We start from the raw sequence: 63,720 nt of genomic DNA, 5'->3' as shown, positions 1-63,720 counted from the left end.
TTTTTTTTTTTTTTTTTTAATAAAACACAAGTAGGCCTAATCTTTGTAGCTATTATTTACAACTTTGATTTTTTTTAAAGTAGGCTATACAATCACTTTCTAAAAACTATGAATCACTGACTTATAATAATAATAATAATAATAATAATACTAAGCATTTATTTTAAATAATGCACTTATTTTAAATGTAAAACATTTACAAATTCATTATAATTCATTGTTATATTTTTAGTAACAATGATATTGCTCCTGGTGCTTAAATGAACTAAAATCAAAATCTTCTACCTGTAAATTTGATGTTATGTTTTTTTGTGTGTTTTTTAATAACATGATCTCTGATTACTAAGAGTGTCAGATCATATCACAGGAAATAAAATAAGAAAAGGCAAGTTGTTATGAAGCCTCTCTTTATGGAATCTCTCTCTCTCTCACACTTCCGGTGTGACTATTTTTGATACTTAATTATATGTTTGTGGATTTTAAGGTTATTATTTTTTCTAAGGTTGGTTTCATTTTTGGTTTTAAGTTTGGAAAAAAAAGGAGAAAGAAAGGACGACTTATTAACTCTGTTATTGGAAAAGCGAAATTGGCTATTTATTTGACAAGAAAGGAAAGAATAGAAGGTAAAGCTGGTCGGGATGTGGTACATGTTTTTAAGAGTTTAATAAAAGTAAGAATCAATTTATATTTTTTATTTTATAAAAGTATGAAGAATATTGAGGAATTTGAAAATGTATGGGATTACAAAGAAATGTTATGATCTGTTAAAGATGGAGAACTAATTTTTGCGAAGTGTCTTGAGTGACGTGTATGTTTGTTAACTGTTTTTTTTAAATGTTTTTGGAATAAAGTGTTATAAAATCTCAAATCTCTCTCTCTCACTTCCGGTGTTACTGTGGAGCGTGAGTGAACGGAGTGGAGTGTTGTGAGTGTGGGTGAGTGATTATTTTTTCTCTATTTTTTTGTTGTGCCTTTCCGTTGGTAGTTGGGCCGTGTGCTGCCTGTGTTATCAGGGAAGCATGACAGCCCCAAGTGTGCAGAGTTTGGCCTCATTAACGCGACGCCATGCGATTAAAGTGGTGTCCACGGCAAGCTTTAAGGAATGCTGTATGGCTGTTGGAGAAGTTGTGGGGCATGATGGTATTTTATCTGCCTCTAGAATGAATAATGCCATGGTGATTTTTCTTAACAGTATTAAAAAAGTAAATGAACTAGTTGAGCATGGAGTTGTGATTGGCGGCGAGTTTGTTTCTGTCCTCCCTCTCTCTCTGCCATCAAAGAGAGTTACTTTATCTAATGTCCCTCCGTTTCTCAGCGATGATATATTAACTGAGGCATTGTCACGTTACGGAAAATTGGTATCTCCAAGAAGATTCCGAACAGCAATGAATTTTTTAGGGAGTCTTTCAAGTTTTTTTGGGAGAACTACAGGAAAACTAAACCTGAGTTTCAAACTTTGCAATGGTGGTGGGACTTTGGCAAGGTTCAAATTAGGCAGTTCTGTCAGCAGTACACTCACAATGTAACTAGGGAGCTACAACGATCTTTGGAGAATTTGGAAACTGAAATAAATAAATGTCAACAGCTAGCTGAATCTACTGGTGATAATTATTACTTGGATGTTTCTTTAAGGAAAAAGGCCCAGTTAAGTGATCTACTTGGCTATAAAACACAGGGGGCACTGGTCCGGTCGAGATTTCAATGTATAGTTCAGATGGATGCTCCATCTAAATACTTCTTTAGCCTTGAGAAAAAGAGTGGACAAAGTCGGTTAATTCAGGCCTTACGCTCTGAAGATGGACAGGTGTTGCTGGATCCTGTGGATATACGAAGGAGAGCAGTGAGTTTACAAAAATCTTTACAGAAGTGAGTTTAAGTCTGGGTTTGAAGGAGAAAGTGCTTTTTTTTTTGCCTCCCTACCGCAGATGTCCGAGGAGGGTAATGCAGCTCTCTCAGGTGCTCTGAGCTTGGAAGAGTTGTATAAGGACCTGCAAGGCATGGAGTCTGGGAGGGCTCCTGGAATTGATGGGCTCCCCGTTGATTTCTACAAATCTTTCTGGACAGAGCTCAGAGATGATTTGTTGCAGGTACTGAATGACAGCTTGTCTAAAGGTAAGATGCCGGTGAGTTGCCGCAGAGCAATAATCACCCTCTTACCTAAAAAAGGTGACCTGTTTGATATAAAGAGCTGGCGCCCAGTCTCACTTCTTTGTAGTGATTACAAACTGCTCTCCAAGGCTCTAGCTAACAGGTTATCTGGAGTGTTGGATCAGGTCATACACCCGGACCAGTCCTATTGTGTTCCTCGTAGATCCATTTTTGATAATGTTTCCTTGATTCAGGATTTGTTAGAAGTTTCAAAATTGTTACATTTAGGTTTTGGTCTGATTTCTTTGGATCAGGAAAAAGCTTTTGACTGAGTTGAGCACTCTTATTTATGGAGAACTTTAAAAGCTTTCGGTTTTTGTCAAGAGTTTATAGTAATGGTCAAGGTACTCTATAGTGAAATTGAGAGTGTACTGAAGATTAATGGCGGTTTATGCGCTCCATTCCAGGTTGAAAGAGGCATAAGACAGGGGTGTTCATTATCTGGAATGTTATATTCTCTGACTATTGAACCATTGTTACAGCAGATAAGACTAAAGGTGAATGGGTTATGCTTACCTAATTGTAACAACAATATTTGTTTGTCTGCCTATGCTGATGATGTTATGGTTTTTATTAGTGGACAGAATGATGTGCAGATTTTACTTAAATTAATTGATGATTTTACTTTTTTGTCTTCTGCCAGAGTGAACTGGAAAAAAAGTGAGACACTCTTGGTTGGGTGGTGGGCCGATGGCAAACCGAACCTTCCTGATGGGTTAACTTGGGGCAAAGGTGGTATAAAATATCTAGGAGTTTTTCTGGGTGATGATTTGACTCAACAGAAGAACTGGGAAGGCGTTGTTGAGAAAATTAAGGGTCGTCTGGAAAAGTGGAAATGGTTGATTCCTAATATGTCTTACAGAGGACGTACTCTTGTTATAAACAATCTGGTTGCATCTTCCTTATGGCACAGGCTGGCCTGTGTAGATCCTCCACCTGAACTTTTAATGAGAATTCAAGCTGTTCTTGTAGACTTCTTTTGGGACAAACTTCACTGGGTACAACAGAGTGTTTTGTACTTGCCAAAGGAAGAAGGGGGGCAAGGATACATCTACAAAGCAGAATTGCCGCTTTTCGTCTGCAATTTTTACAGAGATTTTTTGATGGTGCATCTGATGTTAGTTGGAGGGCAGTCGCCTGTGCCATACTGTGAAACGTTGGGGATTTTGGACTGGACAAACAGCTGTTTTTGCTGAACCCTTTGAAAATGGTCAAAGTTACCATCTTTCTACAGAAATCTTTTTAAAGTGTGGAGTTTGTTCCACATTCAAAAGGCTGAAAACTCATACTCACTTTATTGGCTTTTGGAGGAACCTTTGATACTTGGAGCCCGCTTGGATATAACTGACAATTGTAACCTATCTGGATGTGGTTCTGTGCTTTTGAAATCAAAGACTGTCACCTTAGGACAGATGTTGAATTTGGCTGGCTCGAGCTTGGAGAATGCAGAGATGGTATCTCAGAATTTGGGTATCAGGTCTGTTCGCCTTGTATCTCTTTTTTTTTGTCTAAACTGAGGTCAGCACTAACAGCTGAGGAGATTCAAATGTTAAAAGACTACTATTCTGGGGTTAGCTCTCCTAATGCTCAGGATTTTTTCCCCTGCCTCATGATTTCACCTAATCTTGATGGGTACACAGGGTTCTTTTTAGTCTTGCGAATCCTTATGGTTAGACTTATTGTCAACTAAAGGGAATTTTTTGTACAGAGCCTGTGTTATGGTTTTTAATAAGAAAATTTTTGATGGAAAGGTTGATACACCATGGCGCTCTTTTTTTGGGCTGGAAGAAAATGTAAAACCTGTGTGGAGATCTTTGTATAAACCACCACTGTCTAAGAGGGGAGGAGATATACAGTGGAGAATCCTTCACGGTATTATTGCCATCAATTCTTTTATCTCTGTATTAAATCCAGAAGTTAGCTCTGAATGCCCTTTTGTTGTCAAAGGGAAACAATGTTTCATGCTTTTACGCAATGTTCTAGATTGGAACCTCTATTTTTGTTTTTGAAAGGATTCTTCAGCTGTTTTAATGAATTCTTCTCAGTTAAGATTTTTATCTTGGGGTTCAAGTATAGCCGGAATAAGAGGCATGTTTGTCAGTTGTTAAATTTTATGTTGGGACAAGCAAAATTGGCAATATATATCAGTAGGAAGAACAAAATTGAGCAAAAACCTTGCCAAAGTGTCATTAAGTTTGGTTAAATCAAGAGTGTTGGTTGATTTTAAGTTTTATAAAACTATGGATGAGTTTTATAAAACTTTTGAGATGATTTGGTGCAGCAATGGAGCATTGTGTGTTGTTTCTGAAGGTGTTTTGTTTTTTTCTTTGTAATTTTTTTATTTTATTTTCTAAGCATTTTTGGAATAGTTTTTTGGGGTGTTTTTTGAAGGTTGTTTTTTGTATGAAGAATCATTGTGAATAAAGTTTTTTCAAAATTCAATTCTCTCTCTCTCTTTCTCTCTCTCTCTCTCTCTCTCTCTCTCTCTCTCTCCCTCCCTTAATTCCCTTAGTCACAACTGAATAGTATGACGTCTCTGCGGAAAAAAGTGAGCGTTTCTGTATTTGTGAGTGGGGTGTTTATATATCATGTATACTGTGTGTATTGTAATATGTGTACATTGTTAATACAGTGCATGTGTCTATTGTGTATAGGCTATATTGTATACTTGTTATCCACACTGTTACGCTGTGGAGACTGCAGATTTTCACCACCCTTAGACTGTTGTGAAAATGAATTGATTTGTTACATCTGCTCAGTTATCGTCTATGCATGTCGTCCTCAAGCGCAACGAAAGAGACAAAAGGTAGGTTAACTCTATCTTTATTTTAAGATTATTATTTTTAATCTTAATAATTATACTATTTGACAATATACTGCATTACATTTAAGTGGATGCCCCTACCTCAAATGTGGCAGACTGCAGCATTGCTTTTCATTTTAAGTGTTTCGTTTTGTTGATTTTGAGTGGAAACGTTTATGCAAATGTATTTATTTTGTAGGCTACAAGTAGCCTACATGCGGGTATGCATAAACTGGTAAAACAGTAAAATAATACACAAATACACGTATTTGTATAGAATTTTTAGTTAAAATGCATTTTTATTCTACAATCCCTTAAGAACATAAAAATAGGTATTTGTTGGAAAGGCTGGACTTGTCTGTCAATCATCACCATGACGCAGCAGAAAAAAGCGAGAGACAAATTTGCCTGAGACTGAGAGAAATAACCTCAATTTGTGTGCTATTATGTGCGTCTATGACTGATTGTGAGTACCCGTTCTAATCATTGGATGATCTTTGTTAATCGTAGTATTTGATTACGCGTCAATTTGGTATTTTTCCGCAGTGATTGAGTTTATCAGAATTCAGTGTTAAAGCAAACTAGCGCGTTCACGTAGTGTGTTCAAAATAATATCGCAGATTGTGCCTTATATGTTTATTCATGTCACAATGCTACTATGCTGAGAGTTATTCATGTCAAGTTTATATGGGAGTACTGTATGGTGCGCTGGGTGATATTTATTGCTATTCGAACTCTTTCGGTTTCAACGTGCCGGTTATGTTTGCATAAACGATGACAGCGCATAGTATTTTACCACTAAAAAGTTAATACTCTGTAGTTATGTATACTATAACATTTTATAGTGTAATTTGATGTGTAATGTGATTTAATTTATAGTACAGTCAAGACATGTTATGTTGATTATTTCTTTATGTTTCATTGTAGTACCACACACCTACCGACAAATTCTCAACCTCCCACTCATGTCTCTTCAGTGTTCAATAAACCCAATTGATTTAATCTGATTGCCTTGATCCATTCCTGTGTTCTGATCGACACACCAAGAGAATCACCTTAGAATATAATCCTTTTTCAACTCCTTAAGAGTATTTTGTAATTAGGACTAATTAGACTTCGCATTTTTAAAGGATTAGTTCACTTTCAAATGAAAATTAGCCCAAGCTTTACTCACCCTCAAGCCATCCTAGGTGTATATGACTTTCTTCTTTCTGATGAACACTCAGAGAAATATTAAGAAATATCCTGACATGTCTAAGCTTTAAAATGGCAGTGAGGGATCAATGAGTATGAGCTGAAGAAAGTGTCTCAATCCTCATCCATCCATCATAAACATACTCCACGGCTCCAGGGGGTTAATAGAGGCCTTCTGAAGTGAAACAATGCATTTGTGTAAAAAAAAAAAACAAACAAACAAAAAAAATCCATATTTATATCTCCATAATTATCTTGCTTCCACATGAGCTGCCTTCCATATTCAACGTACGCATAAAATGTAAAACTCTTGCAGTTAACAATGCTTACACTACGTCCTATGCCTTCCCTATTCAACTTATGAAGAAAATGTAACTGACGTGATGCCAGTGTACACTTTCTTCATAAGTTAAATATGGAAGGCGGCTCATGTGGAAGCAAGATAATTATGGAGATATAAATATGGATTTTATTTTTTTTTTACACAAATGCATTGTTTTGCTTCTTAAGGCCTTTATTAACCCCCTGGAGCCGTGTGGAGTACGTTTATCATGGATGGATGAGGATTGAGACACTTTCTTCAGCTTCATACTCATTGATCCCTCACTGCCATTATAAAGCTTGGACATGTCAGGATATTTATTAATATTTCTCTGATTGTGTTCATCAGAAAGAAGAAAGTTATATCACACCTAGGATGGCTTGAGGGTGAGTAATTAATCATGGGATAATTTTCATTTCAGAGTAAACTATTCCTTTATCCTCATTAAGGAAAAAATGTCCACGATTTGCAGTTCCTTAATGCATATAGCAATGCTATAAATGCATAAACTTGATTAAATGTTTAGCTTAAATGCAACATAAGTTTCTTTGTATAAAAGTCAAGTGTGTGTCAGTGCATAAATGTATGTAATCTGATCAGTGAATCAAACAGAAATATATTATAGTTGGTGTTGTATTTAATATACACAAATTGTTAATTAATGTAAGGAATATGGAATGGAATACTTAAAGCTACAATATATATATTGTAAAATATATACAAAACAACAACAACAACAACAAAAACACCAGGCCAGTGTTATATATTCTGTTCACTTGAGTACTTACATCTCAAGTGTTTGAAACTATTTGTAAATCGTGAGAAAATCATGATTTTAACCGATCCGGGACATGTAAGGAGTCGCCTGTCAATTGCGTCATACCCGCGTTACCCTCGGTTTCCGGTTTTATTTTGAAGAAACCATGGAAACACCAAAGACGCTTTAATATATTACACATTATAATAGACAAGAGAACAACTGTTTGGTTACATTTATTGTTATAGCTCAACATGTTTAGTCTTATTTTAAGTCTTAGTTTAGTCGCAATTGACAGTTATCACTGTAAAGCTGCTTTGACACAATCTGCATTGTAAAAAGTGCTATATAAATAAAGGTGACTTGACTTATTGTTTAAAACTAGTTTTCTTGATTTTTTTTGTGAGTACCATGCTTTACCATGCCTCAGAGATAAACACTATTTTGTGAAGTGGCTAACATAGCAAATTCAGATGCAGCTTTATTTTTATTAACAATAATACAGCATTTTCTCCATCATACAATACGTTTTAAAATTAATTTCATGCCATTTATCAACACAATTGTAATCGCAATCGCTGCTGTCTTATCAATTTGGGGACGCACCTGTCCATGCCCCAAGTGGAAGCCCAGATACCTTACTTCCACGCGCCCAATCGCACACTTCTTCGAGTTGGCCGTGATAATCCACACAGAACCGCACTGAGCCGTCCGTTTTGGGAACCAAAACTATCGGGCTCGCCCAGTTACTGCTGGATTCTTCTATTACTCCCATTTCAAGCATCGCTCCTAATTCTGCCTGAACTACCTTTTTCTTGTGTTCAGGCAACCTATACGGCTGGCTGTGAATGACCACGCCCGGCTCTGTCTCGATGTGGTGCTGAATGAGATCCGTACGACCCGGTAGGGGAGAGAACACGTCAGCAAACTCTGCTTGTAATCTAGATAAATCAGTGAGCTGGGAGGGCGAGAGGTGATCTCCCCCTGGGGCCAGCATCACTGATTCTGCCTCATTCCATTTTTTTAGGAGATTAAGGTGGTAAATTTGATGTGCTAATCTCCTATCCGATCGTATTACCTCATAATCGAGATCACCAATTTGCCATGTCACCTCAAATGGTCCTTGCCACTTTGCAAGTAATTTTGAGCTTGAAGTGGGGAGCAATACAAGCACTTTATCTCCCGGTGAGAATTTGCGCAGATTAGTTCCCCTGTCATACAACCGGCTCTGTCTGTCCTGGACTTGTAACAAATTCTCCATGGATAGCCACCCCAAAGTGTGGAGTCTCTCGTCCTCCCAAGTCTCTCTTAGGACATCCAACACCAAGCGGGGGTGGCGTCCAAATAGAAGCTCGAAGGGGGAAAACCCCGTGGAGGCTTGCGGGACTTCTCGCACAGGGAACAACAGGGGTTCTAACCACTTATCCCAATTTTTGGCGTCTTTCTGAACGAATTTACGAATCATGGATTTAAGTGTGGATTAAAATGTTTAACCAACCCGACCGTTTGTGGGTGAAAGACGCTGGTCCTAATCGATTTAATGCCCAATAATTCGTAAAGTTCGTGTAACGTGCGTGACATAAATGCCGTGCCAATCAGTGAGGATTTCTTTTGGAATCCCCACTTGGGAGATTAGACTAAACACTGCGTCTGCAACACTCTTACGGAAATGTTGCAGAGAGCCACTGCTTCGGGATATCGCGTTGCATAATCCACAATGACTAATGCAAAGCGATGTCCTCGAGCTGATCGCTCTAATGGCCCGATGAGGTCCATACCAATTCATTTGAAGGGGACCTACATTAATGGGAGGGGGGGCAAAGGCGCTTTTGGAGCGGCCGGTGGATTTACCAACTGACATTCACGACAAGACGCGCACCACCTGCGGACGTTCTCGTGAATGCCCGGCCAAAAGAATCGGGTCATGAGGCGATTTAGTGTTGCTGTTTGTCCTAAGTGTCCAGCCATTGGATTAGAATGGAACTAATAGCTGAGTTGTATCCTCCTTTGACTGAGTGTCTTGGGTCACTCGATACAACCTATCTTTTATAATCGCAAAATATGGATAAGTCAATGGTCGTCCAGGCTGGAGAGGCTGACTGTCGATCGTGCTGACCTTTTCAAAAGCATGTTTTAGCATCTCGTCATGAGACTGCTCCAGGGGAAAGTCATTGCGGTCCGAGAGAATCAGTCTCCTGATTTCGCTCTGTTCCCCTGAGGCAGTACTCACTGGTCCCTGGTCAGTCTCTCCCACCTGCACTCGCACATCCTTACCCATCCTTACCCATTTTTATTCCAAGAGGCATCCGAGCACAAACATCCCAATAATTTATTAAACGCTGGCCAATTCGTTCCCAAAATTATCGGATGCCAGAGGTGAGGTTTAACTGCCACCTCAACATTATGCTTTTGTCCCCTGAATTGAATAACGACTGGCACTGTAGGATATTTCACCATGTCCCCGTGCACACACTGCACCCTAACCATGCGGCCTGTATCCAATGCCCCGGACGAAATCAGACTTTGATGAACGGAGGTTTGGTTACAACCTGAGTCCACCAAAGCCTGATAGGTACCCCCCTTGATACTCACAGGTATTTGGTACCAGCCAGCTTGACCAGGGGCAGCCTGCGGGTCGTCCGGGACCCAGATCATTGTCCCTACCTCAATAACAGGACACCTGTCCATGAAATGCTCCGGGTCCCCGCAACGCCAACTGGCCGGCCCAGACCTACCCTCCGCTCTCGTCTTGTTCTGCCAAACTACTACAACACAGAGATCTATTATTAACTGAATGTCTCCTGATATTCATAGGTAGGAGGGGAAGCCTTAATATCGAAATTCCAAATTGTGAGTATAAAATATACATATGTTCACAGTATATGCATTTGTTTGCTTTATGACTTTAACTTAACATACTTTACAGTTAGTTTATCTGCATGTAATCTTGCAATCTGTTTAATTTGTAATGACATGATATTATCTTCTCTCTCTTGTTCAGTCTCTTTGAGAAGGATGGTGTTGGTTGGAATGACTGGAGCAGGTAAAAGCTCCTCTGGAAACACAATCCTGGGCAGAGAAACCTTCAGAGTCGCCAAAAGTGCTTCATCTGTTACTAAAGAGTGTGGGAAAGAGACCGGAGAAGTGGCTAGGAGAGAAATTACAGTGGTAGATACACCGGGTATGTTTGACACAGATATTTCAGAGGAGGAGTTTCTGAAGCAGAAGATCAGTAAGTGTATAAACATGACGGCACCTGGACCTCACGCCATCCTCCTGGTCATTAAAGTGGGTCCGTTTACTGAAGAGGAAAAGATGTCAGTAGAGAAGATCAGAGCCATATTTGGAGAAGAAGCAGATAAACACACGATCATCCTCTTCACTCACGGTGATAAACTGACAGACTGCACTATTGAGGAACACATCAGTGAAGCCAGTGAGGATCTGAAAGAAGTCCTGAGTCGCTGTGGAGGAAGATATCACGTCTTCAATAATAAAGACATGGAGGATCGTAATCAAGTAGTGGAGCTCCTGGAGAAGGTAGACAACATGATCACTGCTAATGGAGGTGGATTTTACACCAATGACTCTTACCAGGAAGTGGATCTCATGCTGAAAACTAAAGAAGAGGAACTTGGACAAGAATATGAAAAGAAACTACAAGAAAAAGAGAGAGAATTGGAGTCCAGATTTGCTAGAGAGAAAAAGAAACTAGATGATATATTGAATGAGTACAAGCGTTATTATAAAGCAAAGCTCAGAGAGTTCAGACTGGAGGTAGAACAGACTTATACTCATGAGAAAATACTGATAAAGATCCTTACCACGTTAAAAGGCCTCAAATAATTGTCGAATTTAAAGTCGGCATGAAATCAAAATTTACTTTTGGCCTATTTACTTTGTTAGCACATATAACTAGTCTTGTGGTAAACAATTAATCCGTGCAAGTTAAATTGTTTGTCTGTGTTCCTTCTGTGATGATGTCAGTTTGACGGCTTGGGTTGAAAACACGTAAACCACTCCTCTGCAACCGTTAGCCTGCTATGAGCGAGAGATGGAGAGGAGGAGTGCTAAAGTAAAACTCTGCCCTCTATTCAATATTCCGTTTCACAGGGACTTAAAAAAAAAAAAAAAAAGTCAAATTTTAAATCACATTCCTGTTATATTGTCAGTCTTATATCATAAGGCTTATGACGAGTGTACAGTATTACTTGTAATTAACCATTTGTATTGTAAATCTCGCTAGTGAGCAGGCTATACAACAGGTGGTGTTTTTAGTGTTTCAGGCAGGTTTTTGAGCCCATAAGTCACGGCAAAATCACGCCAAACTGCCTGAGCGCAAGGAATTGTGGTAGCTAGATGTAAACAAATCAGCATGGCAGACCGTACAAGGCTTATGCTCATTTACAATAATTTCTATCACCAAAGTGCTTATTTGAGGGAAACGGAGAAGTGAAAATTGCGCTTGAGGCAAAATAAGCTGTTATACCTTTTATTTTACGTTATTTGTATATTTGGAAATGTATTTGGAATTAATTTATTCTTGCACTCAATGGACTGTAAACTAGCTAACACTAGAATAGCTGCTGATAATGCATAACATTTTCAGATACGTGTACCACTTGCATAAACACTGCATCCATAGAGGCTGCCATTGTTGTTTTGCGGGCTATGTGACATCAGAGGGCAGAACTGGGAGTACATCGATCTAGTGCGAGTTCACGGGTGGGAAGTCAGGGGTTTGACTGCCATTCCAGTGCACTTTGACGGATAGAAGTTTGGAAAAACACAGGTTACGGGTTGCCTGGAACACAGCATTAGTGTTTAGATGGCTAGAAGATTATGTCAGTATGCCACAGATGGGTGCGGCTAACAGTTCTGGTGCAAACGACCCTGAAACTTCGGAGGAACAGGCCAAACTTCTCGCTTCATTGAAAATGGACATCGCAACACTTTCACGATCAGAGTTTAAATTAATCTTACAAGTGAGTTTGAGGGCATTAAATCTGAAGTAAAGGCCATTAAAACAGAAGTCAGCAGCATTGACCTGTTACGTGCTGATCTACAGAGTCCATGAAGAAAACGGTAGCTGAAATGGAAGAAGGCCTCAGCGCATGCTCTGATGAGATAACAAGTCTACACAAATCTGTGTGCAGGATGGAGTCAGAGATTGCTAACCTGCAGGAAAAATGTCTTGACATGGAGTGACGAATGAGGAGATGCAGCGTTCGGATAATGAATATTGCAGAGACACCAGGCTCAAGTACTCCTGCATCTGTCTCTAAACTGTTTAAGTTGGAAACTGAGATCCTAATTGACAGATTGCACCATGAAACTAAGCTCAAACAACCTTGAGTGATAGATACTTGCCAAGGCTGTGTACAAGTTCTCCGCTGGGCTAGGGAAATCGCTCCTCTGCAGTACAACGGAGCCAAGATATCAATATTCCTGGACTTTCCTCCAGCTGTGGAAAGTGCAAGAGCAGCATTTAATGAGGTCAAGAAATTACTACGAGGATGAGATGGCATTCATTATAGTGTCCTTCATCCAGCCAAACTCCAACAGGTTTGAGAAAGAATTTAAAGATGATTTACAGTGAGTCAAACCTCACTGTTATTAAGGATATTTAACAGATGTAATAGGGCCTGGTCATGTTCTCCTGATAGTGTAGATGTATGTGTTTTTTTTCCATTATTATTATTATTATTGAGTAAATTTACCAAAGCCATCAGACTATGAAGAACCTGTAACAATAAGCTAGGATGAAGCTGACACACTGATTATTAACATCGGTTAAGTTTCTCTTTTTGTAAATTATCCTGTTATAATAATCCGTTATTGTTAAAGGGTTAGTTCACCCAAAAATGAAAATTATATCATTAATTACCCACCCTCATGTCGTTCTACACCTGTAAAACCTTCGTTCATCTTCGGAACACAAATTAAGATACTTTTGCTAAAACAGTCGAAGTGACTGCAGTGCTCCAAACTTAATTTTATGAAGCAACAAGAATACTTTTTGTGCACTAAAAAACAAAACAAAAATAACTGTCATTCTCATACATTGTTTACGTGTAGTGCTTCCAGGTTCTACGGCAGATCGCCTACTGTTCACTTGAGGAGCACAGTGCATGCATGTGATGCTGATGCAAGCGCTAATGTTTGTGTGTTTATAAAAGCGATTGAAAAACCCCAATTGAACTAAGACCTAATCCTGGTTTAAGCTAAGCCCTGTCTGAAACATATAAGGTGAAGAAAGCCCAAACAGCTCATCTATGGAAGCAGATCAGTCTCATTAATGACGCAAGTGTTGACACTATGGCAGCTGAAAAGGCCAATCTTTGTGTTCTTTTTGAAGAATTTTCGGAGCCTGATGAACTCGGTATAAATACATGTTTAATACTGCAAAATACGCTCGATGTTACAGTCACTGCCCTGCTGTCCAGAATAACAGAGAACATCCCAATCCAGTGAAGGGACTTGTGGAAACTTATAATTATTGTGATACAACATTGCCTCGCATTTCAGCATTAAAAGACAAACATTTCAGGTGAAGGATAATCCACTTCTTACCTCCGAGACTGTGTTATGATCTACATAACCTTATTATTTTTATTGTGAGTATTGGCTTATCATCATTGCTGATCACTGTTGTTGTACTATGATATTGTAATATTTACCATTATATAATCAGAGTATAGAAAGGTTTATGAAAGTGTCACTCAAATACAATAGCAAAGCATAGTATTTTTGTTACATTCATACCCATTGTGCCAGCTGTCTCTTTAATACCGTGTGGTTTATATGCATGTTGATGCTGATTGGGCTGACATTTTTGACACACCCACCAAACAAGAGAAAATGTATCTCAAACCTGTTGCACACCGTTTCCAGGAAACATGTTGTTCAACTTGAAAACCGTAGCAAAACGTTGTGCACCGTCTTGAGCTTGAACGTGCCCCAGGATCAGTTGTACTGTTTAGCCAATCAGATTTAAGCGTAATCAACCAATCATAATCACACGAGGGCCTACCTCTGTGTTACGTCATCAACTTAAGACCACAGTTCATGTTATGGCTGAGCACTGAGAGGTATGAGTTTGATCAGTTAATTTCTGTTTACTGAAGTTAAAGAAGTTCAGTTGAAGCTTGTATTAACTGCTGCTGTTTAGTCCATGTGTGAATATAAACATTTATAGTATTGTAGTATATATAGTATTGATGGATTCTTATGTTTACTTAAAAAAAAAAAATATTCATGTGCGTACCACACAACGTTACGATTTAAGATTCATAAAACGAGATGAGATGTTGAATTATGGGTGCAACGGATCGTAGTTCAGTCAGGACACTTAAGTCAAAAATTACAAGAGACAAAATTTAGTCCATTTTTTATTGGCATATTTTGCTAAAGTTACAATTTGGTGGTATGGCTCTGTTCTAAATTCCCAGTCCTTTTCATGAGCTCCATGAAAGCCAAGACTGGGAACAGCAGCAGCTTCTGGGGACAACCTCCCATTTTTTTAAACTGGGAGAGCAGCAGAAGATCCCCCTATTGAGAACAGAGCTGCATCAATGACAACAGAATGACACTGATTAAGTTAAACACAAGTTTAAGGAGGAGCTGGGGAGGAGGTGGGTTGCAAGCAGCATGCAGTGGAAGCAGCCAAGCAAGCAGAGACGGAAGCTGCGTTTAAGTAATGCGCCTTATTTTAGAGTTGCCAATGGAGTCCATAGAAATCGGATCAGCTGATATGGGTGGGGTTGGAATTTGCAAATCAGCTGATAGCGGAGCATGACTACGAGGGCTGCCTGAACTACTAATGCTGACGCTCAATTTGATCCGTGATCTGTACAAATCAGGCCTCATGGCGGATTAACTGCATTTAGCCATTATTAGTGAACGTTTATTATTTGCACATGTTTGTAAGTCTTAGCAATTTAAAACACTCAAGCATTTTTAAACAATTCAAATGCAAAGAAGAGGCAAAATTCACAATCAGGCATCATTTTCTGTGCACGCACAAAGCATGCGTGTTCACAGAGGTGCATTTGAGATGGTGCACGAACACATAATCAAGCTCTGTTTCGCGACTACTTGAGCTCGAACCGACGCGTGTGCCATGTCGCAAAATGGGTTAAGACATGTTTTTTTTGGCCGTTAAATAATGGCACAAATACCAGTAAACTGACAAGCACTAATGTTAGTAAATCACATTGTGTGATTGATTTTAATACTCCTACAAATGCATATGCAATAAGGTCAGCCACAAAAACAACTCAGTCCATACCTTTTCAGCTCTAATTTTGCACTGTGTGTCTTTAGAAAATCCTGCCTTTAGAAAAGTGTTTTTAACACCAAAAGAGGGTTTGCGCTGGCACAAGCTGTTTGTAAGGATGTACTCACACTAGGCACGTTTGCCTTGAACCGAGCCCGAGCGTGATTGTCCCCCAAACGAACCACGCTCTGGCCCACCTCTTCCAAGCGGGCCAGGGCCGGCTAAACGAACCGTGCCAGGGCATGGAATGGAGCACTCACACTTGTCAAACGAACCGGGCTTTGAGGGTCCTAGGCGCTCGGGCATGGTTCAGAGCGCCTAGTGTGAATACATCTTAAGTCTGGCCCATAAAGTCTTATTTGTGAATCTGGACCACAGAACTGGTCATAAGGGTCAATTTTTTGAAATTGAGATTTAAACTTCATCTGAAAGCTGAATAAATGAGTTTTTCATTGATGTATGGTTTGTTAGGATAGGACAATATTTGGCCTGAAAATCAATGTATTGTTGGCTACTGCTACAAATATACCTGTGTGACTGGTTTTGTGATCAAGGGTCACAACTGAACCTAAACAGTTGAAAAATCAGATGTGTCATGATCACAATGGTTCCGTGCATTTAGTGACAGCAGCCTAAAAATAACTGCTATGTCATGAATTGTCCAACAACAAAACAGCTTTAACAATGATTCATCTATATTTTATTAATATATTAATATATATTTCTATACTTGAATACTAGGCTACTGTTAGACCCATTTGTAACTGTTCTATAGTATTTTTCTATGTTTTCATTTGTGTAGCCTATTCTTGTTTTTATTGTGTGTTCATTTGTCTTTAATAATGTAGTTTTTGCTGTGGTATCAAAGTACTTAAAGTGTTCTTTAAGTAATAGATGGGAAGCAAAGTTAAATTTGTGTGAAAACCATCCATTTTTATGTTATGTTATATTCATTTATTTATTGGCTGATCCGAACAATGGTCCAATCTGTGTCTTGAAAACCGTAATATGATCCGAACTGTGAGTTTTGTGATCTGATGCACCACTATGTTGTTTATAAACAGATGATTTACTGGTGTGTGATAGATATTGTCATTGTTTTGTTAATATGATATCAATGAGGAAAAAATTATTTGTGTTGTTTTTCCTGCTTAAAATTGGACACTTTAACAATATCAATAAACATTTTCATAATTTTTTTAATTTATTTAATTTTTAAAAGTTTGTTGCCTCGAGGCAACATTGTACCACAATGGAAAATTTAAACATTTGGCATTTTAATGTAGAAAAAAGAAATATATTTACTGAACAAATCAGTTTCTTTAACTAGACACTTAAACAAATTTATCCATTTATTTTAATGTATTAAAAGTTTCATATTTAATAAAAGGTAAATTTTATATCCAGCTGTTGCCCATAGGCAAGTATTACCAAACCATCATATCTTTATGTTATCATATCAAGTTATTATATCCATCTTCATCCTCATATCCATCTTCTCTCTCATCCTCACTCTCTCCCTGACGGATTGTCACTATGATTTCATCTTCCTCATCAGAGTATTACCCCTGTCGTGGAAATTCTCAATACAAATCTGACTTCACCTCTGACAGTTTAAACAACTCCTAGTTGTTAATATAATACTACAGTATCTCGAGGTAATTCCCTGAATTCCTGAATACTTACAATACAATCCAATACTTCCCTGAAGTATGGTAACGGCGTCCCATCAAGAAGCTAAAGTCAAGTTTCTCTTTGCAGAAAAGTTTTATTTACAGCCGGCAGGTCACTCGTGACAACAACTGAGTGATTCTCTGAACAGAAAGGCACATACACATTTAAGCCTTACAGTTGAGTAAAAATCAATGTCACTCAAGTCTTTTCAATGTGATTTGTTCATGTGGTTGGTTTATAATGATCTGATCTGAGCTAATCAAGTGACTTTAGTTCTACTGTGTTAAGTAAGCTTACAAGATCTTTGACCTGAACATCCTTAGTCTGCATCTTCTATACATTTCTAAAACCAGTATATAAAACATTTCCATCACCCCCCTCATCATTACCCTCATCAACTGCCAGTGTTTTACACCTTTCTGAAGTGCTATAGAAAATGTGCAGATAATAATTTTTGCAGATATAGTATGTGAATTATTATTCTTATAACTGCATTACAAAATCATGTGAAAGTGCCAACATTTTTAGATAATTCTCACTCTTTGCCTTACAAATATAATACACTTGAATTCAAACATGCCTGTATGGCCTTATGCGATTCCATTATGGTACAATGTTGCCTTGAGGCAACACATAGTTTTTTGTTATTTTCTCTAAAATATTTGATGATATATAAAGTAAAGTTCTTTAAAATACTTCTTTACTTGCCAGTGAAGGTGACTCGTATTTTTGTGGGTGAGTAAATGAATACAAATAAGTGAAAAAAGCACTTTTCATTGGAGAAAATATGGAGTCATGTGACATGTGCTGAAACAGCCCACATGGAAAGAACCTATATGTGGATATATGCGCATATATGAAACCTATATGCAGTGTATATGTACATATATGCTGCATATATGCTATATATATATGCTGCATATATGCGTATATATACTGCATATATGTGTATATATGCCACATATAGGCAAAATTGAGGTGCATATATGTGCATATACAGGAAATATAGGTCTCCTGTATTGCTTCTTCATATCCATATATATGCCCTATACATACAAGATATGTCTTCTATATAGCTAATGGCAGGATCTGGTCATTTTGTAGCTCATATCTCATTCTTTACTGTCATACATGATGCCTAGCTCATATTTTCTATTATCAAGGCAAAAACTTAGAATTAACGAAAAAAATTATGCAAGAACTTATGTATGTGCGAACACGTGAAATTGGTCCCACATGGAAAAAACCTAGATAAACATATATGTTTCAATATAGGTTTTGATATAGGTTTTTAATATATGTGACATATATAAAATTGGCCGTTTTCCTATATTATATGTACATATATGTGTGCATATATGTGTGCATATATGTACATATATGTACATAATAGGAAAACGGCCAATTTTATATATGTCACATATATGTAAAACCTATATCAAAACCTATATTGAAACATATATGTTTATATAGGTTTTTTCCATGTGGGAGGACACAAAATGGACCCCTGTTGGTCATGTTCTGGTCTTTGTTGCACTTTTATTGATTAGTATTTGAGTTATTATGTCCTGAGATATGCTTGATCAATCAATCGGTGCCTTATTTTATTGAAAATGTATTACTTAAATAGACCATGTTGCCTGGAGGCAAAATCGTACCACTGTGCGATCTGAAATTATCGGATATGTCCCTCACTTTACAAAAACACACATAGAGACTGCACACGTACACTATGCTATACGTGATATACCCTGCGTCTCAATCAGCTCCCTAATTCCCTATAGGCTGTGAATCAGTGTACTGTGGAAATGAATGTGGCCGACTCCCTGATCAGTGCCCTGACTACTGAACAAGGAGCTGATTGAGACGCACCCATAGTCTAGTACCTTAGACAAGCGCTTGTGCATTTAGATGCTTTCACTGTGTGATAAAGTCTATTAAAATGCATTTAGAATGCACAAAAATACCTCTTTATATAATATTTATATCATTTATATCACATGAAGAGTGCCATTTTTTTCTCTCCAAATATCAGCATGAGTACAAATGTTATTGATTTTATACAAGTTCAGTAAATAAAGAAGATAATATTAAGTGACTGTGACACAATATTTTGTTCTATTTTGCCAAAGAAAATAGCTAACATAATGATAATGAACAGCTAACATTAACAGTGACTTGCTGCTACATTCAAAGTATCTTTTCATTTTTTTTTTTTATAATTTAAAAATATAAATATTCAATGGTTTAAAACATCGAAACATTTATGCATTTAGGTTATTCATTTATGTCACCTCTGAGCTGCATTAAACAGTCTGTCATGCATCTAAATGCCACTTCAGATGCAGCTTCTGTGTTTCCTCAGATTTGTAAAGATGAATTCTGTTGATACTGATTTCATTTGATTGGCAACAGCCCTACTGTGTCTTATTATTCTGAATTTATTAATTGAAATGTAAGAATTTGACAAAAAAAGATGATGCACATATTTATTTAGGTTTAAAAATGATTTTATAATTGGTAAAAATGCCCATAAAAGGTAAAAATTAATTTCATTTTATTGGAAAAGATAATTTCTGTCACTGCTGTGAACTAACCAACTTTAGGCAGCCCAAAACCTGCCAAGGTACCAACAAAATAAACACACTTAGCAAAATATTGTCTAATTATTGTTAGCGAGAAAATCCTAGAAAATATTGAGACATTTTTTGTCAATATCGCACATTCCTAAGATGATTATGAAAATATTATTTTTTGGATATTTTTCACACGGTCTCTTGTAGCAGTGTGTTTGTACCTGCATGTCCTGTCCTGTACACCACCAGCCAACTGATGATGATGATGATAATGTATGTAATGATGTGCATTCTTTGGAGAACATTTATGTTTCATCTTTTGTTTTAAGCTGCATATATATGTAGATTTATTGTTTTAGATTTCCAAGGCAGATTGCAATTAAGACAACTACCTTGATGCTATTCTTACTGTGATTATTTCAAAACACTGATGTTGCAAGCATCATGTATTGTTATTCATTTGTATCCTGCTGACTATATGTACACACTATAATATGCATAACACGCTATGCATTATTAAATGTTTTTGTTTTATGTCAGAGTTAAAGGGTTAGTTCACCCAAAAATGAAAATTCTGTCATTTATGTCTCACCTTCATGCTGTTTCACATCCGTAAGAGCTTTGTTCATCTTCAGAACACAAATTAAGATATTTTTGATGAAATCCGATTTTTACACATTTATAACATTTCATGTGAGTACAGTGGTTCAACCTTAATATTATAAAGTGACAAAAATACTTATTGTGGACCAAAAAAATTAAGTAACGACTTTATTCAACAATATCTAGTGATGGGCAATTTCAAAACAGTTAAGACAACTACCTTGTTAAAACAGTTAAAACACTGCTTCATGAAGCTTTGAAATTTTTGAATATTTTTTAATTTGAATATTTTGTTTCAAATCAGAGGTTCGGAGCACCAAAATCACATGATTATAGTAAATGAGGCTTCGTTACGTGTTTCGAAACATTTCGACATTTCAATGGTTCACGTGACATTGGCAGTTTGATACACGCTCAGAAACACTGATTCAAAACAAACGATTCGTAAAGCTTCAAAGCATCATGAAGCAGTATTTTGAAATCGATATTGCTGAATAAATTCGTTATTTAGTTTTTTTGATGCACAGTATGTATTCTCGTCACTTCATAACATTAAGGTTGTACCACTATAGTCACATGAACTGTTTTAAATCTAACTTTCTGGGCATCTGAAAGTGTAAATTACGTTGCTGGCAATGGAGACCTCACTGAGCCGTCAGATTTTATCAAAAATACGTATCTTAATTTGTGCTCTGAAGATGAACGAAAGTAAGTACGAGGGTAAGTAATTAATGACAGAATTTTCATTTTTGGGTGAACTAACCCTTTAAAAGATTCAAAGACATTTGCTATAGTTGATGTTTTATTAATTTGAACATTTCTGAATAAAATCTGTATAAAATCACTTGGCCATGATTAATTATATTGTTCCTGTTACATATGAAGATCATGAACTGGCAATCTTGAGTATGAAGGAGCACAACATTCAGTACAGAGAAATTTACGTCTCACAGTTGTGAGAATGTGTTTCAGTCGGTGCCTTTTTTTTTTTTTTTTTTTTTTTTTTTAGTAGATAAAATGTTTATGGCTAAATGAAAAATATAAGTGCAGTACATCAGGTGAAAAGTTAACAAATGCGTTCAATCCAGTCATCTCTCTGAGTTTGGTCTGATAGTCAGCACCCAGTACAAGAGGTGCAGAAGAGGAAGATCGGGAAGCAGGATATAAAGTGATGGTAAAATAATTGAATAGAGTTTACTGAGTAATCTTAGTTACATTATTTCTTTGATCAGTATGCCTTTGTCTTTTTTTTTACTAGGAAAAGTAAAATTAATGCCTCACAACATTGTCCTGTGATATTAAAAACCTTGAGATGACAATTATACAGCACAGAACATAAGTAAATGAATATTGGATATATGAAGACATTAATACATAAAGTATAAAAGACGAAGGTGTGTAATTCTGAAAATGCAGAAAAACAATTAGTGTGTAATAATTTAACACTGCATACTGTTGCAAATGGCAAATACAATTAAAACTGCAAGCAGCGATTAAAGGGCCCTCGCACCTGGGCTCACTGCCACCCGGTGGCCTTAGGAAAGCTGTGAACAGTGGGAGACATGCATGTAAGCGGATCAAATAGAGGAGAAATATGGATCATTTTGATGCACCACAGTTCCTGCTGTCCAACTCCGTTCAGCTTCCGGTTAGTGAGGTCTGATCGCGCTCTGACAACGGAAGTGATCTCTCGCGCTCATTGAAGTATATGGGCGAGACATCACTACCGTCATCAGAACGTGTTTTTTGACCTCATTAACAGGATGCTGAACGAAGTTGGACATAGTGGTGTATTAGAGGTAAAAAATTATATAAATACTGTTCGGTTTCTCGCACAAACCGATCGTTTCGTGTCTTAGGACATCAATGTGCCGTCACGAGCCACAGGGTTTAATTTGGATTTGTCTATGGAAGTTTTTTCGACTCTTATTGTTCAAGTTTCCAATCACTCCTATTATTTGACTGACAGACGGCAGCGGTTGTAGTTAAAAATCATAATTTGCGTTCGACTGAAGAAACAAATTCACCTACATCTTGGATGCACTGGGGGTAAGCAGATAAACATCAAATTTTCATTTTTTGGTGAACTATCCCTTTAACTTAATTAAATCTTAAGCGAGACAGCAGATGGCAGTAATGCAACACTATGGATGCCAACAAAGAAGCAGCAGCATCCAGGAAGGAAATAAAGGCAGGCATTCAATTCAGCCTACATTAATGCACACAACATTCACAAGATTAGAGAGGAGGGATAGTGTGATATTCACAAGATTAAGATTGGGACACTGAATTATGGGCTGGCAATGGTTGGCAAGCATCCAGATGGGAGATGTTTGTGTGGAGAGTTGGAATCTGTGAAGCATGTAGTAATGGAGCGTGTAATTCATCGTGATGCAAGAATCCACATGTTTTCTGATTTGTTGGAGTCTGGATTCCCATCTATATATTTGAAATCTATTCTTCAAAATAAGTATTATGAGATAACAAAGATTGTTAGAAACGTTTTACTTCACACTGGGCTTTATTTGAGGATATAATATTGAGTTCTTCAGATGACCTGAGGAGGGCAGCAATACGCCTTTGACGCGTCTAAACTGCCGCAAAATTACACAAGAAGAAGAAGAAGAAGAAGAAGAAGCAGCAGAGGCAGCATCCAACCAGAGATGGGGAGATGAGAGGGTCTGTATCTCTTTCCAGCCCTTCTCGCAGCATCAGCAGCAATCCTGCCTTTCGAAATGTCATATCGAATCTGATCTCAAAGGATTTTTCTTCTGGTTGGTACGTTTAAAAAATTTGTATACCCTAGCTATCTGATGTTAACTTGTGTTAAAGGTGGTACAGGGGATGTTTTCGTCGGCTGAGTTTTTGAAATGAGCGCATGCGGAAGAACAACCCCCCTCCTTCAGTGTTTGTTTACCACCGGCATTCGCTGTGTTATTAAGCCGGGCACACATTTAACGACTAGCTAAAACATTCTGACTGTGCTCAACATACAGCGATTGTTTCCTGCTCCTGAAGCAGATTTATATACTTTCACAAGGAATTTGAACACCGACTGTAATCGCAGACTGAACACAACTGGCTCTGACTGGACGCGTTTGAGCGCGATCAGTCATAAATATCAATTTACATTCATAATCGGCCTTACAATCGTTAAGTGTGTGTGCGACCTAAAGCCGTGGATTCATTATGTCGGACTCACCGCAGGTAACTCATAATCTGCAGTTGTTACTCCTGTCTCCTGACAAAAACATTGCATGCGGAGTGTGGAAAGTTACTAGGGCGCGCAGCCGCGCGTCTCTCACAAGGAACGTCATGGCAGTGATTGACAAGCCAGAGGGCCAATTGTTTACGCGATGATCGCGTAAACGATTGGCTGATGTTTTTAAGGCCCTACCTCATGCACAGATGATGTATATTAATGTTATTACTTTCAGTGCACCTAATGCTGCGTTCCAGGCAGGTTTTTGAGCCCGTAAGTAACGACTTCAAATCATGACTCACGACTTTGTAGCGTTCCAGGAAAATCACGCCAAACTGCGTAAAAGTGTAAACAAACCAACATGGCAGACCGTACGGGGCTTATGCTCATTAACAATTATTTCTATCGCTAAAGGTGCACTCCTTGCTTATTTGAGGGAAACAGAGGTGGAAAACGGCGCATAAGGCAAGAGAAGCTGTTATACCTTTTATTTTACCGTGCACTTGCATAAATACCGCATCCGTAGGAGCTGCCATTGTTGTTTTGCGGGCTGTGTGATGTCAGAACCCGTAACTGGGAGTACATCGATCTAGTACGAGTTCACGGGTGGGAAGTCACGGCTTTAACTGCTGTTCCAGTGCACTTTCACGGGTAGAAGGTTGGAAAAACACGGGTTACGGGTTGCCTGGAACACGGCATAATAAATAGTCTTTCATCAGTTAGTAAAGACAGTTTCAAGTAATATTGCAAAAATGTATAAAACAAAACATCCTCTGTACCACCTTTAATAATTGAACTCAACACAATTGCTGTTGTAAAGCATTTGGTTGTTTTCTAAATAGTCATATTTTCTGCTGTGATAATCGAGGAAGACTTTGGGACGATTTTATTTTTAAAAATTGGTCATTCCTATCTAATCGTGAGAATTGCCTTTTCATGGTTTCCGTTTATATATATTAAAGAAATATAGGCCTACACTGACACCACAAAGTTTAATTTTTCAATTGCACAATGAAACAGTAGGGGTTCAGTCTTTAACTGGCTAGCGGTAGCAGTCATTGGCAGGTCAGTCAGCGGTGATTCACGTTTTAGGTGGGTTTATCTCAATTAAAGCAGTCAAATGACCGTGATCTCAACTGGTGGAAAACTTATGCTATTTTCTTATATTCTCATGTTTGTGTTCAGAGTTATAATGAGTCATAACATGCATAATTAATTCTAGTAGGAACTGTTAATGCAGAATATTTTATGGGGCACATAATGGTGACGCACACAATACCACATTTGCTATTGACGAGATCGGTTATGCTTTCTCTCGCTCTTCAAACAAGAGTGCTGCTTTCTCCATGCTGTATGGACCACTGAAGGGGAGAGACGTGTATCCCAAAAAACGTTAATTGTGCTCTGTGTATTTCTGCAGACCTGCTTCTTCAGAATAAATCATCCTGAGACCTGCTCCACCCGTATTGTCTTCTTGGAGAGCAACAAAACACAACCAGAGTAAAACTGCTACAAATGCAACACAGATACATTTCATACTAGCCCTATAAGGCTCAGGCATTATACTTGTATTTTTATATTTATTTTCTATTTATTAATATATTTGTGTACTGTATCATATTTAATATGCAAAATTCTAGGGAAAAATATCAATATGAACAAAACTTTGCTGAAAACCCTGTCATACACAATCTACTTCATGCCTTCTGTCCTCTGATTGACAACTGATACATATAAAGTATATGTAAGACAAAAATTTACTGTACTGAAGCAACTTGATTATTCATATTCATATACCATTTTGTAATGCAAAAAACTACTAATACTAATAAACTACTTTTTTTATGTTAATGTAAGTGTCAAATATAACAAAACAATATATCTAAATATTCACAACAAACAAAAATTCTCAACAACAACAAAAACTATCAATATAAAAGCAAGAAATGAGGCCTAAACTTCCCTTGACTCCCACAGGATCCAGATTTAGGATTAGTGTTGCAAGAGCCCTGTAACCGGGATAATTCACATTTTAATTGGCATTTTTTATGCTTTACATTATTGCATAACGCGTGTTATTACAAAACATAAAATCGTCACAACTATGGCAGTATCCATACAAATTAGAATGATTTCCTTGGAATGACAGGCAACAGTGGCTGGATGGTTGAGCGTCCAGCGAAGCATCATTAGCAACCAGTTGAGATCACGGTCATAAACCCATCTAAAACGTGAATCATACAAAAGAATAGAGTCATAATATTATATTAATAATAATACAATTATGTATTTCCATGCAGCGATAGAGATAGGGAACACGTTACACTCTGCCAGCCACTGCTGACTGACCTGCCAGAATCAAGACTGGCAGCTGCCACCAAGTCAAGACAAGTCAAGTCACCTTTATTTATATAGCGCTTTTTACAATGCAGATTAGAGTCCTGCAACGGGTCGGGTACCCGCATAAAAGTGGCTAAAATGGGTGGATTGTGACATTCCTAAAATTCACGGGTGGGGATGCGGGTGGATAATTAACTCCTTGCGGGCGGGTAGTAGCGCGGATGAAAAATATGTGCAATATTTGTATGTCTAAATTACCATTACACATATGCAACAACGATATGACATTTGACCCATCACGTCACCACCACTGCGACAGTGCGACTTTTGTTGATGCTTCTCGTAGCCTAGTTAAAGCGAGCGTTGCAGGAGTAGCTATGGACGATATCCTTTTCCTGCACAGTAACCTTAAGGAAAAGTAAATGCATAGGCATAGGCCTATAGGCTATCGTTTGTGAGCGACAGGCTCAGGTTGTATTTTTTCTTGTTCTTTTTTTTTCATTAATAGGTCTATTTGCGTATAGTTATCAGGCTCCATAGCCTATTTAGATGCCGATGGTAGGCTACTTGAATGCCGCAAAACAAATCGCACTTTAACCTAGGGTGACCACCTTCAAATAAACCAAATGTGGGACGATTACTAAGTTTGCGTGGGACAATGTGGGACATGTTACCAACAATAAAACACAACCTGAAGCTGTTATATAATGTCTATCTAACTTAATAAAAACATTTGTATTATGTCTTTCAGCTGATAAAAATACTTTGTTATTTAGTCACTTCCACAAAACATCATTACATCACAATGTAACATAACATGTCTTTATTTTACATGTCATTTAAATTAAACATCACTGACCCTAAAGGCAGCAGGCATCATGCAGATAACTATTTATGAATTAGGTGACCAGATTTCTGAAATGGAAACTGGGGACATTTCCTATTTGATTGTTCAAAATATTACCAAAATCTCATTTATTATCATCTATTTAAAAAACAGGGACAGTACATTTTTGAATGTTTTTGTTTTTAATTGTTGTGGGTTCCTTATAGGCTATTATTACATTAATATTTATGATTTAGTTTTATTATTAGGATTTTTGCTCTGGTTTTAAAATTCACCAAAAAAAAAAAAAAAAAGTTTTACATGATAACATTAGTGTGACTTTACAAAAGCGCATTACATTACAAAAATAAAACATAAATAGGCCTTAAGAAGATAAATATTTAAGAGCATTTAACAAATAATTTTTTAACATTATTGAATTTAATATTTTAATGTTCACAAGCTGTTTTGTATACAGAAATTACAACTGTTTTAACTTTTAACTATTATTTTGCATTTTAGACTCATTTTAAGCACAAAGTAGCCTACGTGAATTATTTTATTTTACTTTTAATTTCTGAGAGTGTACCTTCACCACAACGTGTGTATTACCGTGACTGCGGAACTTTTGTGGACGTTTAAAATTGTGCAAAACAATCTCGCACCCTGCTGAGGCCATGTTATAAAACATACAAACAGTATTGAATAGCTAGTATGTTACTACCTTGAAAGTGACAACGATGTTTATTTTGATATTTGAAGATAATGGCGCTTATTTGATCAGGTCCAGATCCAGATTACGTGCCTCATGAAGTAGCGGCGTGCGCGCAACCAAGTGTGGCTGCACAGCCCCCTGTTGGAGAACATGATCACTACACAATTGCTCCAGCAGGCTGCTCTATGCTCGTCGGTCTTTTTGCAATGTATATGCGGGTTGTTTGGTTGTTTTGAACGAGCTGTAAAACGGGGACATTTCTGTCGACAGCTCCAGTCGGGAACAGAACACCAAAAACCGGTCTGGTCACCCTATTTTTGAAACAGTTCTGACCAAGTCCAACTCTTCTCCACATTTGGATTGACAGCCGTCACAACCTACTAGTGACCGTGTTTACTCCTTTCTTTTCAACCATTGGATAGGATTTTAAAAACGGCTGTTGTATTTGTGTAAGGCGGGATGTTACTTCTGTCGAAGCGCTGTTAAATATAGGTGAAAAACTACGCAGCAAAAAGAATAAATTTAATGCTTTCTTAAAAAGGCAAAAGAACGCATGCACGTTTTCTTAATATTATAATTAAAAACCAACAGACTGATGAAAATGCGGGACATTTTCTCAATATGCGACGTGCGGGACAAGGAGTCAAAATGCTGTGCGGTACAACGCAAAGCGGGACAGGTGGTCACCCTACTTTAACCTTCCACCCGTTTCATTAGCCCATTCATGACGCTGTTGTGATGTTGAGAGAGCTGCGAGATAAAAAATAAAGCACTTTAATTGGAATGATTAACGGGCCAAATATTAACAGGTCTGGGCGGGTGTCCAAAAATGGACCCGTGCAGGACTCTAATGCAGATTGTGTCAAAGCAGCTTTACATTGATAACTGGTATATAATTCAGGCTGCACAGCAGCTCTTAAAGAATAGTGTCAATGCAGGCAGATCGAAGCAGTGTTGAATATCAAATGTCAAGTCAAATGTCAAGTGTCCCCAACTAAGCAAGCCAAAGGAGACAGTGGCAAGGAACCCAAACTCCATCAGGTGACATCAGGTTGCAAACAAGTGGCAAATATGTGTTAAAATGGAGAAAAAAACCTTGAGAGAAACCAGGCTTAGTCGGGGGGCCAGTTCTCCTCTGGCGAACAGTGCTTTGTTACGATTCAGGTTGCTATCATAAGTCGGATAGGATCACATTCAAAGTATTTATTTCAGTTCCATGTGACCTGTCAGTGACTGCTACCGCCAGCCAGTTAAATATAGAACCCCCACTCCAATAAAACGAAGCATCCCAGAACACCTGAATGAGTTGAAGTAGATTATGCTGATTTCCTATAACAAATAAACAAGGATTAATTAGATTTTTTTTTTTTTAAAGACATTTCTAATGTTACAAAAGATTTCTATTTCAATACTGTTCTTCAAATTTGCTTTTCTTTGAATCAACAGGCACTGTATGATGGTTTCCTGTTTTCTGCACTGATAATAGTAGCTAAGAATGTTTCTTGAGCAGCAAAACAGCATATTAGATTGATTTCTGAATCATATGACACTGAAGACTGGAGTAACAGGAATAAACAGCCATTTAAAATATATTAAAATAGAAAACAAATCACAATATTACTGTTTTGCCTTTTTTTGATCAAATAAATGCAACCTTGGTGAGTCTAAACATAAATCATTTTATTAATCCTTTTGAAGAGCAATAGGCCTCATATCAAAATGAACAAGAATTTAAGAATAATACCAGAATAGATATAGTCTTCAAAAACATTTATACAGGTTTATTTCAGTTGTTATATCAACTAATAAAATACCGAGTTTTAAAACATCAAAAAGGAAGAGCACAACAAGCTGTAATCATTGTAGACGATAGCTGAAGGATGTTACACAAAGTATCTGTCATTGTTACAGACGACTGCACAAATTGTGCATACTAATAAAAACATTACTGTTTCCTAGATGTAAACAACTGTTTAGGCATAAGTCAGCCGTGACGCTGAGAATATAGTTACCTTTATGGAATAATCCATTAATGTCTTGAGATACAATGTGAACTAATATTCTCAGTTGCACGTGCAATCGCGCATGTCTGCGAAACTCATTTATATTAATGTATGCTCCGCCTTCGGAAACTGAAAATCTCAGAAACCGAAAATCTCGTAACACCGGGAAGGGACATATTCCGTTCACTTAGTTTTGTTGTGGCCATGCGATATAAAGTCGAGGCCTCGAGATCATATGATGAGGAAACATCTATTTCTCATGGCCACGAGTTAAATGTGTAAACAACCTGCGCAACCATAGCAACCTGGAATTATCACAAATGGACAAGACTATAATAATATTTTTAATTTAGAAAAAGAGCGGAATTAACAAATTATTATATTAGCATATTATATTGTATTTCGCGCGATGTTGCTTAGACAGCATTCGAATGAAGTTTATCAATAAATGTATAAATGTTGTACATTTTAATCCCATCCAACAGTTTTTTTTTTAAATCCATTCACTTATTGTTTATTTTTTATGTAATATTTTTATATTATTATTAGTTACCTTTGTAAATTTATTTGCTTTATTTTCCCCTTCATTTCCTATATCTCTTTATCTAATTAAAATTCTTTACTTTATGTTACTTAAAGTTTGTATTCTGTAAATACTGTAAATGCCCGATCATGCCAATAATGTTTTGACTTTATGACTGTATTTCTGTAGCCTATTTCTGACTACAGTAGCTTAAATGAGCATCTGTTTTCACTTGTAGCCCCTCGTGCCTGAGACAGCATTCGAATTAAGTTAAATGTTAAATTTAAATTAAAATTAAATGTGTTACTTTTAATAGGCTATAGCCTATGATAAAAGTATTTTGTTTGTTATTTGTATTAAACCTATGAAAGCTTTATTTATGATTTGATTTTATTTCTGTAGGCGAACAGAAATTTTACAGGAAGTTAATTTACGGGAATTTAACACACACACACACACACACACATATATGAATATATATATATATATAATGTATGTTAATCATTCCTTAATTCCACCCTTATTTGTCATTCTTAATTAAAAATAAATATTATTATAGTCTAGGGCTGCAGCTATCGATTCTTTTTGTAATCAATTAATCTAGCACTTAATCGATCGATTAATCGATTAATCGGATAATTTTTTTTTAAACAACCAAAACAAATAATGCATAGCGAAAATGATGTGGCTGTAAAATGATCGAGCATTTGGCTTTTATTTCTAAAAAAAACAGAGGCATTGGTTCCAACTCCAACATTTGGCTCCAAAACTAAGCCTATTTATTGCAATTTTTACCCATTTAGTGTTTATAAGTGCCAGTGCCAACAATTAGCCTATATAACAATACAGGTAAGTCAACTTATTCAAACATGTATAACATGTAAAACTATGAATACAAACTTAAATAGTAAAGGCCATTTGGCCTTAGTTTTGTCTTCTTAATACAACATTACAAAAAAAGGATTGCACCTTCTGCAAATTACCCACCTGAGAACAAAAACGCATGCCGTGTGTGAGGAAGAGTGACGCCAGTCAGACCAGTTGCTTCACTGCAGTTTGGTACGGCAGAAATAGCCTACATACAATCATTTTCAATAGAACGCTGCATTTGGCTTGCATCACTTGCATTCCGGTGCATTTTAGGTGAAGCATCCATTCGAAAAACCGCGTCACAACATCACGTCTCTGTGTATACAGTGAATGCATGCTGAAATTATTGTTGCGTGGCTACATAAAAAGTTTAAGCATATGTGATGCATTGCCGCGATTGGTCTGACTGGCGCGTGAGAGAGATGAGGGTGCATGCGTATGTGTGTGTGAAGGGGTTCTTTTTTTTTTTTTAGGCTATACTCTCTTTCAATTGAACGTGAATACGTTTACTACTTAAAAACATCAAAGCTAAACATCATATCTATCTTTACTCTCCGCCATCGCGCCAACTAAATTCAAAATGTCACGCGCTATGGTGTTCTTCCTGAACATTGAACAACGGTCCGTGTGAATCAGATCCCTGCGCGTATAGTGCGCGTCATAGGAATTTATCGAGGCTTCGAGGCAGAGTTTTTGCCTCGAGGAATTTTTGTAATTGAGGTAATCGAGTAATTTGATGAATCGTTTCAGCCCTATTATAGTCTTATGCATTTCTGATAATCCCAGGTTGTTTACTCATTTAACTCGTGGCCATGAGAAATATTTGTCATTCCCTCAACATAATGAGTGGCCTTCATTAGATCTCAAAGCCATGACTTTACATTGCATGGCCACGACATAATGATCTTGTGGCCACTACTTATTATCACGTTGTCACGAGTTTATATGTTGTCATGACAAAACTAAATTAACTGAACATGTCCCCTACCGGTAACCGTAGACCTATTGTCAATTCTGATTTGTTGTAGTTTTTGAACAGGAAGTTCATGAGATGGTTGATATCCCATCATGTTCGCAATGTCAATGATTTCTACAAGATGTAAGTGGCATTTCATGCGTATAATACTCCATAACATGCGTATCATATGCACGCGAAAAACTGCGTATCATATGCACGCCAAAACTCATTTTGAAAATATGAGTTTTTTATTTGTCAAGGCAAGTTTATTTTGTATAGCACACTTCAACTACAAATTTTCAAGGCAATTCAAAGTGCTTTACATAAAACATGGACTTTATGGAACCGAAAATTAATCGGGTTGTTTTATAAACCAAAAAAACATTGTTAACCTTTTTGTTTTATATTTTTATTATGTTAAGTTGTGTTTAATTGTATTGTATTTGAAAAATTTAATTTTCATAATTTTTTTTTATCATTTTGTATTATCTTGAGTTCTTTTTCTAAATAAAACCTTTTATATTTAATTTGTTTGGGCGGATTGTCATTTATGAGAACCTGTTATATTTAAGTGAAAAGAATCCTTTAGCCATTATTTTGTTGTCTGTTATATGTATAGATGTAGTCATTCATTAGCTGTAAATTTGATGACTAGTCTGTTCTTGGGTTATGGTTAGACGTCTATTAGATTTTCACTGACAGCCTAGACAGCCAGGCTATGTTTTGACAGCTATTAGACGTCTATTAGACATAAAATTGCTTGTTGGGAAGCGTTTGGGACATATGGTGGCCAGAGTACCCGCTATAAAATGTTTAAAAACAAAGATTTTCATCAATACGGAAGAATCCTGTCTGGCTGCTGATTCAGTTTGTCTGTCTGGCCTGAAACAGTTTAGTGGAAATGAAATTAAGTAAATATTGGTTGTTTAGTTCGGAGCTGTCGCTGACTGGTGATTGACAGACGCACACGCACCATGAGTGACAGCCTATCCTACAACATCTTGAAAGAGCAATAAATCTGACACAGCAATTAAAAAAAATAGCACAGTCAAGCCACATAGTCCTCTGAGAGAAAATGTCAAATAAAAAGAATCGAACAATCGAACAAATCTTTATTTTTGGCAGATCACGTAGAAAGGTAACTATTAGCTGTTCTGAAACTCTGTTAGGAGCAAACTACAGGAAAACCAACTTTTACCTGCTTAAATTAAACGATGCAGTGGTCTTTTGACATTTGATGAATTTAATATGGCAAGGCATCAGGTTTCCTGACATTTATATTTGCCGGATTTCAGTGCTGGGGAAATGCATTGCCCAGTTCTAAAAGAAGTTAACTAAGGCATAACAAGCATCTGCTTTGACTATCTGTTTTACAAAAAGCAGTATTTAAGTTAAAAATTGATCAATGACACTTAAAATCCAACAAAAGGAGCAATATTAGTGCTATTTGGTGGAAATCAAATGTCACGTATATGCAGATTTAACAGTCATAAGCATTTATATATATCAGTTTTTTTAATAATATTAAAAAAAAAAAGTCAGTTGAGCCATGTAGTTTTTATTAGTAATGGCAAGAGTTATTATTATTAATATATTATTTTAAGTTTTGATGCTTAACTTTCCACCAATGGTAGTGGTGTCAAAGATGGCAGGTTTCACAGACAAGGCTTAGTCCTAGACTAAAATTCATGTTTGAGCTGCTTTAACTGAAAGCCACTTGTACTGACAGATCTTAAAATATATTGCTGCCATTGTTTTGGTTAAGATGCACATTAGTAATTATTATTATTTTTTTTTCTATGGCACATGCCCCCGAACCCCCGTAACAAACACCATTTAGTGATCTTGATAATTATGAAATGCTGCATATGGCCATAAGAAGAGTAACTAAATGTGTGTGCGAGAGAGAATGTAAAGTGAGAATGTGATTCATTAAAATTGAGCAGTTTACATAGATAATGTTTTAACATAAGATCTAGCCCATCCTTTTAAACAGGATTAAGATCAGTCAGATTGATCAAAGTATTTGCGTAAAGACTTTTCAGTCTGATTGAGCAATCAAAAGTGAAATTTTAGGTTGCATGTAAAAACAGGCTCTCTTTTAGGGCTGGGCGATATGGAAAATAATATGCTGAGCCGATAAATGGTCCATGTGCCTCGGTTCAAATGCGTTTATAACTGAAGTCGTGTGTTTTTTTATATCGAAAATTTCATAATCTTTGGATAACAACTCGTGGTTAGTTTCACTACTGCTTTTACTTTCGTCGCAGCTTCACTAATTTTTTCCTCCTTGTGTCAAGTTTTGTTTGACAATAGCTTACAATGTGCAGTTGTAAATGTGCATGTACTTTGACGTGTACGGCACGATTATTTTGCGATTATTTCTGCTGTGTGATTGGCTGTTAGATATCCAGAGCTTATCATCCTTACTATCATCTGATGATTGAGAATGCCGCAAAATCTAAAGCACAGTTGAAAAGCCAGTGTGCATTTATTGATAGAAGCTCCTTGATGCCTTGCGAGAGAAGGCAAAAGCATTGAAATAGGGCTGTCATGATTCCTCTATTCAATTTAAGTACCTGATTTAAAAAAAAAAAAATTCTTGACTGCAATTTACCTGTGTCAGGTAACCGTCAAAGGATGTGTCCATTATGCGATGCCATCAACAGTCACTCTCTAGCGCATGCAGCAGAAAACTCCTCCAGGCCCAGCTGGAAGAATGTTATATTTATTATACTAACAAAATGAAGTTACTTCTGTTTCTGAATAAATAAAGCAGTAATCGATTTCATAACTAACAAGCATGACACTTTAAATAATTTTGTTTACAGTTTATTAATCTGTAATAAAATTGTATTAAATGGATGATGAAAATAATTTTAATCCAAGGAGCTCTAAAGTAATTATAGATTTTTTTTTATTTTTTTTATTTGAAACTCAAGACAGCATCAACTGAATTTATCGCACTTCATGTGTTGTTGACTCCATTGCTCTAGATCATTTACAATTGTTAAAACAATAAATTATTTAGGTTACAACTGTCTGAAGGGGAAAAAAATATGTGAATGAACAGTGAACAGACACATTTTTGCAGAATTCCATCATGGCATCTTACAGGGATAGTTCACCCAAAAATGAAAATTTGATGTTTATCTGCTTACCCCCAGGACATTCAAAATGTGGTAGACTTTGTTTCTTCAGTAGAACACAAATTATGATTTTAACTCCAACTGTTGCCATCTGTCAGCCGTATAATGCGTGTCAATGGAAATTTCATCTATAAGAGTAAAAAAAAAAAACATTTTAACATCCAAATTAAACCCTGCGGCTCGTGACGACACATTGATGTCCTAAGACATGTAGTGAACTTGACCGCAAAAAACTGATGAATGGCAAGATAAATTTCTTTTAACTGCATGGTGGAAGTGGCAGTTAATGGACAAAAGATGTACCAGTACCTCACCAAAAAGGTTAGTAGGTTGTATGTAAAACAAACATGTCAAAATGTTTTCACGTATACTACAAGCAAACTGACATGATTTATTGTGTCGTTTTTCATGCCGGAAGGTGCCTTTTATGTCGTCCGGATCGCCTGGTGAGTAAGTTCACCTAAAGTATATTAGCTGAAATAATATTTGGCAAATAGATAAACATAACATTTGTGTGTTCTGCTGCCTCTTTAACGTCAAGTATAAGGCTGAGTTGTCGGAAACTTAACGTTAACAGCAGCGAACTACTGTGAAATACTGAGGAAAAGTGAGATAGACAACACCATTGTTTAAGTGCATTATTTTCAGGTTTGTGAGCTGGATAAGGCTTTTTGGAGTCTTTGATTTGGATTGCAGTCGTTAATAACATCAACGAGGTGAATGAGCTGAAGTAAGCATTAGTTAAGCAGGCAAACATAATATATTGTATCTGGCAATTAAACTAAGCAGCAGAGTTAAGAGTTGATGCTTTTAAACAATCATCCGTCACTGTCTGTTCTTGAATTTGAGGGTTGATGCTTAAGGAGGAGGAGGAAAGGGTTGGCAATATGCCATTATTAATATAGCAAAGTTTTGCTTACTAATATTATAAATGTTATTTAATTTATTAAACTATAAACTTCACTATAAGAAAAATCTTCACCCTTCACCTCATCATTGTTAGTCATAAGTTCTGTTGTTGTATTGTAGTTTTTTCTATAAACTATAACAACACTAAAGGGCTGCTGTGACTGTCTATTACAGGAGCGTCTGTTCTCTAAGAAAAAAACATGGATGCTGAATATGAAGGGGAGAATTTTTGTCCAGTCACAGTCACTAACAGACTCTACTTCAGCATTTGCTGTCCATTTTGTTGAAATGCAGAATGAGGTAACCAAAAATATTTTTTATGACATTTGGCAGACACTTTTACAAAGCAACTTGCATTGTATTTAAGTTATTTTATTCATTTTTTATTAAATTATCAATCTTGCTCTACTGTTTGAGCTACAGGAATGCATTGTAATGAAAGAAGCTTTAGTGATTTCAATGTAATGGATTATCAGCTAATTATGTACAATCTCTGTAAGTCCATTCAGAATCAGATGTAGTAGTGCTTTTATTAACGTCAAAGTACATACGGCATCAAGTTTGAGAGTTACGCCTGTTTTACACATACTCCGTCTGCAGTGTGTATGTGGTGCATATTTTTTCTGTACCCATATAAAGAAGTTAGAGCTTTCACACTGCATGCGCATGCAGTACAACACTGCAGTGATCGTTTCTGCAGGAGTCTATTTTTGTTGTGCTGCACCATGCTGAATTAAAGCGACAGTGCATTGTTTGTATTAAAATAAAGTGTTGGTGCGAAAATCTAGTAATAGATGCATATAATTTAAAGTCTAATGTTTCAAAGTCATCACATGTGTTTTTGCCTCTGGTAAAGCAAGTAAAAATGACAACTTAACTTGCATTTAGATAAACAAGGAGACATAATGGATTGCACTCGTCTCTTTGTGGAGATGGAAAATCATTTATGACCCACATGATTTCTTGTAAAAAGATTTAACAGAGAAAGAAAAAACGAGATTTGTCTGTTTTCGCCTATTGTGAGTTTTAAAGGTCCCCTAGAACATGTTTTTAAAAGATGTAATATAAGTCTAAAGTGTCTCCTGAATGTGTCTGTGAAGTTTCAGCTCAAAATACCCCATAGTTTTTTTTTTTATTAATTTTTTTAACTACCTATTTTGGGGCATCATTAACAATGCACTGATTTACACTCGACGCCGCCCCCTTAAATCACGTCTTCCCTGCCACACGAGCTCTGGACTATATTACATTTACAAAGTTCACACAGCTAATATAATCCCCCAACTGGATCTTTACAAGATGTTCGTCATGCATGCTGTATGCATGCTTCGAATTATGTGAGTAAATTATTTATTTTGGATGTTAAACGTTTGATTCTCTATGAGTTTGAGGCTGTGCTCCGTGGCTAACGGCTAATGCTACACTGCTGGAGAGATTTATAGAGAATGAAGTTGTGTTTCTGCATTATACAGACTGCAAGTGTTTAAAAATGAAAATAGTGACGGCTTTTGTCTCCGTGAATACAGTAAGAAACGATGGTAACTTTAACCACATTTAACAGTACATTAGCAACATGCTAACGAAACATTTAGAAAGACAGTTTACAAATATCACTAAAAATATCATGATATCATGGATCATGTCAGTTATTATTGCTCCATCTGCCATTTTTCGCTGTTGTTCTTGCTTGATTACCTAGTCTGACTTACGTAACAGTCGGTGTTTTGTTGAGATTCGCCTGTTATCCGGAAGTCTTTTAAACAAATTAGATTTATACAAGGAGGAAACAATGGAGTTTGAGACTCACTGTATGTCTTTTCCATGTACTGAACTCTTGTTATTTAACTATGCCTAGATAAATTCAATTTTTGAATCAAGGGCACCTTTAATTCAAAATGTTTGTGATTTTAAGATATAGCATATATTTAAATGTTTTGCCACTTGCTTGAGCAACATAATATATAAATCTAAAGTAGGCCTATTACTTTATATAAATACAAAGTAATGAATAAAATGTTTAAATGTAGTGCGTTTAAACATGACATGAAAGAGTGTAGCCTATGTACAAAGAGAATCACAATGCTGACAAGCCATATTGAGTTACAACTTTTGGATCTGAAATAAACATAAGTAAATGCTGTGTTTGTAATGACAGCCACAGATCAATTGCGCACTGCAAACATACAGTAGCATATGTGAAAGCACAAGAGTGTGTGCTGCTCCTGCACTACAAACGCACTGAAAACTGAGTATGTGTGAAACAGACGTTAGGGCAAACTCTGCAAAAACCAGTCTGAAAAAGAATGTATTTTTTGTTGTGCTTTCAGGTTCATTCCGAGATCAACCCTGATGGCATCAAACACCAAAATCACGGATCAGATGGAAATCTGGAAAGGTCCAAAGAAAAGCATCAGCCTGAATCCCTTGTGGTGTTTCTCATTGAAAAGATTGTCAACTTTGACTTGCAAAATTACTGAAAATGTAACACAACACAAACATTTACTGTATTTTCATTGTGCAAGATTTTTTCAATCAAGGTTAGCTTGCGTTAGCTATAGTTTGCATGAGTTTTGTGGCACTGTACCATTTAAGCCTGGGGTCTCAAACTCAAATTGGCTGGGGGCCATTGCTGTGATTGTCACCTTATAGGAGGGCCATTATAACGTGCAAGTGCAAGAAAGTGCAACATTTCTGAAATATTTACTTCAAATTTCATTACTAAAATATTTTTTTGCCATACTTAACAAAAAATGTAAACAAAAGTGTCTTTATCATTGTTACATACAGTATTCATTTTTAACAGTTAGTGCAAATATTTTCCCTTACTTTATTTTATCTTAAAGGATTAGTTCACTTTTAAATAAACTTTTCCTGATAATTTACTCACCCTCATGTCATCCAAGATGTTCATGTCTTTCTTTCTTCAGTCGAAAAGAAATGAAGGTTTTTGATGAAAACATTCCAGGATTATTCTCCCTATAGTGGACTTCAATGGACTCCAAACAGTTGAAGGTCAAAATTAGTTTCAGTGCAGCTTCAAGGGGCTTTAAACGATACCAGACGAGGAATAAGAGTCTTATCTAGAGAAACCATCAGTCATTTTTTTTCAAAAATTTAACTGTTTATGCTTTTATAAACACAAAATATCACCTTGAACGTGCTTCTTCTTTCCACATTCTTCAAAATGCTTACGCTAAATGTCCTACACCTTCCCTATTCTACTTATGGAACGAACGCAGCGTCAGTTTCTTTTTTTTCCCTGTAAGTAGAATAGGAAAGGCGTATGACATTTAGCGTAAATGAAAAAAATGCATCTTTACGCATGCATGGACAGCTTCTTGAGACTCCAGAGACACCAGCAGCTTCAAATACCTGTTTGCTGCTCAACACTGACTTTTTTTAGAGCTGCCCTTTTAATACAATTAATTTTTTTGACAGGAACTTTCATTAAAAAGCCTTTATATGACCGAGTTCTGCTGTGCTCTAAATCACTCACAAATCTTATGATAATTTGATAATCTCCATTCAGTTTCACACAATATTAGTTGTTTTCATGCCTTTTGCACAACATTGGACCATTTCATGCTTTTCATCTTCAGAAAGATCTTTCTTCCTCCTCATATTGCATCAGAACTGTGACTTGCTTAATAATGTGGAACAACCTCTAAGTAGGGTTTTCATAGATCTGGCAAATGATTTTGTCTGAGATTGATACCAGTTAAATAAATAAATAAACATTTTCTTAGAAAAACTAAAATCTGAATGTTTATTGTACTGAAATCTTACTGATATGTCACTTGTATAATAATTTGGAACACAGTGTATGTTCAAATCATGGCTTGAATGAAATCTGTATCATATTCCGTTTCATAGCAATCATGTCTAAACTGTACTGTCTGCCGAGACGGGCAATTCCAGAGGCCAGAGGTAACACTCATTGTATGATTGGGACGGAGAAAAGGCCACCTTTGAAACAAGACGATACCTGATTGGTCAGAACTCCTCAAAGAGGTGGGACAAACACCTAAGATTAAATAGTCACATCACAAGACAAAGACTAGGAACTAGAACGAAGACGAAACCAAGATGGAGACAAAGGACAGACAAGCAGCTCATTCAAGCCATCCAACTTTTACTCACTTTTCTTTTACTTTAACTTTCTTTTTCGTTGAGAGTCTCATGCTCTAAGCAGGTTCTAAGTTAAGTTTTGCCACAAAGTTTAACCAACGACTTTTGCCGCCTCAACTTTAAACTCCAGCCACGACAAGAGACTTCACTTCATTTGCCAGCACACTCAAACGTGATTGGTTTTTACCTAACAACAATCCGGACCTGAAAAGATCCTACAAATCATCGACTCGGAAAAACCCTTTTCTCCAAGCTGAGGAAACCGACGAGGAGATTTCCATTAAAGTCGACATGCAAGTATCTCCAGATTCTAAAGCTGAACTGGTGCATTAAATTAATGATTCATGGTTCATTAAGGTCAGGTCAATACTTTGCTAGAAATCATGCTCATCATTTCATTCTCCCTAAAACTCTCATTTTCTTTTCTTTCTTTCAACGTGTATGAATGTTTGAGTGTGTTTGTGTTAGATTAGTTTGTGTTAGAATAAATAAAGTCTCTTGAAGATTTTTAAAGAAAGTGTCTTGTATTATGTGCTTGTAAATTTAATGTCTTAAACTGTTGATCTTGTCTTGTTAATTAGTGTTTTCACGATAGCTGGTTATTCATTTCCGCTACAAGAGCTTATTGCGGTCCAAGCGAATGAACGCTGGACGATTCAGTTGCTTCGTTGTAAACTAAATTACTCTTTATAATTCCCTATAAATTAATTATTTCATTTGAACTGATTTGTTCCTACATGGGCAAGATCGCAAGTGTGGGTATTTGGACAGGGCATGTGTGTGAGGTCCCCTGAGATAGCATGCACATGAATGGGGTTAACTCAGCATTGCTAAATGTGATTGGTATGCAATAAAAAAAAGTCAGGGAAGTAACAATTCACTGGATTGGTTAAAGAGCAGCATAAAATATGATTTTCTCTTCTTTTTTTTACTTGACTTCAGAGTTGAAAGTGGGCTTAAAGAATACATGGACTTAATGGGTACACCAACCCTCATTCTTGAGTCGTACAGTCAAGTTGTGAGTGATTAGATCTCAAGTCAAAGTCAAGTCATATTCTTCATTTAATTAAGCAAGTCTCAAGTCCATAAATTTGTGACTCAATTCAAGTCATGTGACTTGATGTGCTGCTCCTCGTGAACTGTTGCCATTTAAATGCATGGAGCATTTCAAACTCCATCTGTGCATCACTGTTTCCAACTGCTTTCAATGAAAAGTAGCTAAAACTTGTCACTTAGATGATGTCATACTGGCGAATCTATTTAAAGATGAATAAAAACAGCGGGCGAGTATCAGAATCTACATAAGGTTTTTGCAAGAAGTTACTTGATTTGTCGCTAGCCGATTTCGTTTGAAAAATGTCTCGAGGGGCGGGGAAGTGACTAAATCTAGCAACAAAATTGCTAAATTGTCAACAATGCTCTGCATATGTTGTGGGTTTGGGTTGCTTATAACGTTCATCTGGGAATGCAACGTGCACCATTTCAACAGATTTGTAACACAAATTTATAAACCTACAGCGACAGGAAAATGTCAGTATGTTTCTAGATATACAAACTGTTCATTGCAATTTCAAAATAAAGGTTTAAAGGTGTGGCAGTGACTATGACTGAAAGTGAACTACTCATTCAAATGACTATGAATGAGAGTCAGTGAGATCTGTGTATTATGAGTTCAGATATCAAAATAATCATTGTCCCAATATAATAATGTTTAAATCATGATCAGAAATTAATTGGAACTAAACTTTTTAGGTCATAATAGTAATAATAATGGAATCAAATGCAACAAAGCACCAGGAAATGACAGAACAATGCAAGATGCCTTCAGCCACTCTATTTAAAAGGGTCTCTGGTAGGGCTGGGACAATACTATCAATGCATCATTATTCCTAGATCATTTCTGATATTTTCCAAATGCATCGCAAATTGATTCTAAGCTTAGTTTTTAACAGCAGAAGGCACTCTAGGCTATTTTTTAATCGAATGCTCAAATGCTCACGAAGAAGAGCACCCATGCGTTCGGCTAAGTCTGTCATGTATTTGCATCTCAGATTTTGCTTTTATGATGTGAGATTAATGTAAACAGCCCACTGCAAACACACTTATAATTCACTTCAACCCTTTTGAACTTTATGAATTATTTTACAGAAGGTTCAAGTGTGTGTAAGGAATTGGGAGCAAGGTTGGAATTGGAACCATGGAGTACGGCTGTTTCTAAAGCACGCAGTGCCATCTGCTGTTGAAAAACTAAGCTCAGAACCGATTTAAGAGTGATTTAGATCCAGAGTCATTTCTTGATTCGCAATGCATTGATGTATTGTCCCAACCCTAGTCTCCAGGGCCGGTTGGTGGTCTTTTCAAAAGCATTTCCTATATGTACTGAATGAAATACCTGTGAGATATTAAATAATTGTGTGTTCATTTTTGTCTTACAGCAATTTTTAGCTTTAAGCCACATCTTGAAAATGGCAGAAATGATTGGAGGTCTGAATTTGGTGTTACTTGGAAAAATAGGAGCTGGGAAGAGTGCATCAGGAAACACAATCCTGGGACGAAAAGCTTTTGAATCAAAGGAAAGTTTCACCTCTGTCACACAAGATCTGGCTGTTGAATCTGGGACTGTCTGTGGACGACAGGTCACTGTTTATGACACACCAGGATTATTTAACACAAAGCTTAGTGAGGAAAAGGTTCTGCAGATATATGCAAATGTTCTTCAGAGATGTGAATCAGGTCCCTGTGTGTTTCTGCTGGTCATCAAAGCTGACAGATTCACTGAAAAAGAGAGAAAAACTGTGGAGAAGATTGAGGAGCTGCTGGGAGAAAACCGCTTGAAGAAAACCTGGATTCTCTTCACTGGAAGAGATGAACTGGAGGAAGAAAACATATCAATTGATGAATTCATCAATGAGACTGAACCACTGAAGAGACTCGTTCAGAAATATGATCAGAGATACCATGTGTTCAACAACAAGAAGAAAGGACCTAATGGACAAGTTCCAGAGCTGCTTTCAAAAATAGATGCAATAGGTGAGTGAGTCGTTATTATACTATTATTATTATTATATATTATTATAAAATATTATTGTTGTGACCAGGGTGGGCGAGAGCCGTGAGAGAACGACGCGAGGCCGGTGGTGGAGAGTTAATGAGCTCCACCTGGGAGGCGCACCGGCCTTGAGTCTCTCACGGAGGAGCTCCGGGAGCAAAAAAGGAGGAGCGACGACAGTGAAGGACGAGAGAGGACCAGGCCTTGATATTATTTTATGTTTTATTATGTTTTGTGTGGCCGGCAGACGTCCGCGAGGCATTACTTTCGTTTTGTTCTTTGTTTATTTTATATTAAAGTTTGGTTGAATGTTCGCCGGTTCCCGCCTCCTTCTTCCCGTATATACGAACTGTGTTACAATTATATAAATATTTGGGGGTAAAGAATATTTTCACTCAATAGATTCACTCACTGGGACTGAATGAGTGAAGTGTTAAACATGGTATTCAATTTGTTTGTTTTGTTTTGTTTTTTGTTTTTCTACAGAAAAAGGAGCAAAACCGAAGAAGACTCTAGTGAAGGGAGGAAAACTAAAATGCATTCCTGTCTCCAGATTAACTGTGCAGGAGCCGCCGAGGTGGAAGATATTAGGTGAAGAGTTAAAATACTCCATCAAAAATATTTTAATGATTTGCTTTATCTTGCATTTATATAGTTGGGTAATTATATTAAATATATTTTGCAAAGCCAATATCAATATGTGTAGCATTGAAATTGCTTTTGAATGTGTGCTCGCTTTTCACTTTTGCTTTCACTTATGAATTTGAGATCTCGCATACTACCGCAGCAAGCCCAACAAAGCCCCTTCATGGAGATCTATAGAATGAGTTATTCATTTTAATGACTTGATTATAGTTCAGGGCTGGTAATTGTAATGCAGCTAGTTTGATCTCTGCAGTTCACAACTGTGTTCCTGATTAAGGAATAGGTGAATTTTGTGCTGCATGATATATTGTTTTAGAATCAATATCATAATAGTCACATCGCAGGATGTGCAATGTGAAGTATGGGATCATAGATCTGTGATCTTTATGGACCAGATTTGGGGAATAATTGCAAAGTTTAAACATAATAGAGTAAAAATTTGTGTTCCTATAAGTTTAAACATTCAAGCTCAAGAAGACACGAAAGAGAACTTGAACTAATGCCCCATTTTCTGTGCAGAGAGAACATGAATAAATTCAGTTCTCTTTCTCGTCTTATTGTACTTGAATGGACACAGACATGCAAAATTATGTTGAAATTCCAGTTTTGGCGAGTATCCTTGGCAAACGGTTGGTTATTTCTTAAGTTAATGAAAACATCTGAGAATAAAAACGGATGTGTATCATTTATATTGGATCCGTGCAGCCCAATAAACCCGCTACTTTCGGTGTCATTAATGTTAATCAAACAACAAAATACAAAAAGAAAACACTTTTGCAGCTTTAACAAAGCTTACTATTGTATTTATATTTAATATTATAATTAATTAATACAGTGAAGACTATGCCACTTTACATTTGAATATTACATTTCTATACATGAATAGTGTTAGACTTGGCTAAAAAAAACATGAAGCATTGCTTATATCATGTATATCTTTGTTCTACTGTATATATGTACTTTTGTTTATTATTTTACATATTCACTACCCAACAAAACCACCCTATTCTTGAATGCTTAATTCTTTCCATTTGGAGCTATTCAAATCATCTGGTGAAATTGTTTTCAAATCGCAATATATCGCAGAAACACAGTATCGCAATGTCATCTCTTTCCAGGTCTTAGTCTTATATCTGCTCTCTCTATTGTATATCATCAGATGAAGAGAGCCTTTGGGGCATCAGAGAGACCCTTGAGACTGATGAGCTAGAAACCTCCAGACGGATTGTTCTTCTGGGTAAAACTGGAGTTGGGAAGAGTGCATCTGGAAACACAATACTGGGACAGAATAAGTTTAACTCTGTGAGGAGTTTGAGTTCAGTAACTCGTGAATGTTCAGTTTCTCACACCACTTTTTCAGGCAGATCTGTGTCTGTAGTTGATACTCCTGGATTCATTCACACACACATGAATCCTGAAGAGTTAATGACAGAGATAGCCAGAAGTGTTTATTTATCCAGTCCTGGACCTCATGCTTTTCTCATTGTGATTAATCTGAGTATAACATTCACTGAACATGAGCAGCAGATCACAGAACAGATTAAAACACTGTTTGGTCAGGAAGTGTTAAAATACTCCATCATTCTCTTCACTCATGGAGATCTGTTAGATGGAGAGTCAGTAGAGAAATTCATTAAGGAGAACAGTAAATTAAGAGATCTAGTTGATCAGTGTGGAGGCAGATTTCACATCTTCAACAATAAAGATCAGAGAAACAGACAGCAGGTGAATGATCTACTGCAGAAGATTGACACAATGATAGAGCAGAATGGAGGAGGACACTACAGTAATCAGATGCTTGAAGATGCTCAGAGATTCAGACGAGAGGAAGAAGAGAGGAGACCGAGAGAGGAAGAGGGGAGAAAACAACAAGAGGAGAAACAAAGACAAGAGGAGATTGAGAGAGTGAGAAAAGAGACAGAGGAGAAAATCAGAGCAGAATTTAAAGGTCCACCAGCATTTTTACTAGAAAGACTTAAACAAATGAGACAGAGAGAGGAAGACAGAAAACGAAGAGAGGAGGAACAACAGGAGATGTTTGAGAGATTCTTTTGCCACCTGGGTTCGCCAAGGAGACATAAGGCAATGCTTATGGAAATGGAAATGGAAACATATATTGAAATGCAGAGAAAACGACGAGAGGAGAAACAAAGGCAAGAGGAGATTGAGAGAGTGATAAAGGAAACGGACGAGAAAATCAGAGCAGAGTTTGAAGGTCCACCAAGATTTTTACTAGAAAGGTTTAAGTCAATGAGACAGAGAGAGGAAGAGGAGAGAAAACAAATGGAGAAACAAAGACAAGAGGAGATTGAGAGAGTGAGAAAAGAGGCAGAGGAGAGAATCAGAGCAGAGTTTGAAGGTCCACCAAGTTTTTTACTAAGAATATTTAAGTCACTGAGACTGAGAGAGGAAGTGGAGAAAACACAACGAGAGGAGAAACAAAGACACAATGATATTGAGAGAGTGAGAAAAGAGACAGAGGAGAAAATCAGAGCAGAGTATGAAGGTCCACCAAGATTTTTACTAGAAAGACTTAAAGCAATGAGACTGAGAGAGGAAGAAAGGATACAAAAAGAGGTGGAACGACAGGAGGTGTTTGAGAGAGTCTTTGACCACCTGTGTTTACCAAAAATGCGTGTGGAAATGCAGAGAAAACAACAAGAGGAGAAACAAAGACAAGAGGAGATTGAGAGAGTGATAAAAGAGACAGAAGAGAGAATCAGAACAGAGTTTGAAGGCCGACCAAGATGATTGAGACACACTTAAATCAAGTCAGAAAGATCAAGAGAGAAAGCTACAAGCGGAAAAACAAAGACATTTCATGGACCATCAGTATTTCTACTAGAGAAAGAGAATCAAGAGTATAGAATGTGAACTAGAAGCAAGATTGAGAAGTGACATAAGAAAATTTAATATGGAATGTGTCTTTAGTTGATACTCTTGGATTCTTTGACACACTAATGAAACCTGATGAAGAAAGAAGTGTTTATTTGTCCAGTCCTCATGCTTTTCTCAGTATGAAATGAGGAAAAAATTCAAGAATCAAGCAATGGAGTTCAATCCATTTTTTCAGGGTTCTGCATCATATATAGTTTAGAAGAACTAATGGAGCAGGAGGAAATAAAGAGGAACATAACTTGAGTGATGAAGACAGATGAGAGAAGAGTATAATCAGTGAAGAATAAAAGAGGATTCAACCATTATACAATTGGCTAAAACCACTGCTACATGCTTTGCCAAACTGCTGATAAAATCAGCCTGAGAAACTCATCATCATCACGTTCCTCACTGCTGTGATCCAGCTGGAGAATCTGGGAACAGTACAGTATAAAACACCAGAACAACTGTACACAAACATTTCTGCATCCAGATGACGAGACGCTCTGGATCAGAGACCGTAAGGTAGAATATTTAATATAATAGTAGATTAGTGTTTATTTTAAATTGAGATTTTGAAATGTATTGTATGAGGTCAGTTGTTCAATCATCATTCTCTCTCATTTGTGTCCACAGAGCAGAACGGCTTCTATCAGCACTATTCAGCAGTTCAACACAGCTAAACTCGTTTCATTGTTTCCGGCTACATGATGATTAGGTGAGCTCTCTCACTACTTTTTCCTATGGATTCTTTTCTGCTATTATTAAAGTCCCCCTGTAGTTTATAATTTCATCCCTTAAAACTCATCTTTGACAATTAAAATGACATTTTGAAACTTATTTTTTAAAATTCTTCATGCCTTATAATAGCTTGAATGTAACTCGACACCCTTGGTTTATTTAGTATATGGCTGTTTCTCAATATCTTTCAGCGGTCTTGCATCCTTGTGTTTTTGCTCTACGTCATCATCAACCGTCAAAGTTCATTTCCATGGTGCATTCCAAACGGGATATATCGCCCTCTGAAGGGCACTTCGGAGTGAAAATAATCATGGCCGTCATATTGAAGGGTCGTTCCAAACCGAAGTGCTCAAAACTGGTCACTTCAAAGGGCCCTTCGGAATGAAGGATTTCGAAGGGTACAACTGATGGACACTTCGGGCCCCCATGATCCTTTGCACAGGGAAGTTGTTTGACGTCACAGAATGGGTACAAGAGGCTCAGAGTTCAATTTTCCTGGTTTTGGCTTCAGTTCAATGAATGCAAGGCGGTGCCGGCAAGATGGCGGTGTGAGCGCACTAACGTTTTGGAGCTGTTCACCTTCAGACTTGCATATTAGTGATTCATAGTTACGTAAAGTATATTTTTGGAGATACTTTAATGCAGAGTTAAGTGCACCGTGTCATCTTATTGTTAAGCTTGTATTGTATAGAATTCTTACCTCTTAACGACACGCTTGGGGAAAAACCTCGGCTAACAGCATCGCTAGCTAGCATCCCACAACTACTGCAGCATGCAGGTATCGACGGACAATCCGCTTGTCAGCAACCTACACGACTACTGCATGGCAGATGTTCCTGTGATCTCCCTCGGGGACCCAGATTTCCCCCCTCTCCCCATAACTCCTTCCACAACTCCCTCCAAACCTCCTGCACCAAAAAAATTGAAGCTGCAGCGCTCCGTGGATCTAGACAGTGAAGGTATTGTGCAGAGAATCTCAGTCATCTTCAACACGAGAATCGACTCTCTGGAAAAGAGTGTGGAGAAAATGATTTCCAACAACACACTGAAGATTGAGGGGCTAAATAAGAGCCTGCGGTGAGATCAGTGAAGTGAAAGGTAAAGTGACACACATTGATAACCGAGTCAGCGTGGCGGAGAAAAAGACGAGCCTACTGGAACAATGAATTACTGAGCTGGAAAACTATTTGCGACGGTGGAAATTGCGACTCTTCGGTGTGGCTGAAAACAAAGACCTATTCCGCCAAGAGGTTATACACATCTGTCAGTCCATCCTGCCGGAACATAAGGCCAAACTTCCTGATGTTATTGACTCAGTGCACCGTCTTGGCCAACTAAAGAAAGGTGCCACCAAGCCTCAAGGGATAATTATACAGTTTAGTGCTCGTATTTACCGTGATGCTGTCTGGAAGGCTGCAAAGAAGTCCACTTTCCTGCAAAAAAACAAGCGACGTTTTGCCGAAGACCTGTCCCCAGCAGTCAGAGAACGAAGGATGCAGCTGTGGCCACTGGTGGCTAAAGCACAAGAACAAGGGAAAGCTGCTTACTTCGTTGGAGGTCGAGCCTTTGCCAAAGGGGCTGAACTGTTTCCAGATACCTGATTGTGGTAAATGTCACAACTGTCAATATGTGCCTTAGGTCGAGTTAAGCTATAATATCCTAAATGCTCATTATTCACTGTGTGTATATTTTTCTATCTGTTCTGAGAAATTTTTCAGCTATTTTTATAAAGGTTGTTGAGCTCTTTAATGACACTCAACTGAATATGTTCACAAGACAACGTCTATTACATCCTGTTTAATTATTTGCAATGTTCTATATAGCATTTTATGTCTATTAGTTGCTAATATCTGGTATGTATTAAGTTGTCGACTGAGAACCTAGGTATCTCCTTAGTTTTCAGTGTTTCTGTCAGGGTTCTGTCACTTCTGTCTAGTTTATTCCTTGGTTATCCCCCCCGGCTCTGCTCTTGTCTATTATTTGTTCTTTCTGTATTAATGCCTCTATTTGTGTGTTCTTACTGTTTGTATCAAGATTAAAAAAAAAAAAAAAGTTCAATTTTCCTACCTATAAATGTATAATATAGTATTTTTCTATACTACTGCAATATTTATATGAGTTAGATTTCGTACAATAATAAATAAACTAACGTTAAACAAAATGCGTGTTTTTTGGGGGGTTAACCAGCACACAAAATGTGCGACAAAGGCGCTTCCTTGATTGTCTCGTTAAGATGACACAGAAGTACGTTCCAAAAAAAGAGTTTTTTTTTTACCCCTACACCTTCATCCCTTCGAAGCTCTCACTCCGGAGGGTAAACCCTTTGAAGGGATTAGGGCATAGGGATGAGCCCTTCCGAATGGAACGCAGGGCCAATTCTCAAGAACGCAAGAACAGAGGGCGCATGAAAGTACACGGATGTGTTCTTGATATCGAGGATGCATCGAATGCAAACTTGAGAGAATCGAACCGTTAAAAGACGCTGCGGGCGGTCGACATACAGAAGCCTGCAAGCTTTAATGTTCTTGTTCTCACTTATGAGATTCCCACTACAAGCTCACAAATACGTGACGGCTCGTGAAAGTAAACTGTTTGTTTTGCTTAATTTTAATAAAGTGATAACCTGAAGAAAGTCTGCAGTATTTTTATTGGAACATAAAAAATAATCTTAACATTGACAAAGCATGTAACACAAAGGCTACTCATTTTCATAAATACACGCAGTGAAATAAAAATATATAAAATGATATGAAAACAATGACTATAATAATTGTGAAAAAAATCTTTTAATAGGTTATGACAATTGTAATGTTATGTTGTATTTATTGTGCATTAGCCACTTAATATGCTGGGACAGTTAGTTGAGTAACAAGATCACAGCACATCTCAATTCTCAAATGATGCGTTCTGTGTCCTCGTGTCCTTCCGAGTTCGTTCTTTCAAGGTCGCCTGGCAAGACCGGTCTCCACGAGAACGCAAGTCCGTTCTCTGCATACTTGGAATTGAGAAACAGCCTATGTGTTTTAATGAATATGCAAATTGGTCCCAGCCTCCACTCAATCACACCAGTTTGGACAGTGGAGAAAACCCCACCCCTACAGTGACATGATTGTACATGTTTGTGATGGCAGGAAACAGGGGTGAGGTTTCTGAGACTGTGGCTGCATCCAAAAACCTAGATAGCTGTCTTGCTGCCTCGCTGTCTTATAAGAGAATGACTTGTAAGGCAGCGTTTGTGCATGAAGGCACCTCATGAAATTGATTTCAGACAGACTTCTGAGGCAGCATAACGGTTTAATGATCTGCAGCAATATAGCGCAAGCTTTGGTGAGAACTAAACAAATATTTAATTATTACCGTAGTAATTTCTCGATAGAAATTATATCAAAATTGAAATGTTGGTCAAAATCACAAACTGAGCAGCAAACGCAACTTTTGTATATGCCATCTTTATTTTTCTAGCTCAACTGTCACAGAATGGAAAGCACGGGATTCTGGGATATCAAAGGCAGCTAAGGATACATCTATGCTTCCTTCAAAAATCGATCTGAGGAAGGTATCTCATGAGACAGGAAGTGGAGCTAACATTGGATTCGGACATGCCTTGATGCCTTACTACCTTGAAATGTGTCCTCAGAAGGCAGCATTTTCCAGTTTTCAGACGCAGCCTGTATTTCGTTCACTGCAGTTTTAAAGGATTAGTTCACTTCAGAATTAAAATTTTCCTGATAATTTACTCACCCCCATGTCATCCAAGATGTTTATATCTTTCTTTCTTCAGTTGAAAAGAAAATTTTGATGAAAACATTCCAGGATTATTCTCCATATAATGGACTTCACTTTACAGTGTGCCTCTGGATTGTGTGACTGGCTGCTGAGGCATGAATCTATGCCAGCTGACCCTGAATGCCTCTGCATTATTCAAGAAAAAGCTTGTTCAAACCAATGCCGCAGTATGCATGAGATTGCATTACATTGGAGAATTCAAACAACGTGCAGAGCGTGCATGAGAATGGTTTCTGCGAGGAACGCTGTGATGAGTTTAACAATGCTTACCACGTGGATCATATAGATCATATTCAGACCGGAGCAAGCGCTTTTCAAGGTTTAATAGACATATTTACTTAGTATTTACATATATACTTTTGTGCTCTAAACATGAACCAGCACTGTGCGTGCACTTATTTAATCACGGATATTCAGCTGTTTTATTAACATCTTTCCGAAACACTGATTAAGCGATTACACAAGACATGATATATATTTCGGTAAGTTGTACTGTATCTTTTAACGTAGCTTTAGATCAGGGGTGTCAAACTAATTTTAAGCTAAGGGCCTGATCGGAAAAAATGACACCATGTGCAGTGCACTGACAATTAATTGAATATTAACCACAAACAACAAATACATTTTGAAAGAAAGCAAAAAAAAAAAAAAAAAAAAAAAAAAAAAAACCAGTTTAAACTGCATTTAATAGGTTATCAGAAATTTCAAATTAACACTGATTCCTTATCAAAACTATTTACTTTTCCATTGAAGTGTTTTTTGATTTTTTTTTATATTAATAAGTAAGCTATAGTTGGTCAGCTAAGAAAGATGCTACAAACTGTTTTGTGTGCACACAATTGCACTAAATGTGAACCATAAAGGCACAATATATTAAAACTGCACACACATTACTGCACAATTTGAAAAACTGCCCTTAACATCTTTATATAATAATTCCTCTGAAATGGAATAACTTCTCATATAATCTAAAAAAATCTACTTATGTCAATAAGTAAACTTGGCATACTTAGCTAAAGTCAATGAAAATTAATCATTCACTCTGAATATGGACATCAAATATAAACTAGAAATGAGAGCATTTCATTTAACAAAGAAAATTCTATTGCATTTGTAATGCATGACATTACAAAACACATATAATGATTTGCTTCCTGAAACCTGACATCTTTTTTCTTCAACCAGTGCATCAACATCAGGGACCAGTTTTTGGGTAGTTGCCACTCTCATAATGTAATTTAGATGTCTTTGTGTCAGTCGAGAGCGCAAGTTGGACTTAATGTTCATCACAGAGGTGTGTAGTTCCGAACATGCTGAGGATTTTGGAGGCAAAGACTGGAGCCATATCCAAATACTCACACTTGCGGTCTTTGCACTTGACCACTCGTCTACTTGTATGACGTATTTCCTGTATTTGGCCCAAGTGGACATGAAGACTGCAAGTGTGTAGAACTTTTGATTGCCCGATGGGACACACTTATAGTCTTGCAAAAAATGCCAGCGTTTACAGCTTTTTTTATTATTATTTTCAGTACTTTGCATTTTAAAATATACTTGTCTGTTCAGAGGTTCCTGTGTAACTAACAAAAGACACTATTTTAAAAGTGTGGTGCTTCTTTAAAGGATTAGTCCACTTTTAAATAAACTTTTCCTGATAATTTACTCACCTCCATGTCATTCAAGATGTTCATGTACTTCTTTCTTCAGTCGAAAAGAAATTAAAGTTTTTGATGAAAACATTCCAGGATTTTTTTCCTTATAGTAGACTTCAATGGGCACCAAACAGTTGAAGGTCATAATTAGTTTCACTGCAGCCGCACATAATGGGCCTAAGTAACTATAAAGTTTACTCTATTATTCTTCCAGTTCACCAGCCACTTACTTGCATATATTTCGGGAGAAATTGATGAATTCACCTGCTGTAAATCCGACTGACAGGACTCTGTGAACTGCAGCGCAAACTAAGATGGCGGCGCCCATCTCGCATTATAGATCAAGATAAAGATCATTTATAAAGGTTTTAAAACGACAAAGCACATTCACTTACACATATTTGAGAATCGGAATATCATTTAGTTGATGACTTGATATGAATAAATGTCAGCAAATTATATTTGTTATTGCTGCTTCCACTGATGTCTGACATCAGTGTGTATTTTATAAACTCTAAATATATTGTTTTAATGGTGCTTATGCGTATTTAAATGTCTGAAACCTTAAAAGAAACATTATGTGGCTGAAAACGCTGCATAGCTGTGATATATGACAAGAGCTGCGCGCGTCCGTCTCGCAGCCAGAGCGCGAAAGTACAGTTTGAATCATGGTAAGCAATTTTGCGAATATTTTAAATATAAAAGGAAAAACTAAATAATAGCGATCCATCTGTCATACTTGTGTTATTGTTGCTGCGTTCAGCGCTCGTGACACGCAAGACGTGTCGCCATGGAAACATTAAAGGCAAACGTTCTAAAATAACGGTCGCCTTAAAAAAACTCACTCTGGGGGGACAGTTTGAATATTTTAAACTCACGCTCGAAAGGGTTAAAACACGTGTACTCTATTTTTTATGGTTTTGTACAATAGTTGTTTAATGTTGTTTGTTTGATTTCCACATAAAGCTGTGTTAACTAGCTTGGAGCGTGGAGAACTGCCACGAACACAAATAGCCTACACCTATTTACATTTTTGTTTTACCCCAAGATGTTCTTTAGATACTGCACTAACTTTCTACAATACACTACAGTTATTATAGATTATAGATACAGATAAATATCAATAAAATAAATATAAATTCTGTATCCAGATAAATGAGCTATTATCACTGTTGCTTAAACTCAAATAACTTAAACTCAAAAAATAAAAAAATGTTAAAATAGACTTATATTCTCCAAGTTGTTCTGGAAAACTTTAGATATCAGAGGTCTCACTTGGTCACAATGTCTTTTTTGTCTTGTTGTTAAATACGTGGAATCTGCCCTCATATTTCTGAATGAGTTCCTTCAAGCTTTCAGTCTCATTAATGAATTCATTCATTGTCAGTTTTGCAATAGTATATATCAGTTAGTTCAAACTTTAACCTGTAGAGGGCAGTAATACACTTAGCAGTGTCTACACTGCCAGAATTCTAATAGAGAAGAAGAAGACGAAGAGAGCATTGCTGCGTCCCAATTCGCCTACTTATACTACACCCTAAAAGTATGTACTCTTTCTGTGAACAAAAAGTACTTACTTTTGAGTGTGTAGCAAAAGAGTTTTTTTTTTATTTTTTTTATTGAAGGTAACATTGGGTACAAACGTGTAAAACCATCAATATACAAACAAATATTTATACAGACATACCATACCAGAAACAAAGAACAACAACAAAAAAACAAATAAATAAAAAAAAAAACAAAAAAAAAAAAACATACATACATAGAGGTGGAAAAAAGAGAATATTAAGAGGATTCGGGAAATAGGTCATAATATTTATACAAAAGTTTTCCATTCTTCTTGTTCTTTACAAGCTTGTGTGATTTAAGAAGCATATTAAGTTCCAAAATATAATGTTTAAAACATAAGGAAGACTTATTAAATTTCTGCTTGTGTATACAGAACTTAGCATATAAGATTATAAAATTTAATACAAACTCCAGGGTGCCATCTTGTGGGAAACAAAAGTAACAAATAATATCTTTCAGGGTGAATGAGTGAGTTATATTTTGAGATTGGAGAAAGTGAGTACCCAAATCTTCCCAAAACCTTTTGGTAACTGGACAATTAAAGAATAAATGAGGAATGGTTTCAGTGTCCTGTTTACAAAAGCTGCAGCATGTGTCAATGTCTCGAAACTTATGGAGTTTCTTTTGTGTCTTTTTTACTCAAACAAACATATTGTGTATAAAATATTTTGTAATTAAAAAATATATATATTGCAAAAAAAGTCTTCTTAAGGCTCAAAAATAAAGAAGTTGATAACAGAATTATTTGCAGTGCGTGTAAATCTTTGAAAACCTTTATTTTTCCTTGTGCACTTCGAGAACTTTTCATCCCAAACCCACACATTTTGCTCTCTTTTCTGCTGTCTTTTTTGCGGGTCAAAATATTTTGCTTGCGAGGTGAATAGGTTTGCAAGCTGAAAAGTTTTGCAAGTTGAAAAGTTTTGCGAATTGAAAAGTTTTGTTTGCACGTGAAGCTGTAGCTCAGTGGGCGGTCTCTACCAACCAGGATGAAAGCCATTTTTCTATTGGTCACCCTCGATTGAAGTGACAAGTTGGCCACGCCCACTACGGTTTCCAGCCTCTGCTGCTGCCACCGAGAAGATAAGAGAAGCGAGAATGGCGAGCAACAGGTCGTTTACTGGGTAAGATAACTAATTTAATATCATAAACGCAGTGACAAGTGAACTGAATGAGTCTCTCTTCTTATGCTGTCCCATTTAAATACTTAAAGTTGGCTAGACCAGTCTGTAGTTAGTGTTACCGTTGACTAGATTTTATTAACGTTAGCCAACACTAGCAGCCAGAGCCACCATTAGTAACGTTTGCCGTGTGGTCGATGTCCAGTGTTGCTAGCTGAGCTGACATTCATAATCACATTTGGATTTTCTCAGCGTAAAGGTTGAGAGGCACTATTTTCGATGTTCGTAGAGTTGGGCCTAGGTTCTGGGGTAAAAATATCCGCTTGTTATCTCGTGACGTAAGGAACGCCGTTTCTGGGTCCAAGCCCCGGCTAGTTTGACTTGAGAATGCCATCTCCGCGGCCGTTTATGAGCGCTATTTATTCATAATAAACATTTATCATTTTAAAGTTACACGTTTAAAATACTTACAGTCTATACAACAGTCTCCATGGTCACAGCGTCACAGACATTAATATTTTAACGATTTATAAAAGATGAATCACTGTCTGGCCATCTGGGATTTTGGTATGGAGATAAAGGTTATGATTATAATGTTTTTTGTAGTATTACACCACATTATGTCAACCTTTACGCTGAGAAAATCCAAATGTGATTATGAATGTCAGCTCAGCTAGCAACACTGGACATCGACCACACGGCAAACGTTACTAATGGTGGCTCTGGCTGCTAGTGTTGACTAACGTTAATAAAATCTAGTCAACGGTAACACTAACTACAGACTGGTCTAGCCAACTTTAAGTATTTAAATGGGACAGCATAAGAAGAGAGAATCATTCAGTTCACTTGTCACTGCGTTTATGATATTAAATTAGTTATCTTACCCAGTAAACGACCTGTTGCTCGCCATTCTCGCTTCTCTTATCTTCTCGGTGGCAGCAGCAGAGGCTGGAAACCGTAGTGGGCGTGGCCAACTTGTCACTTCAATCGAGGGTGACCAATAGAAAAATGGCTTTCATCCTGGTTGGTAGAGACCGCCCACTGAGCTACAGCTTCACGTGCAAACAAAACTTTTCAATTCGCAAAACTTTTCAGCTTGCAAACCTATTCACCTCGCAAGCAAAATATTTTGACCCGCAAAAAAGACAGCAGAAAAGAGAGCAAAATGTGTGGGTTTGGGATGAAAAGTTCTCGAAGTGCACAAGGAAAAATAAAGGTTTTCAAAGATTTACATGCACTGCAAATAATTCTGTTATCAACTTCTTTATTTTTGAGCCTTAAGAAGACTTTTTTTTGCAATATATATATTTTTTAATTACAAAATAATTAGTTTTACTCTCAAACACAATATGTTTGTTTGAATAAAAAAGACACAAAAGAAACTCCATAGAAACTTAGCAACAAAACAATTTGTAGGTTAAATGTTATGTAAAAGTTTAAAGTGGACCTCTTTAGCTTTATTAGAGATACAGTATTTGTGAGGAATCAACCATGTTTTTTTCCAATTTATTTCACTTATTAAGGAATTCCAATAAAACATACCCCTTGGAGCAATGGAGTTACTCTTTTGCAAATGTCGGCGAATATGCTTATTGTTACATTTTTTATCAGACAGTTCTACACCATCCAACATAAGTGAAGGCTGTCTGATATCTTTGTTTCCATAGCTCAGATGATTTTTAATTCATTGTCTAATTCCGCTAGGGATGGCATCAGTGATAGCTTTAAAGTCTTTAAAAGGTATTGGGAAATCATGAGCTTCCATAAACTGTTCATAAGAGAGCATGGTGCCAGAATCATCAAATAAGCAGAGTACATGGTTAATTCCTCTATCGAACCACTTAGGGAAGAATACTGATTTATTCCTAATAAGAATGTCGCTGTTGCTCCAAAGGAGAGATTTGTGTGGTGAGAAGTTGTGATTGAAGGACAATCTCCAGGCCAAGAGGGACTGTTGATGGAAGTTGGATAGTTTGATAGGTAGTTTATTTGGTAGAAAATTACACTTTAGAAGAAACGAGAGCCCACCCAGTTTATTAAAAATAAAGTTCGGAATAAAGAAAAAAATAGAATCAGGATTTCGAATGCACCTTTTTAACCAATTAATTTTGAATGTGTTGACCACATCTATAAAATCCAAAATCTCTAGACCTCCCTTTTCTTTAGGGTTAGAGAGAACATTGTTTTTAAGCCTATGAGACTTGTTCTTCCAAATGAAATCTAAAAAGGTCTTGTTGACTTGATTAGCAGTTGAGTCCTTTACAAATAAGGAAGGGTAAACAAAGCGAGAAAGGCCTTCTGCCTTGGAGAGTAATACTCTACCTAAGACGGACAAGTCTCTTTGTAGCCAGCAGTTGAATATTAATTTGGTTTTCTGTATCCTATTCGAAAAATTTAAGTTCTGTCTAACTATAATATTTTTACATACATGTATACCTAAATATTTTACATTCTGTTTAACTGGAATGTTATCAATAGCAGAGTCACTACAACAATGAAGTGGCAACAGCTCACACTTGGATCGATTAAGCCTTAAACCAGACGCATAAGAGAATTTCTCCACCAATTCAAAGACAACACTCAACTGGTCCTTGTTGTTCAAAAAAATGGTGGTGTCGTCCGCCAGCTGTGAGATCTTTATTTCTTTTCCAAAAATCTTTATTCCTTCAAAATGTGCTTCCTTTACTAAGTGTATAGCTAGTAGTTCGGTTACTAAGATAAATAAAAAGGGAGAAATGTTGCATCCCTGTCTGACCCCCCTATTAATCTGAAATCGTGGAGAAGTATTTTGATTAATTATAACAGAACTATTTATATCTTTGTAGAACATGCTGACAATGTTGATGAAAGGGCTTCCAAAACCAAATGCCTTGATGGCTTGTATTAAACAGGGGTGTTCGATTGTGTCGAACGCTTTGTAAAAATCAAGAAACAAAACGAAGGCGTCAGAATCAACATTGTCAGCATAGTCAAGCAAGTCTAAAACGAGCCTTATGTTATTGCTTATGTGGCGGTTTTTCATGAAACCCGTTTGAGTTTCTGCAATTATTGAATTTAAATCCGAATTTTAATCTATTTGCATATACAGAGGCCAGAATTTTATAATCTATAGTTAATAATGTGATTGGACGCCAATTATCAATTAAGTGAGGGTCTTTACCAGGTTTCGGGATCAAGGAGATGATGCCTTGCTTCATTGTTGTGGTCATTTCCCCTTGATCAATACACTCCCTAAACATGTGCATTAAAGGGAGTTGAATAAGCTCCCAGAAATGAATATAGAACTCCGCTCCTAGCCCATCTATCCCGGGAGATTTTCCTTTCTTCATAGCAAACAAAGCATTTTTAACCTCATTTAAAGAGATATCAGTGTCACAAGATGCTTTATAATCTTCACTAATAATAGGGATACTGTGCTGAATTTTTTCAAAAAAACTTACACTTTCTTCTCTGTTAAAATTAGACTGATATAAATGACCATAAAACGAGCTAACAAATTTAGAAATGTGAGTAAGATCCTTAGAAAGGGTGCCATCAATGTAGAGCTCAGTTACAGAATTTCTTTTAGCATTCCTTTTTTCTAAAGCAAAAAAGTAATTGGTGTTCTTTTCGCCCTCTTCCAGCCACTTAGCCCTTGATCTAATAAATGCCCCCTTTGCCATTTCTGTATATATTTGGTCTATCTGAATTTGGATGGCTTTTAGCTCAATTTCTTCTTCTGGGTTAATGTTTCCTTTTGACATTAATTGAGTTAACTTATTCATCAAGACATGTTCTGACTTATATTTTTCTTTCTTTATTTCCTTAGATCTTTTTATAGCCAATTGTCTAATTTTATACTTGAAGTACTCCCACTTTTTCTTATGTCCATTATTAATGTCAATCTCGAAGATCTCTTTCGCTAGAAGCTTAACAGATTCATTAAAGGAGTCGTCACTCAAAAGAGTATTGTTAAATTTCCAATAACCTCTTATGCCCGATTGCGGGTCAATGGAGCCTAGTTTCAAAATAATTAAGTTGTGGTCCGAAAAGGGTGCATAAACATGTTTAACCTCATTAACAAATTGAAGAGCAGAAGAAGAAACCAAAAATAAATCAATTATCGACTTCAAAGTTAGACTTCTATTACTCCAGGTGAAATCTTGGATGCCTGGGTTAAAAAAACGCCAAGCATCAGTCAAGGATAGTTCTGAGCACAGAGAAGAGATTAAATCACTTCCTTGGGAGGAGCGAGCCGCTCTAGGTGGGTATCTATCCTCTATTTCGTCAGGGCATTCATTGAAATCCCCAGAAAGAATTATAAAGGCATTTACGTATTTTCCCCTCAGATCCCTTAGCTTGCCAGTAATGGTATTGAATAAGTTTTTGTTGTCAAAGTGTGAATTAAATCCATATACATTACAAACGACGAAAACTGTATTGTCCTGCTTAACTATTATTAACTATTATTATTATCTTCCGTCACTAGAGGGCACAACTTCCAAAATATCCCCCTTGAAACCATGCACAAGGATTGAGACACCCGCAGAATGATTAGAACCATGACTAAAGTGAACAACATTACCCCATTGAGCTTTCCAGAACCTTGTATCAGAGTCACAAGAGTGCGTTTCCTGTAATAAAATCAAGTCAGCATCAGACCTGTTACAGAATAAAAATAATGCTTTCCTTTTTGTTAAGTCCCGAATACCTCTCACATTTAAAGACAAGACATTAAAACGTTTAAACAAAAAGTCCATAAAGGAACAGAGATATAGAACAGAAATTACCTGAAAGTGCTATTGAACGCAAAAAGTATGCAAAGACCTTACAAGAAGGTGATGATAACCTGCCTTAAAATAGCAAGAATCCTGTTGTACAAGTAGCCGTCAACTTAGAAACAAGAACGTTCAAGACGGCTGCACTTATAGTAAATGAAACCGACATGATCTCATTTAAAGCCCGACAAGGAGATAATACATAGTTGTATGAAGAGAAGAAAAAACAACAACAAAAAAACCAAAGTAAAATCTGTTAAGGTAGCACTAGTATTAAGTGCTCAACCATCCCAATCTGTAACGGGCGCTGGCAGAGTGTTCATGCCTACCTATGGCTTGGTAAAAGAAGATGCTCAGCCAACGAGGCTATTCCGGACAGTCAATAACTTTTCCATTGATGACAGCCGAAGCACCTCGGAATGAAGCCTTTTTCCCTTCTTCACGCGCCTTCTTGATCAAAGGCCAGAGCTTCTCCCGAGCCGTTCTGTCCTCCGGAGAAAGAGCTTCGGTAATCCTGAGACGATTCTCTTGCAGATACTGAGAGTTTTTAGCTTCTTTCCAGACGGCATCACGAAGGCGACGCAAGGCAAACAAAACTATAGTTGATCTCGCAGCGCCGTCATCTCTCAGTTTCCCCACGCGATGGACGATGTCAATGCCTTGTTTTAAGTCTTCACGAAGCTTTGGTGCCATTTTCCCAAGGATGTCGATTATCTTGCCTCTGATGTCTTCATCTCTTGACTCCCTTACGCCGTGCATCTTAAGCGACCACCTTCTACTGTAGCGTTGACACTCAGCAACAGCTTCTCTCAGGTGCTTATTTTCTTCTTGGAGCTTTGTATTGGCAACTTTCATTTTCTCCAGTGTTTGCTTGTGTTGTTGAACATCCAGTGAAAGCTGTTTGACAGTTGTTGTCAGCTCCTCAACACGTTTGGAAGTAGCTTCAGTAGTTATGCCTATAGCAGAGACTCTCCGGAGTGTTTCATCCTGCTTGCTGGTCATGGCTCGTATCGCCTCCATGAGTTCAGCATTAGCCGTCTCCCAGTTTCGCCCACCTGACTGAGATTCACGATTCCTTTTCTTGGCAGGCTTCTCTGGTGTCTCCACCGCCAAAATGGGAAATAAATCGGTGTCTGACAATGGCTCTGGGGTGGTTTCATACCAGCACATTTCGTCTCCACTCAAAGGATTCTGGGCTACCGACTCTTGAGACTGGTTATCTTCCATGTTTAGCGGCACGTGTAGAGAAATCGTTGAACTTTCAGTGTTCCTCTTTTTCTTTTTAGACTTGGGCATTCGTGGTAGCCTACAATTACTACGTCTTGCTATATGATCGTTTTTTTTTTTTTTTTCTTTTTTTTTTCTTCCCCTCCTCTCCTTTTTAAGGTTCTGCCATCAAATTATTTAAAAAAATGGCAGTAATATCATAAACCCTTCGAAATTGCTCGCAGAGCGACAAGCACACTTCCTCCTACAACGCTGCCATCTTGGGAGCCCCGTGTAGCAAAAGAGTAGACAAGCTTTGGGACATACTATCACGTCATACAGTCGCATCTTTTCTCTCTGTCGCATCCAGTCACCGTAAACTGCCCTGTCAATCATCTTACATCCTCCACATTTCATTTAGCTAATTTCCTACCGTATCGGAGAGAAATGCAGCACGCTGATATGCAGTCGCGAGTCTTTCATGTGGAGAACTCTCCTCATATTAATGCATAATGATGCATTTAAATGTCAATGGCCAATCGGATCTTTATAAAAGTCCACATTGGTATTTGCAGAAAAAAAATAACACAGATAACATTAAATATATATTTTCTATTAGGTTGAACTGATTATTAGTCACTCAAAAGATCTTAGCGTCAGTCGCGCATATCCGCCATGTTTTGTAGTTTTTTAACACTTTTTACTCGTGTTTGTAGTTCTGAACTGAATCCTTGTCCAAAGCGCAATGGGTTGTGGGCAATATTAGCCTTTATAGTGTGGATGGATCCACACTTCGAAAATCTACTGGAAATAGTAGACCATCCGGGGACTTTTGGCATACTCTTTTCAACATACTATGCTTTGGGACACACTTATTTTAATCTCACATACTATTTAGGATGGATAGTATGGGCATTGGGACGCAGGGCTAGTTCAAGATGCGCATTTATGGTTAAAACTTATATATATATCATTTTTATTATATATATATAATTTTAATTTTTTTTTTTTCAGAAAATGAGCAATGGTTTTACGAGATAAGACCCTTATTCATCTGGGATTGTGTAGAACAATTTGAAGCTGCAGTGAAACTAATTTTGACCTTCAACTGTGCCCGTTGAACCCCACTATATGAAAAAAAAAAAAAAAAAAAAAAAATCCTGCAATGTTTTCATCAAAAACTTTAATTTCTTTTCGACTGAAGAAAGAAAGACACAGACATCTTGGATGACATGGGGGGTGAGTAAATTATCAGGAAAAGTTTATTTAAAAGTGGACTAATCCTTTAACACTGTGATGCAACATACTAAATTATACAGTGCTAAACATGTTACAAACATTCTAAATTATGATAGCAACACTTATCTGAATGCTAAAGCATGCTATTATCATCACGAAACAGGAAGTTGTTGTAACTCAATCATACAATGTCCAATCTGCCTAAAACTTCACATTTGATAAGTGCCCTACCTGAAGTCTCTCAGCAAAATTTAGTTGCAGTCATAGCGCCACCAGCTGGTAGCAGGAATTGTGGCAAATACAAATGACTAAAGTCGTCCTCCTGTATTTATATACTTAAATGCATATTGCCTACCGTGCTGTTTTCCTAAATGCTTCTCAATTCTTATTTGTGCATGCTCTTTTCCTTTCCTCACTTCCTTTCTCACGTCTTAGCTCCACCCCTTCAGGATGGGAGAGAAAAGATAAAATTTGAAGTTTTTCATACTTTTTCATATTGGTTAAAACAATGGCTATTGAGCAAACAGACATGTCAACATTAACATTAATGTCAATATTATCATTTATCAAATAAGAGCTGGAACAGTGTTTTGATCTGCCTGCATTGACACTATTCTTGAAGAGCAAAAATTATGTACCAGTTATTAATGTAAAGCTGCTTTGATACAATCTGCATTGTAAAAAGCGCTATATAAATAGAGGTGACTTGACTTGACTATTTTAGTGGCTAGTGTTATTGTTGAATTGAAATTGTGTATTTTTAGTGGGGAGTCTTACTGATGAATTTAATTTAACTGTTGTTGTTATTGCTGAACTAAAGTGCTCATGGTAACTTTAGACAGTATTGTTTTTATGAAACTTGTGTATGCTAGATTTTTTTTTTTTTAGATAAATTGTTCATCTAGTGACCTGCCCAAGGACTACAGATGGAAATTAGCTAATAGCTAAATCTGGTACAGAGCATCTTCTCTCTACTTGGGACTAATGTTTTTCTGTGCATTGTCCTTAATAAATAAAGTGAAATGATATCCTCACTCCCTTTAGCGTTTCACTTTATAGCGTCATCAACTGCACTGGAGGTATCTGCCTATATGTTGTTAAAG

At 37.0% G+C, this 63,720-nt stretch overlaps 2 protein-coding genes and 1 long non-coding RNA gene across 3 annotated transcripts; all 3 read left to right on the top strand.

The window, feature by feature from the left end:
* Positions 1 to 9,018: 9,018 nt before the first annotated feature.
* LOC125264412 (GTPase IMAP family member 9-like) lies at positions 9,019 to 16,670 on the top strand. Its single transcript, XM_048183691.1, has 2 exons — positions 9,019 to 10,074; positions 10,226 to 16,670. The coding sequence occupies exon 2, from the start codon at positions 10,240 to 10,242 to the stop codon at positions 11,068 to 11,070; it is 831 nt and encodes a 276-aa protein (XP_048039648.1). The 5' UTR covers positions 9,019 to 10,074; positions 10,226 to 10,239; the 3' UTR covers positions 11,071 to 16,670.
* A 5,910-nt stretch (positions 16,671 to 22,580) lies between these two features.
* LOC125264406 lies at positions 22,581 to 38,659 on the top strand. Its single transcript, XR_007184078.1, has 3 exons — positions 22,581 to 23,133; positions 36,025 to 36,150; positions 38,178 to 38,659. It is a non-coding gene; the product is annotated as an uncharacterized LOC125264406 (long non-coding RNA).
* Positions 38,660 to 42,443: 3,784 nt separating this feature from the next.
* Positions 42,444 to 47,068, top strand: LOC125276842 (GTPase IMAP family member 8-like). Its single transcript, XM_048205195.1, has 3 exons — positions 42,444 to 43,008; positions 43,514 to 43,618; positions 44,832 to 47,068. Exons 1-3 carry the CDS (start codon positions 42,444 to 42,446, stop codon positions 46,421 to 46,423), a joined length of 2,262 nt encoding a protein of 753 aa, XP_048061152.1. The 3' UTR covers positions 46,424 to 47,068.
* The last annotated feature ends 16,652 nt before the right edge of the window (positions 47,069 to 63,720 follow it).

The sequence above is a fragment of the Megalobrama amblycephala genome, linkage group LG1 (assembly GCF_018812025.1).
Source record: "Megalobrama amblycephala isolate DHTTF-2021 linkage group LG1, ASM1881202v1, whole genome shotgun sequence".
NCBI classification, from domain to species: domain Eukaryota; kingdom Metazoa; phylum Chordata; class Actinopteri; order Cypriniformes; family Xenocyprididae; genus Megalobrama; species Megalobrama amblycephala.
The sequence above is the reverse complement of the archived record's forward strand: the minus strand, read 5'-3'. Positions and strand labels throughout refer to the sequence as shown.

Coding starts and splice junctions, on each gene's coding strand:
- LOC125264412 (XM_048183691.1), top strand. CDS start 10,240: ATGGTGTTGGTTGGAATGACTGGAGCAGGTAAAAGCTCCTCTGGAAAC.
- LOC125276842 (XM_048205195.1), top strand. CDS start 42,444: ATGGCAGAAATGATTGGAGGTCTGAATTTGGTGTTACTTGGAAAAATA. Junction 43,009..43,513: donor TTCAAAAATAGATGCAATAG/GTGAGTGAGTCG, acceptor GTTTTTCTACAG/AAAAAGGAGCAAAACCGAAG. Junction 43,619..44,831: donor GCCGAGGTGGAAGATATTAG/GTGAAGAGTTAA, acceptor GTATATCATCAG/ATGAAGAGAGCCTTTGGGGC.